Here is a 72,089-nt window from a genome sequence, read left to right on the forward strand (position 1 = left end):
AGAGTGGTCCACTACAATGAACAAGCCAACTCTCAACTTCAAAGAGAAGAGCTCGACTTACTTCCAGAAGTCCAAGAAAGAGCTCGGATCAGGGAAGAAGCGCTAAAACGCCGAATGGCTTCAAGATATAATCAAAGGGTAGTGCCAAAAAGTTTTACTGAGAATGATCTCATCCTAATCCGAAATGATATTGGAATAACTCGACCTGGAGAAGGAAAGCTGGCAACAAACTGGAAAGGACCCTACCGAGTTACAGAAGTACTTGGAAAGGTCTACTACAGACTGTCCGAACTCGAAGGACGAGAGCTTCCCAGATCATGGCACGCATGCAACCTATTGAGTTACAAAATGAACATCCCCCATACTATCTAGAATAACCATCCGAATACTAGTGATAATAAACATCTTTCCAAAAGCTTAAACTGATTTTGGGGTTCACCAAGGATCGAACTCTTGACCTTTCGGATCTAGGGGCACTCTTTTTCCTGAAAAGGTTTTTTAATGAGGCACCAAGTTGAGATTCAGAAATTATTCGACTGAAAGGGATGAAAAACTCCCGCATGTATATATTTGCATTTCCTTTTGAATAAAATATATTTTAGATATTCTACAAATTCTCAAGACGCATTAATCTGAAGCATTCATCGCCCGATTATAAAGCAACAGATCGGCAGAAAGTGAAAAACAGATTCACTGCACGATCACGATGGAAGACCAATAAAGATGAAAACGTGATTCATCTAAAGTTCGACCAAACAAAGACAGAAACCACCTTCTACAAATCGGCAAAGATGAACACAGAATAATGTAAGAAGTTATCGAAAGTGATCCGAAAAAGAACCTGACGAGGTCTTATGGATTGCTAAATAATAACTTAAAGACTGGCCGACGTTAAGAAGTCGGACCAAGTCAACCCAAGTTATCAGCAAATCCCTGGAAAGAGGTCTGGCCAACCCTATAAAAGAGGAATTGCTATAACTTAGAAGAGATCGACCTAACGAAGTCGGTCCCCTACAAACAAGTTATAAAACTAATCCCTGAAAGAGACCTGACAAAGGTCCAAGAAAGAGGATTACAAAAATAACTTAGAAGAGATCGACCTAACGAAGTCGGTCCCCTACAAACAAGTTATAAAAGTAATCCCTGAAAGAGACCTGACAAAGGTCCAAGAAAGAGGATTACAAAAATAACTTAGAAGAGATCGACCTAACGAAGTCGGTCCCCTACAAACAAGTTATAAAAGTAATCCCTGAAAGAGACCTGCCAAAGGTCCAAAAAAGAGGATTACAAAAATAACTTGGAAAAGGACGACATAAAGAAGTCGACCTCCCACAAAAAGAGTTATAAAGTAGTCTCTGAAAAAGACCTAACAAAGGCCCAAGACAGAGGAATGCAAAAGTAACTAGAAAGAGGACCAACGCAAAGAAATCGGCTATGGATCGATAGAGATACAAGCAAGAAGCAAGAAAACCAACAAACAAGTTGGAACCACCCCTTCACGACCACAAAGGATCCAGCCCAATTCAAAGAGACCGAAGGCTCCGACATTTTCAAAAAAATGCTAAGACAAACAAGCATAATATGAAATACAATATTATAAAGCTTCGGGGTCAGGATCAAAAGCATAAAAGCTACTTGTTGTTTTTTCAAGATAGAAGTTGCTAAACAAGCAACCAAAAGGAATATCAACAGTCAGCAAAATATTCAAACTACAAATAAAGAGTTTCAAAGCCCACAAGCCGGGCCAACTACACAAATATCCAAAGAGAAATCAGCAAAGATCGGGAGCCTTCCCGGCAGCATCAGTATGGGGAGAAGGAGGCCGAGTCTGAATGGGGACAGCATCCACGGTTCCATCATCCCGGTTCAGAATCTGGCAATCTGGGTCAGACACAACTGGAGGAACTAAAGAGGCTGACACTTTGGCAGAAGACACAGGGGAAGGTTCAACATCATCATCATCCTGGTCATCAGAGACAATCTTACCATCCCTCACAACATTATCCAGGCTGAAAAGAGTAAGGTCGGCCTCGGGAGCAATAATCCGAACCTACTCCCTCAAGCTCTCATAGGCAGTAGTTACGCTTCCAACAAGATGACCTTGGAGCTCGGAGTAATCAGCTCGCTGATAAACCTCGATTTTGTGATTTATCTTGTGCTTATTTTGGGGGATTTTATCACCTTTTCTCACATTTATTCAATAAAAATAGCATGGTTTTGTAATTCTCCCTTGAATTGTGCCTAAATGCGAAAACATGTTTTTTAGGCCCTAAAATTGGTAATTTTAATTTATTTTAATTCCATTTGATGCCTTGATGTATTTGTTAAGTGATTTCAAGTTCATAGGGCAAGTATCGGATGACAAAAAAAGTGAGGAGAAAAGCATGCAAAGTGGGAGAACTCATGAAGAAATGAAGGAACCGTAAAGCTGTCAAGCCTGACCTCTTCGCACTCAATCGACCATAACTTGAGCTACAGAGGTCCAAATGAGGCGGTTCCAGTTGCGTTGGAAAGCTAACATCTGAGGCTTCAAAATGATATAAAATTTGCCATATGTTACTTCGCGCTGAGGGGCGCGCACGCGCACTTTGCGCGCGCGCGCCGATTCTGCCATGGCCCACTAAAGTGAATTCGCCCCCAGCGAATTCTGAAGCACTTTGGGCCCAACCCAACTCATTTCTGATGCTATTTCAGCCAAGGATTGAAGGAGAGTCAACACACTTAGTCATAGTCTAGTTTCATTATGCTTTAGCTTAGTTTCTAGAGAGAGAAGCTCTCACTTCTCTCTAGAATTAGGATTAGGATTAGGTTTAGTTCTTAGATCTAAGTTTTAATTCATATTTTCTTCTACTTTGTTTGTAGATCTACTTTTGCTAATCCTAATTTCTTTTAGTGTAATTTGAAGTAATTCATTTAGATCTTGTTTCCGTTGATTGTTGTTATTAATTTCTTACATTCAATTGTTGTTAGCTTTTACTCTTGTCACAAATTTACTATGCCTTGCTTTTATGCCTTCCAAGTATAGTTGGATCTCTTTTAATTCTTGCATTTTGTGATGTTTACTTTTCTTGCACTCTAGGTGTTTGTTAAAATGCTTCCTCTAGTTTTTGAGTAGTTTTCTTTGCTCTTGGCCTAGGCTAAGGAAATTGAGTGACCTTGAGTCATTGGGTCTCATTGAATTGGTAATTTGAGAACCCTGTGTGATCAATTTGAAGCTCATTGATGCTAACCCACTACTAAGCTAATTAGTAGATAGGTTAGGACTTATGGGTGGATGTGATCAAGCCTATTTGACGTACTTCAAGCCTAGGAGTAGATATTACGTACTTAAGGCTTTGGAAGTAGACTTAATGGGTTGGCCTCTCATAATTATCAATATTTGGTATGTAGACAAGGATGGTGATCTCAATTACCTATGTCTAGCCAAGAGTTCTTACTATTTCTTTTATTAGTTTTTGTTGTTTTACTTTCTTGTCATTTATGTTTTCTTGTCAAATATCAAATCAACCCCCCCTTTTTGCATTTTCATAGCCAATAATTAAACACTTCATTGCAACTCTTCGTGAGACGACCCGGAGTCCAAATACTCCGGTAAATTTTCATTTGGGGTTTGTTAATTGTGACAAAACCAAAATTTTTGATGTGGGAATTTTTTGTTGGTTTGGAACTATGCTTACAACGAAGTTATTCCTTCTATAAGAAGAAATTCTAGAACATCAAGCGAAAACTCGTTCATCAAAATGGCGCCGTTGCCGGGGAGTTGCAATGGTGTTATGTTATTGGTTATTGTATATATTGTGAATAGCTTTATTTTTGGTCTGTTTGTTGATTTTTGCTAGTTGTAGGACTTAGTTTTCTTTATTTCTTGTTAGCTTTTGTTTTTATTTTCTCTTTCACTATGAATTCTCACTTTGGCTTTGAGTGTGATTACAACTATGTTGTAGGAAATGAGAACTTCAATGAAGATGTGCATCAAGGATGGGATGACCAAAGGTGGGAGGAGCCATATGCATATGATCAATCCTCATGGCAACAACCTCCACCAACGCACTATGAAGAAGAGCCATTCTATGATGCATACCAATCCAATGGTTATGGTGAATCCCCTTGTGACTTCCAAGAACCACCACCATACACCTATGAGCCATATCCCCAACATAACCATCAACCATACTCACAAGCCACCTTTCACCAACCATCTTCATATGACTCTAATCCATACCCACCACACCAACAATCATATGAGCCACGCATAGAGCCACCACCATTCCAACATCAACATTTTCAAGATGAACCACCTCCAATGTATGAAAATTTCCAACCACAAGATGAATACCACTTTCCACCACAACCTCCCATGGAAGAATACTCATGTCCTTCAATCCAAGAGTTATATGATCCTACTCATGATATCCAAGAAGAACAAGAGTCAAGGGATCGTTTCAAGGAGACATTGGATCAATTTCAAGCAACCATGGAGTGTTTTGTACAACAAGTGGAAAGAATGGGGAATATTGAACTGCCACAACCCTACCAAGAAGAACCACCTCCCGACTATAATACCTTTCCCTCAAACAATGAACCCTCTCTTCCACCATCACCCCCCGATGAAGCCTTCATGCTAGAATTGAGAGATCTTGAATCTCATCTCTTAAGGCGACACGAGGAGGATAAAAAGAAATTTGAGGAGTTAAGAGCAAAAACGGCTATCATGGTAGAAGCCATTAGCAACATAGTCTCATCCCGCCTAAGCCTATGTGATCAAGGCACTTCTATTGTGGAATGTGGAGGAGCAACCAAGGAGCTTAGCGAGGGAGTGAACTTGAAGCTCAAGGTGAAGAAGAGGAGTTAAAGCAAGACATGCAACGAGAGGAGGAGGTAGGGATTATTGAACAAGAGGAAGAAGTGGTTGAAGACTTAGGAGATTCGGAACCTCCTTGGGAACATAGAGTTGAAGAAAACCCCTCCAAGATGATTGAAATTGATGCTAGGGAGGAAAGTGCACACCTTCCAAGGCATATTCCATATGAAGTCTTGGATGGGATAGACCAAGCATTGAGTTTCCTTGGTGATGGAGATCAAGCACCAAGTCTTAGTGGTGAAGAATCCTTTGAACATGAAGAACTTTCCCCCATTGGATTTGATAGCAATATGGAGGTAAATCTCTCTCGTCCTCCCATTTGTGATTTGAGTAAGGGAAAAGGTTTAGATAAAATTGTTGAACAAAGGATTGAAATTAAGAGATCTTGTGAAGAGGTGGAAGTTCTTAGAAAAAGGAGGATGGGAATTGAATATGTTTTGTCAAGACCTTTGGAATCACCTTTGCCTAGGTTACCATCTACACCTTCATTTGAGTGGTTGAAACTCATTTCTATCAGCTTTATTATCCCACTTGAATATGGTTTGCTTGAAACGGATGGCCAACTTAGGATGCTTTGTGGGATGAAGCGTAAAAGAAAGATGTTTCGTGGTTGGCGTTGCAAATCACGGCTCATTATGGTTGATACATCAAACATGAGATATAAAGGTTGGAGTAGTGCTCACCTAGATGGGTCTAGGAGGATAGTTTGGTGCCTTCATGAGAATTCATCTCTCTTGCCACCCGGAGGAAATCACCATGATCAACTCAAGGACGGGTGTGAAAACAAAGTGTGGGATCCCGGATCGCACAAGGAAAACCAACTTTGGGAGCCTATGGTTTGTGAAGAACTCCATCAAAGCTTGGAGTTATTAACTTTGAATGATGAAGCACAATGGAAGTCCAAGCATTGGTGGATGTTCAAGGATGGATTCAAGCACAAGCCACCTTAATGAAGAGCTCCCCATAAGTCCAACTTAAGGACAATAAACAAAAGTGCTAGGTGGGAGACAATCCACCATGGTAACATCTTTCCCTTTTCCTCCTTGTAAATATTGGTAATTTAGATTTAATTTCATGTTTTGAATTGATTTGTTAAGTTTGTTTGGGAGTCTAGTAGGTTAAATAAGGTTTATTGATGTTTTGGTAGTCGTTTGGAGGTTTGGAATGCTTGGTTTGGTGCAAAAACATAGAAAACAATTTTTGAAAAACAGAGCACCAACCCGTGCGTGCGCGCACCTGGCGCGTACGCGCGCCTCAAGCATTTTCGACCATCCACGCGGATGCGCCATGTACGCGTACGCGTGGATTGAGTTTTCCCACCCCTCCATACATTTTTCCGAGAGTTGTGCCTGGAGTGTGCCAACTTTGTGCCCAAAGGTACGCGCACGCGCAGCTTGCGCGGACGCGCCACTCTCGAAATAACCCACCGTCGCGCATGCGTGCCGCACGCGTCGCGTCGCTTCCATTTCATCCATCCACGCTTACGCGCACATGACGCGCACGCGTGGATTGCCCTGTTTCACTCACCTTCTTTTCTTCTCATCTTTCCATTTCTTTCCTTTCTCTCTCTTCTCCTCTTTTCTTTCCACCCTTCAAACATCATCCAACACTACCAAACATCATGTAACACCATTTATTTTAGTTAGTTAGTTAGTTTAATTTTTGTTTTCCATTATAAGTGTTGGATTACTAATCTTGTTTACCATTTACTGCTGCTTATTACTAATGAGATGTTAGTTTAACATCATCGTTGTTATCATCATTGTTGGATTCCTTTGTTGAGGTTGTAATTTATTACTTGGTTTTGAATTTTTATGTTGAACATTTGTGAGCACCAAGTGAATGTTACATTGCCTTTAAGCTTCTTAACTCTTTTGAATTGCATGTTTTGGCCACCATGCATTCATCATCCATCGTTAGGCAATTATATATTATCATTGCATTTTTTTAGGTGATGCTTGTTTATAATTCACCCTTATTCACATCACTTATTTCATGCATTGAGATTGTAAAATTGTGAAATTGGATCGAAAGCTTACCTAGTGACGTATTTTTGAGCTTTTTAAGCTTTGTGGACCATGCTTGCTATGTGATTGATTTTCACTTCTATCTTCTTTTTCCTAAGCTCCATAGCATCCATGTGTTTCACCTCTATGTCACTTAGGTGTTACAACAACTTCAATATGTGTCATTGTTTGATGTGTGAGCTCTCTATACCAATTTGTTCATAAAATTTACTTACATATCAATTAATGTCCATGCATTATCCAATTTCACAATTGCTTGATTTTTGCTTGAATGCTTTTATGCTTCTTCACTACTCGTTTGGTTGCCCTTACCCTACAAGTCTTTTGAAGTATCTCAAGCACACTAGAATGAGTGAAGTGTATGCTTTCTTTTGTGTAAATGTGACATAGCTTTTTTATACTAGTGTGTGTGTGTGTTCTAAACCGCACGCAATTTTAGAACCCACACACCTATTTTTCATCAATGTCACACCAATTCACCCACTCCATTCTAGTGATTTACCTCATTCCAACAATTCACGCTTCCTTGCTTTTGTATTTTCTCATCTTACGGTGTTTATTTTATTTTTCATGATCGATGCACCATAAGCAAAAATAGAAGTGGGAGAAGAACATGCAGCACCGGTTGACCTACCAACTGAAGGTAGCAACTAGGGAAGTCGCCGAACCCCTGTTCATCTTTGGATGCACCGAGGACGGTATAAACTTTTAAGTGTGGGGAGGTCGTCCGACCGCTCGGCATTTCTGGGTGACAAGTTTCTAATCCCAACACTTTTGCATTTCATTTTAGGAATCTTAGTCGCATTTTCTTATTTTGCATATGTATATATTAAGCTTAGTCAAAATCATGATACTTTTCAAGGATTTTATCTATAGGGCACCCCACCCCAATCGATTGATTGAAAAAAAAAATTTTTTAGAACTTGCTTGAATTATATACTTTGTGAATCATGTCTTGAGCTAAGAACACAAGCATGTGAGATTTGAGCCTTAATTGTGTGGTTACATCATATAGAACCACTTATTTTCATTCTTGTGTGCATTATTCTCTTCCTATGATTGTAATCTTTGATTTGTTTAATTCTATATGTCCAATATTTTGTGTATACATGCATTTATATGATTGAGGCCATTATTCAAATAGCTCACTTACCCAAATAAGCCTACCTTTTATCTTCTATTGATAACCAATTTGAGCCTATGCTTAACCCATTTGTTCTTAATTGTAGCACATTACAAGCCTAAGTGAAAAACAATAAATGTCCCTTGTTTGGATCTTTGACTAGCTTAGGCTAGTGAGAGTGTTTATCATTTGATTTTGGGAGAATTGGGAACATTGGGTAGAGATAAAAGTGTATTTTTGTATTTGTGTTGAGAATCTTGGGAATTGGGAACATACTCATGTATTAATCATGTGTAAACCATATGCATTGATGTTCTTGTATATATTTTAGTTTGAAAAGAAAAATAAAAATGAGAAAAAAAATATATATATATATAAAGAAAAAAAGAAAATATATAGAAAAGAAAGAAGAAAGAAAAAGAAAAGCAATAAAAAGGGAACAAAAATGTCCCAAAGTCAAGGTTCAATAAAAGTCAATGCATGTGTGTGGTAATCAAAAGAGAATGCATGAGTGTGTGTGAAAAGTGAAGAATGGGTAGTTAGGTTTGTTTAGAATTGTATAGGTTGTCATAGGATAGGTGGGAAGTTTAAGTTAATCAAAGATTCAAATTTCAAGCCCACTTGACCATATGCATCCTACCTTGACCCTAACCCCATTACAACCTATGGAAAAGCCCTCATGATATTTGTATGCATGCATGAAATAATTGTTGATTGTTAGATGAAAAATAAATCTTGCAAAGCATGATTAGAGGAGAATTGAGTGAATCAACCCCATACACTTGAGTGACTAGAGCGAATACACATCCGGTGAGGGTTCGATTGCTCAATTACATGTTTCCACTCATGATCATCTCTTTTCTTGCAAGTTTGTAAAATCTTTTTAATAATTCAATTCAATTATGGGTTGAGTGATTGCTATTGCCTTAGCCCTTGTGTTTGTATATGTATTCTTGGAAATTGATTTATTTTGACTAAGTGGGTGCATTCATGTAGTTAGATTGCATATAGATAGGTTGCATGTAGTTAGTTTGCATTGAATAAATGTTGATGTCCCTTTGCTTCTTTCTTGATTTTAGCATGAGGACATGCTTAGTTTAAGTGTGGGGAGATTTGATAAACCCCGATTTCGTGATTTATCTTGTGCTTATTTTGGGGGATTTTATCACCTTTTCTCACATTTATTCAATAAAAATAGCATGGTTTTGTAATTCTCCCTTGAATTGTGCCTAAATGCGAAAACATGCTTTTTAGGCCCTAAAATTGGTAATTTTAATTCACTTTAATTCCATTCGATGCCTTGATGTATTTGTTAAGTGATTTCAGGTTCATAGGGCAAGTATCGGATGAAAAAAAAAAGTGAGGAGAAAAGCATGCAAAGTGGGAGAACTCATGAAGAAATGAAGGAACCGTAAAGCTATCAAGCCTGACCTCTTCGCACTCAATCGACCATAACTTGAGCTACAGAGGTCCAAATGAGGCGGTTTCAGTTGCGTTAGAAAGCTAACATCCGGGGCTTCAAAATGATATAAAATTTGCCATATGTTACTTCGCGCTAAGGGGCGCACGCGCACTTTGCGCGCGCGCACCGATTCTGCCATGGCCCACTAAAGTGAATTCGCTCCCAGCGAATTCTGAAGTACTTTGGGCCCAACCCAACTCATTTCTGATGCTATTTCAGCCAAGGATTGAAGGAGAGTCAACACACTTAGTCATAGTATAGTTTTATTATGCTTTAGCTTAGTTTCTAGAGAGAGAAGCTCTCACTTCTCTCTAGAATTAGGATTAGGATTAGGTTTAGTTCTTAGATCTAAGTTTTAATTCTTATTTTCTTCTACTTTGTTTGTAGATCTACTTTTGCTCATCCTAATTTCTTTTAGTGTAATTTGAAGTAATTCATTTAGATCTTGTTTCCGTTGATTGTTGTTATTGATTTCTTACATTCAATTGTTGTTAGCTTTTACTCTTGTCACAAATTTACTATGGCTTGCTTTTATGCCTTCCAAGTATAGTAGGATCTCTTTTAATTCTTGCATTTTGTGATGTTTAATTTTCTTGCACTCTAGGTGTTTGTTAAAATGCTTCCTCTAGTTTTTGAGTAGTTTTCTTTGCTCTTGGCCTAGGCTAAGGAAATTGAGTGACCTTGAGTCATTGGGTCTCATTGAATTGGTGATTTGAGAACCCTGTGTGATCAATTTGAAGCTCATTGACGCTAACCCACTACTAAGCTAATTAGTAGATAGGTTAGGACTTATGGGTGGATGTGATCAAGCCTATTTGACGTACTTCAAGCCTAGGAGTAGATCTTACGTACTTAAGGCTTTGGAAGTAGACTTAATGGGTTGGCCTCTCATAATTATCAATATTTGGTATGTAGACAAGGATGGTGATCTCAATTACCTATGTCTAGCCAAGAGTTCTTACTATTTCTTTTATTAGTTTTTGTTGTTTTACTTTCTTGTCATTTATGTTTTCTTGTCAAATATCAAATCAACCCCCCCCCCCTTTTTGCATTTTCATAGCCAATAATTAAACACTTCATTGCAACTCTTCGTGAGAGGACCCGGAGTCCAAATACTCCGATAAATTTTCATTTGGGGTTTGTTAATTGTGACAAAACCAAAATTTTTGATGTGGGAATTTTTTGTTGGTTTGGAACTATGCTTACAACGAAGTTATTCCTTCTATAAGAAGAAATTCTAGACCATCACTCGCGCATTCTCCAACTCCTCCGTCAGGCGCACCACCTCCCGATAAGATGTCACATAACTGTCCTTATGCCTCAATGCCGTGTCCTCGGCCAACCGCACAGAAGCTGCCAGAGCAAGGGAACTCGCCTTTTTGTTCTCCAGATCCTTCTCCAACCTGGCTACCTTTACCTCAAGCTCTTCCTTCAGGCCTTTCATTCGGTCGAACTCCTGTTTAGCCTCCTCCATTAACTCCTTGGTAGCATGGAGAGGAAGATTCCAAGTAGTTCGGTACAGGGCAGCCCCCATATATGCCATTTTAACACTATTTCGGGTCATAAAATCCAGATGGCGAAGGATTGACACATCATCCATGGGGAGGGTACCGTAGGAACCGATTTATTGATCTACGAATTCGATTGCATTAAAATCAGGGGCGTCAAGGTTAAAGGCCTCAATTGTTTTCTGTTTCTTGTTGGGAGGAGCACCAGAAGCAATGGCAGAAGTCTGTGGAGGATCAGTCAGGTGAACTCGAGGAGTGGGGATCACCTTCCTCGGCCCAGGAAAACTTGGCACGGGCGGCTTCATAAGAACTTGAGAAGATCCCTCTCCGGCCGCCTTGGCCGAGATGTTTTGAGCAGCAGCAGCCTTCTTCGCCTTCTTGTAGGCCTTCATGGAATCATTATTTTTCGACATCTCTGAAAATACATAACCAACCATAAATGACGAGTTACAACATAGGAAAAGCTCAGAAATAAGTATAAAAACAAGTCATATAGTACCCAAAGCAGTTCGAACCAAAGATGGATCACTCAAGAATCTTTTTGTATCCATATGGGGTGGTTCCCCCCACAAATCTTCAAGAACAACTACAAAAGCCCGTTCAACCTCACTAAGCATCTCCCATGTATAACGTGGCATTCTCACATTCTTTTGCCATTCTAGAGGAAAAGCAGGCTCGTCATTCTCATCAAGAAAAAAAGGGGCGGACCCCCTCAACAGCACGGACTCGGAAAAAATAATTCTTAAAATCTTTAAAGGACTCATCATACATGGCAAAAACTTTATGCCCTTGGGCCGATCTGAAAGAAACCCAGGAAGCTTTCTTTTTGGAAGAACCTCCGGGCTTCGCCGAGACAAAAAGATAGAGGAAAAGAGTTTCAGAAGGTGTTACGCCTAACACTTGGCAAAGCAGTTGAAATATTTTGATAAAACCCCAGGAATTCAGATGAAGCTGGGATGGAGCAATATTATATGACCACAACAAGTCGGTCTCGAAAGTAGTAAAAGGAAAAGTAACGTCCAACTGGCTGAAGAAATATTCATAGACGTAGAAGAAGGGACATTCCCCCTCGACGAAAGTAGGAAAACAAGCCCTCTCATCAGAGTCAGGAGTTACAAGCTCATAATCCCTCTCCTGAGTACTGCTACCACAAATTCTATGATGTTTCCTCAGCTCTACACAAAATTCAGCATCCACGACAGAGACACACATTAAGACAAAGGAGTCCAGCCAATCGGACATCCCCTCGGGAACTTTGGAAGACACCTCTACAATGTTATTGCGAGAAGACATGACGCCGACTAATCCTACAAATAAGAAAAGAAGATTGGATTACTAAAAATATCTCGGACAAGGGGCAAAATAACTCGACTAAAATGACACAGGCGAACAAGCAGAAAAGGAAAACCCCAAAACTCAAACCAAAGTCCTGGGGCATCCTTTGGAGGCAGAAACAAAGCAAAGTTTCAAGAAATTCCTACAGCCTACATCCCAGCATTCATCAAAAAAGAAAAGAAAGGTTTCAAATGAAACAAAGAAAGTAAAAATACAAAAGTCATCCAAGCCACTATCTTTCTACAGTATATCAGCAAAAAGCATCACCAACAATCAGACAGGCCAAGCGGAAATCGTCAAAGACACAAACCTTTTTTCAGAATCAAACAAAATCATCATTCCAAAACCATCATCAGAAGCACAAACAGAAATGACGGCAACATGAAAAAAACCCTAAAAAGCATCGAGCAGCAGGGAAGGCGAAAAAACTCACACAAACGGTGAAGAAATTCCAGAACACACAACGATCAGGCACAGCAAAAGGCAGAAAGATCCAAACTTTCTCCAAGCAAAATCAAAAATTTCTCAAAACAGACACAAAAAGTGACGTAGAAAGAGAAAGGAAGAAGAACCAAACCTGGGAAAATGGGAGAAAGCCGCAAAGGAAAGCAGAAAAGCAAAAGCGACAGGCGAAAGAGCCACCCTTCGAACTCTAAGCAAGAAACAGAAAGCGAGAGAGTAAAGGGAGAAGTTACGAAGAAGAGCGGAGAAGAGAAACCATTTTTGATTGTGAAATTCAAAATAAAAAGCTAAGGGAAAACGGGGCAATTAATACCAATTAATGAAGGTATTAAACCCTCGCACGTTCCCAAGAACAAGGCACTGGTATAAAAGCGTGCACTTTTAGAGGAAAACGTTCTACATTCAAAAGATTCTACAAAAGGAAGAAATCGACAAAATGCTTGAACTCGGTTTCACTAAAGAAGGACTGAAGTCAAAGGACTCAACCTCAAAAAAGAAGACCGAGCTCAAGCAGGGGCACTGTTCATACCCTGGGTCGAGCTATCCGACCCGGGATGATTGGCGACAAAGCGACCGACCTCTTCAGGTCAGACTATCCAACCTCTTCTTCTAAAGAGCTCGGCCAATCGACAAGAAAGCCCAATAAAGGGCCCAAATAGAGGAACACGACCCAAATCCACAGGCATTCCGAGCCTACAGAGATAAGGGCGGTTCCCTTGAAGATAAGCTGACCTCACCCAAAGATAAGATAAGATAACTAACTTATCTTATCTAAAAAGGTCACTCCACACCATTATAAATACACTGGAGCACCCAGGTATAACTCATACTCTGATTCTACAATAGAACCTGCTTAATACCCGTGCTAACTTAAGTATCGGAGTCTCTTGCAGGTACCCCCCACCCTCCGGTGACCAAGGATCAGAAGTGAAGCCAGCCCAACAAGTCGGACACAACAGCTCCGGCCGCCACCAGCCAGCCGGACACGTCATCTCCGACCAGCACAGAAGATCTCATCCGAGATCGGCCTACAGTTTCAGGTAACCCTCGAAACACTATCCTTTTTTCTAAAATTTCAAATTTTTACCAACAATTATTATTATTGTACATAATATAAATATACTAAAATTAATTACTATAAAATAAAATATTTTATTAAATTCAAAATATTTATACAAAAATTTCTCTTAAAAATTAATAAAACATAATACAAATTTAAATAACACAAATACTACAAGAAAAAAAAGGATTTAAGAGTAAATCTACATTATATACACAAATTGCTGAGGCATGTAGGAATTGAAAGTCTTAGCCACAATTTCTTCAGCCTTCTGAAGGGCTCTTTTCATTCCCTTTGCAGGGTTTGTCAGAACCAACTCAGCCCCGAAAGCCAACAGAGTGATTCTTCTTTCGAGACTCATTGAAGCAGGCATTGTAATTTTGACCTTGTAACCCTTGGCTACGGCCATGAAAGCTAATCCGATGCCAGTATTTCTACCTGTTGGTTCAATCAGAACACTCTTCAGCAAAATATGACAAGAATCACATGCAGATAAGAAACAAATCAGATCATACATCTAAATAACTAATACTATCTTCCATCAATCCACATCCTAGCTAGTTCTGCATCTCAGTTTTAACAGAAAGTAATAAACAGTAACACCATTCAATCAAAGCTAAAATCACTTCCAAGCCTGAACAAATATCTTTATGTTATGAAAGCTTTTCACAAAACATGTATTTGAATTTGGGCTTACGTATATAGTTTGTTCCGTCATGATAACTGTATACGTCTATACGTCAGAATTAAAGTGATGGCAGTGGAAAAAAGAAAGTAATAAAATAATGCTCAGGAAAACTTTAGCAATCCCTTTTCGCTGCCTGACCCTTATTCATTGCATTCCCTGTAGCCAGATAAACCTATACAAGTTAGCTATAAGAACTTGCTTTTTACAACCTAAAATTGTTGAAAAATGAGTGTATATTATTATAAAAACTATGCAGATTAAAATATATGTGTAAATAAAGGACTACTTAACGTTTGAAAACTTTAATTTATACATATAAAAAATTTAAAGAATCCTAGAAAATATATAAAGCATACAACTAATAATATATGCCTTCATTACCATTATTATTGGACCAAGTGAAGCTTGAGGGACGATATCAGCTTGTGAGAAAGCTGGAATTTGAAGAAAGGGATGTCACATCCTTAACTCCTACGACAAATGGTAAGAGATTAGACCATCTCTTCTCTGCGGAGAAAAAAGAGGTTTTAATGACCTTGTTTCAACATGTCAATACGCATGTTTCAAAGCAGTAAAATGAAAAGCACTTGTTTTTCTTTTAATAGCAAGTGCTCAAATTCCAGAATAAATTGAATAAAAAGAGAACAAATTTACAAATACGAATTCCATCCCCAATCTTTCCCAGCCGATGATGAGTACCCTACTCTGTTCAGGAGTTAACAATTAATCAATCATGCACTTCTACTCCAATAAAAAAATGAAAGGCAAATAGATGCTTATTATGTAAACAGTGTATAGATTATTAGATCCCCCCATATCCCCCAAAAACAACTCCTTAGTTCGTCTTGATCATTTTCATATTGATCCAAATGACATGGCAAAGTAGGCAAATATGTTGTCTCCTCTCTTTTTTTCTTCACCCCTTTGTACACAGACAAGGCAGCCTATCCTTATCCAGCAAAAATTAACTTCCCCCATATGGGTTTCTTTTTGAAACCAAAAACCTAATGCTTGAAATTTAAAAGATAAATACTGAGAGAAAAGGTCAACTATAATAAGACAAGAGGGGAAGGTACCTATGGAACCAAGGGCAATGCCAATGATGAGCAAGGCAACAGTGAAATAAGGGACTCTGGTGCATGCTATAATAAACTATTTTAATGATTAAATTTTCAATTTAAGGATAAAAAAGAAAAAGAGGAAAAGGAATATCCTCCAATAATTAAATGAAGCAACAATATCAAGATTTGACAATAGTAGAGTAGATTCAATGAGCTCCACAGCACGTGATTTTGTAGTCTCAATCTGGTAATATACCACAGCATATCAATAGCAAATCAATTAAGAGGGAAACAAATTGTTATGATTAAAAAAATTATGAACTTAAAACATACCAATTACCAAAGAAGAAGTTTGTCTCCTCCAAGAAAGGCTCTTGGTTTCCATATCCATTGCAAAATCATTTACACTATTGACAATACCATTCACTGCAGCTAAGTCCTGCTTGGCATATCGGTAATCTTGTGTCACAAGTCAGTGCGTCGTACAAATTCCTCTGTGAGACGTTGTTGCCTCTGAAGAATCACATTAGTTCCAGGCGTATCAACAATTGTCATCTGTTTTCAAAAAGAATGTAAAAGAATTACTCAGAGCATATACAATTGCATAGAATATATTATGTAAGTCTATAATATAAAAATTGTGATATTCGTACAGGACAAGGAAGAAACAAAACAGAATCAAGAAATTAACCGACTTACTTCTTTCTCATTAGTAGTTGGAACAACTCCCTCTTTCAGGTATCTTTCCCCAAGAAGTGCATTAATCACCGTTGATTTACCGGAGTTGAATTCACCCTGAAATATATGAGAGAAAAGGTACAATACCATGGCAAATAACTAATAGCATTCTGTAGGATTTGATTTCTATGTCTATCTGAAAAATCCATATAAAAGCTAGAAGAAACACGTCACTCAGCTAACCAAAAGCATTTTGCATTGTTCTATTTATAGTCAAAGCTCCAAATCAAATGAAGCAAAGCAAACGTGTTTGAAGTCTGCATTACTATTTTATTTCAAGTTTTGTTCATTTTAACTTCAATTACATAATAAACTAGTTAGCTATAGTAATAATAAACTTTCCTATTCAATTCAATCCTATATGCTACCTTTATATCTCTTACCTATTATTAGGATAAGAAACAATGATTTGCTTTTAAGAATTAAAATAAAAGTACAAAAGAATTATTACACACAACAGCAGAGGATTAATTGAACATATAAATTAGGAATATATGTAACACCTTATTCTTTCTCGTAATAAGCTTTTACATTTTCATGACTCAAACTATATTGCAAGACAAATATTATGTTTACAAGCAAATGAATAAGAATTTCATGATTACACAAACCCTACAATTGAAACTTGACATACACTAAGATAGAGACTCAAAGGAATAAGCATAAAGGTTTACCTTGATTTCCTTAGATGGATGAAGCATTTCGTCGAACAGGTCGGATGCTTAAAGACACAAATGCAAAAGTTCAACCAAAATTGTTTCACTTAGCTGCTCTGTTCGTGATGGAGAAATAGAAGAGCAGAGGAGCAACGAGCAACGAGCAACAAGTTTGGCCACCAAAGAGGAATAGAGGAGCAGCAACAGCCATCGGCTATGGTGACAACAACAACAAAATCCTGCTGAATTTCAGAATTAGAAAAAATATAAAATAAAAAACAAAAAATCGAAAACATAAAGGGAGAAGATCTACCGGCGGTGACGATCTTGTGCGTCTACGCGTAAGACCGGCGACAGTGTGGTGTTACAGCAACAGCGTTGTTCGCGAAGAGGCGGTTTCTCTCGATCTCAGAGGTTTGGGCATCGCTACAAGATCTAAACATCAGCTATGTCTTCTCTTCTGAACCTTTGTTTCTGAAAATTCAAAACTAGGTAAACACTAATTTCTGAACTTGCAGTTATAAAATTACGAAAGAATTAAGCTAGGTTGGAAGAGAAAAGGATTCAGATTTCAATCGAAATTAGCACAAGCTTGTTTGAGAAAAGGATTCAGATCACGATTCAGACTGAGATGAAAAGTGGGAAGAAATTCGAGCGATGAAGATGGAATGAACGGTGCGTGGTTCTCAGAGTCCAGAGAAAATGAGGCACTGGGAGATTAGTTTGAGTGAGGGAAAGCAGTGAGGTGCTAAGAGCTGGGAGATGTTTCAGAGTTTCAGGTTCAGCTGTTTTTGTTATTTTAAAATTTTAGTATATTTTTAGTGGCAATAGTTTAAATGCCATTATAAGTTATAATATTAATAGTAAATATATTATTGTCGGTAAAAAAATTGTTTTTAAAAAAAAAGAAATTGTGGTAATAATACTATTGCCACTAAAAGTTTATCGCTAAAAATCATTTTTTTTTATAGTGTTATGATATGAAGAGAGGAAAGGAAATCAATATTAAATCTAATTATTATAATTGTTGTGTCACATACATGCCATAACATCATATGTATATATATAAAAAGTGTTAGTAACAATTAGTTGCTTTCTATGAAACATCAATAACAAACTATATAACTAACATACTAATAGAATAAGTTAACTGGCTTTACTAACTTATATCACTATTCAACTTATATACTTGAATGATTTAAACTTAGAATAAATTACTATTTGTATCCATAAAAATTTAACACGCTGACAAATATACCCATAAAAAAACGAAAATAATTTTGTACCCACAAAAAATAGATTTTTACAGAAAAATCTATCCAAACCCTAAAAAATTATTTAAAATTTCTAAACTGCCCTCTATTCCTCCACATCATCCCCCACAAGGCCACAACAGGCTCAACCTTGAATCCGTTGACTTGTCGATTCGACCCACCGTTTTTCCTTCTCGACATTTCTGCCTCTTCTTCAACAGCCTCTTTCTCCTCTCACGGTCAACATCAACAACCCCATCTTTATTAAGGTTTTTTGAATCTTCCAAATTTCTCAAATTTTTCATCATTTCTCACTTCTCATTGGCGCTACTCACGAAGGGCGTAACTTTCCTCCGATCCCATCTCTATAGGCGGTGGAAGCACTGGTTCGTCTGAGATGAAAACACTATCGTCGTGGTAGCCGTTGTCGTTACCATTTTCTACTACATGCACCGGTTCGAAGGGAGACTGGGAGTAGCTTGGATCCAGATCGTTGAACTCGAAGATGTCCAGTGAAGCAGACGGAGAAGTGTGGTCAACGACGGGGACATTGCCGCCGGAAAAGCTGGAGTAGCCACCGTATCTGGGGAAGTTGTCTTCGTCGGCGTGGTTTTGGTGGTGATCGGAGTCGACGCTGAAGGTATCAAAAGCAGACATGGTTCTGTCTCTATGCTGTTTTTGTTCTCTCTCTCTTCTGTACAAAGATGGGTGTTTCGTTTGCTTAGCTTAATTGAATAATTGTTTTCAGAGAAAGAGAGAGATGCTATTAAAAATTAGAACGTTTATTTGACAAATAAATATTACCAACAGCGTTCATATTTGCGTTTTTCAATCACGGGTCCTTTTCTCCTTCACTTTGATTTTTGTGTTACTGATTTGTGGGGTGCCTATTTTTTTTAAAGTTTGAATTTTTTTTTCATAATTGATGAAGAGGATAATGAGTCTGGGGAGGAGATAGATGAAGACGAGGGGGACGATAATGATGTTGTTGAGGTGCATGAGATTGAAGACAACGATGATGAAGATGGGATTGAGTAAAATGGCGGCAGAAGTGGTGGTGGTGATGATGTTGATGGTTATGGTGGTAGCAAGAGATGAGAGCGGTGCTAGGGACGTAGGGTTTGGAATTGGGGAAGAGAAGATGGAAAATAAAATTAGAAATTAAAATTAGATTATATTTAAAGGGCAAATTGGGAATTTTAAATAATTTTTTAAGGTTTGGATATATTTGTCTGTAAAAATCTATCTTTTATGGGTACAAAGTTACTTTCGTTTTTTTGTGGGTACATTTATCAGCGTTTGTTTGCTACGGTACGATGATAAATTCATACGTACCGATACGTTTAAAATATAGACAAATAACAATAAGACATGTGGAATTTATTTTCCACATCAGCATTTAGTTTTTTCTTTTTTAAATATATAGTATATCACCACTTTTACTAAAACACCCTTTTAATTAAATAAAAATAAAAAACATTTATTTATTTAATTTTATAAAAAAAACTTAAACATCATTCCTTTATTTGATTAGACAAAAAATACCCTTTTAAATTAATCAAATTTTAGAATTCAATTAATCCTAATTTTATAGTTTCTAATAATTAAAACAACAAAACAAAAACATATTAAAAAAACAAAAAATCAAAATTGTTCTTCATCTATCTTAAACATATTAAAAAAAAACAAAAAACCAAAATTGTTCTTCATCTAGGTTCAGAAACCCTCTCATTCATGCCTCTTGAAGGTTTCATGTTTTTTCATCTTCTTCTCTCCTCTTCCTATCCTCTCTCTCTGTCTCTCTCCGCTCCTCGATTTCTCTCATCTGTCTCTGCGTCGCACGCAAGACGCCATCGTTTTGCTGGGATAACCTAGTCAATTACCCAACCCAGCAACCTTAGCTCCACACAACGGCTAAACGCGAACCCATCTCTCCCATCACCCTCGAGCTCCTCCTTCCTCTCTCCGTCATCGATCTCACTCCCTCACCTCCGTCCATCTCCCACCGCCGTCGCCGAAACGAGCTTCGAAGCCACCGTCATTATCGTGCAGCTTTGTTCCACCATCATGCAGCTACTGTTTCAGCTTTGAAAGCACCATCACGCAGCTCGATTCCATCGTCGCCGGGCTCGCCTCCTTTTTCCGTCGAGCAGCTCTGTTCCATCATCGCCGACGCTATCTCTGTTCCACCTGTCATTCCTTCGATCGTGCCCTTGTCCCCCTCTTGCTCAGGATCTGCTCTGCTCTGTTCTAGGGCTTCTAGCTTTTAGGTAATTCTTTTATAAAATAATTGTTGTTAGTTAATTTGTGAACTTGTTATGGGTTGAATAATTGTTGAATAAGTGTTAATTAATCTGTCAATCTTACTGTTTTTAGTGTGAATTACTCCATTGTTAATGATTCTGATAATTCATCGAAGAAGGCTGTGTTTGATGAGGATGAGGAAGATAAATACAAGGAAAGGAATCCGAGAAATAGTTTGAAGAGAAAAGAGAGTAGTGGTGGAGGAAACTCAACCTTGGAAGAATTGATAAGGGAAGAGGAGAAGAAAAAGGAGAAAATCAACAGGAGGCTATTGATTGCGTGAGGAAATCATTGTTAAGGTTATGAGCAAGGCCTTGGCAGAGAAGGGGTATGGAGTATTTCTTTAACAATGGAGTAATATGGAGAGATATGGAGAGATAAAAGACGTATTTTTGGATGGTACGCCTTGCTGGCAACCTGGCATGTGACCTGGAGGTCACAGGAGTTGCGGAATTAGCCTTTTGAACAAACAAGGTGGGGCTGGCATCTGGGTCAAAAGTTTCCCTGTACCCTGTGCATGATGGCTAACGGGGACTTCATATCTCCAGGTTGCATTTATTGTACCCCACTCCCACGGTAGCCCGGTTATCAAAATTTTAGCTGTTGTCTTGTGCCTCTGGAATTGTGCTCTTTATGTATTCTCTCAGTTAAACGATGCTTAAAGAATTGTGTATCCTTTTGCAGGCGAACAATCTCTCAGTCATGCCCATTTTGCCGAGACAGTCTGAAGAGGGTAAACTCTGGCGATCTCTGGGTTTTCACCGACAGGAGAGACATAGTAGATATGGCAACAGTAACAAGGGAGAATCTTAGAAGGCTTTATATGTACATAGACAAGTTGCCTTTGGTTGTTCCGGACTCCTTTTTTGAGGCCTATGACTCTCACATAAGGTAACGATAAGTGTGACTGCAACAGACAGATTTTAATGTATGATGTTGTCTTCGGGTGGATACTAATTCCCTTCCAGTTGGAGTTCTAGCAACGTAAAAGCCCAAGCTCAACCCGGATTCTGCAAAATCTAGTTTATATATATATATATATATATATTATAAATATCTATATCTATATATCTATAGAGAGTTGCAGTGGTTTGCTTCCCACTTCTACCAGAAATATCCAGTCCTGTGTTGTTTTGGGTTGGTGGTGAAGTTGATATGTTGGTAAATTGTATGTAGCTTAGCTCATTTGTATATCCTGTACAGATCCAAATCCAATTACTTATTAACAAGAGATTTGCACATTCTGTTCCTTTTCATTTTAATTCTGTATGTACCATTTCAGTAACACTTGTTTTTTTATCTTCGACTGAATGTATGTATCTTGACACAATGTCAGGTGGTTTTTCTGTATTGCATTACATTTTATTTGATGTGGATTTATGGTTTTCTTTTTTTCAGTAAAAGAAAAAACACTAGCTAGTTCATCATTTTGCATCTCTTACTAGGGTAAAGAGAAAGCAGAGAGAGAAGTGAGCAATGTAAATTGTGCTTTGTTACAACTTTTAACCATTCAATTCTCTCTTAATTCCAACTATAAGAGCAATTTTTTTTTTTGAAATTACATTACATTTGTGGTTCCAGGTAAGGTATCCCCTCTAACTTCATCGGCTAAAATTAGCCTTACAGAAACAGGATAGATATCTAAGAATTGGACTCCATTGTTGCAAGTCCCTCCTTTGCCAAGACGTCTGTTACCCGGTTTGTATATTAATAAAAGGTACACTTATAACTTTTAACTCGCATAAACAGCATGAAATGCTATAAAATCCCATAGCTCTGCTCCACAGCCTCGTCAAGTTTCTGAGTTTGCTTCAACATTATTATATAGTTATACTAATATCTCTATATCTCCACTTCACACTCTTGGAAAAGTTGCAACTGTATTCTTTATGTATTTGCCTACCAGAGTTTTAAAACGAAAATCATGATCAGGGAAAGAAAAGAAAAATAGTTCCTATCTAAATAATGTTAATAATGGGTACCTTCATCCCAGCATGTGTTGTTATTTAGAGAGTCATCAGGAACAAAAAGTGGTGGCTAAGCATTATGGTTAAGGAGGGAAAGCCTTGACCGAGTATAGTAATCATAATCACTGTCATAGTTAGGATCAGGACCATGAGCTTTTAGAACCAATGCAATTATGGTTGATAATCCCTGCAAGTGAAGACTTAGAACTTAAAACCTTCTAAAGTGCACAAGTGAAATGTCTCTGTACAAGTTAGATGAGCATAATGTTCGAAAAGTTTGTGATACACCTGTGCTGAGATGATCACTAGCATTATCCATTTGCAAACATCAAAATTTGACTCCACAAAATCCTTGAAGTCGCTGAATTTTCCAGTTGGGTCCTCCGGCAAGTCCTGAAAAGTGCATTAGCAGTTGAAAAAAATGGAAAAGAAAAAGAAATATCATTGCCATGATGAGTATTGAGAGTACCTTCTCCCAATCAGAATTGAGGAGAATGTCTGCTGTTACTGCACCCTCCAGCAGAAGAATTATGATCATGCTCACCATATACTAGCTTTGAATTAAGGCCATTAATCTCAAAATTATGGAAAGTGCAGCAAGCCAAATGTTCCACTTAGTTGACCAATAAAAAGTCTTTTTTCTTTAATATTTTCTTTGATAACTTAATTACAAGAATAATAATCACAAAATTGAGAAGTATTATGTGTGATTCGATTTGTTAACTGTTCCATTCTATCGTATACACTTTACATAAGCAATGAAAAAGGATACACATGAAAGACAATAACCATTCATGCTATCTGCTGCCATATGTCATAGACATGTTACCACACACATGAAAACACCAGTGCAAATTAAAGTATAAGCAAACCTGCAACAAAAAGTGAAGCATAGGAGCATAAACCACTACTACAAATCAAAAGCTCTAATTTAGTTAATATATAACATGGTTCTAATCATTAGTACTAATGCCATTATTAATTTATTACTAATGAATAATGATATTGATAACAGAAGGAAGATTTATTTTGAGAATAAAATAAATACATAAAAGGAAGTATAATTGATTACCATGTCTCAGATACAAATTCAAAAGTAGGTGGTACATCTTCTCTTTCTTCTAGCCAAATTTTGATTATCCATAAACCATAAATGATCATTGACATGCCTACCATTCCCATGATAGAATTAAAAAATTTAAAGAATGACCTTAGGGTTCTTGCAATTGAGATCATGTTAGAGAGAGTATAAACAAAAAATCAATGCAGGTATTACTTGCACAATATGATTTAACTGCAAGGTTGCATATAAGCTATCAATATAGGAAATCTGAACAGAATCATTAACAATGGAGTAATTCACAGTAAAAATAGTAAGATTCACAAACTAAGGTTTAAAGTTGTAAAACATATTGTTACATTATCAAAAATACATTAGAAATTAAACATATTGTAATGACTGAATATCATCTATGATTTCATAGATCAATTGAAGATGAATACAAAAGCTAAGTCATAAGGGAGCCTATCTATCTATATACTCACATTAACAGAATTGGTTAACAGATTTTGGACTCTATGGGATACTCCATATAATAATAGAGTATAAGTTAATAACCATGACAAAGTAATATAATTTCTTCAAGGCTAAATCAAACAAGCATACCAGTGACGTTGCTTTCAGTAATTCTCACAAACCTACAAGCAAAAATGTGCAGATTCTTCAAAAAACCTTGGCAGCAAGTAACAACAAAATGCATCATAATAAACAAGGCAATATCAAACTCTCAACATATACCTCCGAAGCTACGCGGCCGCCGAATTTCTCGATGTAGACAACAAACTTCTGCTCCATGTCCAACCACAGCTCCAATAGTATCTCATCATCTTCGTCGGAAATACAAATCGCCCTCGTAGCACGCGGAACATTGAAATCGAATCCAAGGAATTCAGGATAATATATCAAATCAGGTACACACAACAGCTTAGTCCAAGACTGCAATTCTATAATCCTTCAGGATCCAAACATCAGTGAAATGGCTATAGCTTGAGAGAACACATAAACTGTTCTTGAAGACCTCTAATGTCAATTCAAACTCATCACTATTGTTACCTCCGAAATCAGAAAGTGAAATTCGTCGATACGACTCCAATGCCAAATCGAGAGAAACAATGAACCGATTCTTATCCAACCAATTAAGCATGCTGCTCACAAATCTTCCAGGACAACACGCAGTGCTGCTGAGAGGAAAGTGTTGAATCCTTCTCCACGAATCAGATCCCAAAGTATGAATCCTAGAGTCGAACCCCGAGGTAACGACGGAGAAGCGTTGATCTTCCAACGACGGCAAGTTTCTGAACTTTTCGATGGACGGATTTCAGAGAAGGAGATTTCTGAAAAAGGTTAAGAGAGAGAGAGAGGATGGAAAGAGGAGAGAGGAAAATGAAGAATACTGAAACTTTCAGAGGCATGACTGAGAGGGAAGTTAGATGAAAAATAATTTTGATTTTTTATTTTTTTAATATTTTTAACATAGATGAAGAATAATTTTGAATTTTTGTTTTTTTAATATGTTTTTATTTTGTTATTTTAATTATTTGAAACTATAAAATTAGAATTAATTGAATTCAAAAATTTGATTAATTTAAAAGAGTATTTTTATTTAATCAAAAAAAGAAAGGATGTTTAAGACTTTTTATAAAATTAAATAAAAAATATATTTTTATTTTAATTTAATTAAAGGGGTGTATTAATAAAAGTGGTGATATAATATATATTTAAAAAATAAAAAATTAAATGCTGATATAAAAAATAAATTTCACATGGCTTATTATTACTCGTCCGTATTTTAAATATATCGATACGTATGAATTTATCATGGTACCGTAACAATCACCTTAAATTTCATGAGTACAAATGATAATTTATTTTTTAAACTTATTATCAATCTCAATAAAATTTTTTAATCATCTCTTTCGCAGTCATCAAGTCAAACATGAAATTACATTTATAAGATGGAAAAACTTAAGTCTTTTTTATATATATTAATAAAGATTGATTATTCATAAAAGAAATGATCTAACAGACTAGAAATTTGAAATCTTCCATTGGAGATAAGCATATTCTTAACAACTAACACATTTAGTACTCAAAAAGAGTACATAAAAAAATTTTAAATTAAATTATAGATCGAATTAAATTGATTTAAATTAAAAAAAGCCTATAATTAATGAAATAAATAAAAAAGGGAACAAATCGCTTATTTTAAAGAACGAAATAAAATGCTTATTTTTTAATACTAATTGCTCAAACTTATCTCATTATATGTTTATAATTATTTCATTTATATTATAAATAAAATAAATAATATTAAAAAATTTATAAATACTTTTTAAATTACATATATAATAAAATAATTAATTTATTTATAAAAAAATTAGTCTAAAATCTAGAGCATATTCCTTCTCCTTCTCGTGCAAATTTTACAAGGAAAAATATTAATATCAATTAAACACATTTTAATCTCATAAATTTTAATATCAATTTTATGGCATTTTATATTTAGGTCAAACTTTTGCCTAATTTATTTATTTTAACTATTTAAGATTTTTTAATTTTTATATTATAAATTAAAAAATATTTTTTATTTTTAATAATTTTTTAATATTTTAATTAGTTGTACTTTTTTTAATTATTATTTTTTTTCGGAGCTATTACTGTGCTCTCTCCTAACTTTTTTTTTTTTTTTAGTAGCTTAATTGATCATGTCTTTTGACCTTTTTAACTAATGTATTATGAAAATTATACAGATGATCATACAAAAATAGAATAAAAAAATTAAAAAATAGGCTTCTGATACCATTTATGGTATAAGAAAAAGAAAGAGAATCAATAATAAAAAAAAACTCCTGATACCATATTAGTATTTATGATATGAAAAGAGGAAAGGGAATCAATATTAAAAAAAATGAACTTCTAATACCATATTAATATTTATAATATGAAGAGAAGAAAGAAAGTCAGTATTAAAGCTAATAATTATTATTGTTACGTCATATACAAGAGCACCATATATATATATATATATATATATATAGGACTAGTAACAACTATTTGCTCTTTATGAAATATTAGTAATATATGACTAACAGAGTAAGTTAACTGACTTAACTAACTTATATTATTGTTAAATTTATACACCTGAATGATTTAAATTTACTACCAATTATAATAAAATTCTCTAATCATTTCTTCAACAGTTGTCAGGTCGAACATGAAATTACATCTAAACTTTTGACAATGATAAAAGAATCTAAACATTTTTTATATATGAATAAGGATTAGTTATTCAATCTAGAAATATCTCGTTAGAGTTGTTCTAAGTTCCCTTATTTTAAAGAATATTGAGTACAACTCATTAATGATATATTAATATTTTAGGTAGCTGTACGCTTTCTTTTAATTATTATTTTCATTGGCAGTTGGGGCTGGGGCTACTATGCTCCCCCTGTCTTCTTTCATTTCTTGTTTTTCCAATTGATCATATCTTTTAAGCTTTTTAAATAATATATTATAAAAAAATATACATGTGATAGTTAAAAAAATAGAATCAAAGAAGAATCAATAAACGGGCTCCTGATACCATATTAATAATTATGATATAAAGAGAGGATAAAAAATTTTTTATTAATTATTATTTTTATTGGCAGTTGAAGGCTGGGGCTACTATACTCCTCCTACCTTCTTTCTTTTCTTGTTTTTTTAATTGATTATGTCTTTTGAATTTTTTAATCAATATATTATAAAAAATATACATGTGGTAATAAAGAAAATAGAATCAAAGAAGAACCAATAAAAGAGCTCCTGATACTATATTAGTGTTTATGATATGAAGAGAGGATCGAAAAGAAAATCATTATTAAAACTAATTATTATTGTGTCACATACAAGTCAGAGTAACATATATAAAGTTACATAAAATTCTCCAATCATCTCATTATTTGGGCTAACATAAAATTACATATATAAGTTTCAGAGCATGATGGAAGAATCTAAGCTTTTTATAAAGATTAATTATTTAATAAAATTAAATATACACTAAAATCAGTTACTAAAATTATCTATTAGTATAAAATATATGTTAAAATATAAACTAAAATACATATTAAAAATAAGTTAAACAATAATACATATATATATACCAACAAGTTATAACTCAAATGACATAATCTCCTATACTTACTTAGAGGTTGCTGATTCGAATCTCACTTTTAATTTAAAGCCGTTATTATATATATATATATATATATATATTACTCTAGCTTGTATGTGATACAATAATAATTATTATTAGTTTCAATATTAATTTTTTTGGATCCTCTGTTCATATCATAAACACTAATATAATATCAGAAGCCCGTTTATTAATTCTTCTTTGATTTTATTTTTTTTACTAAATGTATATTTTAATGCATAAATAATTTTTTATTAATCATATATGATCTTATGGTTGCATTAAATTTTTATATTAGATATTTTTTAATAAATATCAACTAAAATTGCTATTAAAAAAGAATGAATATTGTTAGAATATTAATTTTTATATTAAAAAAGAGAAATTATAGAATATTCAAAAAATAAATATTAAAATTTTTTAATTAAAATGGTTAGTAAGAATTTAATCATTTATGTTTATATAAAATTTTAATACAAACTTTCAAAAATTAAAAAAAAAGTAATTAAAATATTAATAACATTATAAAGATTTATAAAATAATTTATATAAATAAACATAAAATAGATGATAAAACAGGAGGGAGTTCTTTTATTTTAAAATTTTAAATTTTAATATCACCTACTAAATTTTTCTATTTTAATAGAGATATAGTTCAACTCATTGATGATATATCAATATTTTAGTTAGATGTACGCTTTCTTTTAATTATTATTTTCGTTGGGCAGTTGGAAGTTGAGACTACTATGCTCTTCCTTAGTTTCTTTCTTTTCTTATTTTTTTCAGCAGCTTAATAGATCATGTATTTTGAACATTTTAATCAAAATATTATGAAAATTATCACAGCATTACAGGTTAATTATTATTGATTATTGGCATAATAATTACTTCCAATGCTACATATAATATAGTATTAGTGAATGCAGGAGCGAAGCTAGATAATATTTATCAGGGGCCAATATTCTTTTTAGTTTTTTATTTTAATAAAAAAAGTTAAAAGTAACTCTATATATAATTTTAATTAAAAATAACAACTAAAACTTAAAATTTACTTTTTATAAGATAACTGAACATATTGTATATTAAAATAATTAAACACAAATATCTCAAAACTAATTTCAAATATTGTAAATATAAGTTGTTACATACTTGTTTTTAGAATCTTCAATTACTATTCAATTCTTCTTTAGACGTTTTCTGCAAAATTATTAAAAAAATGTATTATGCTTCAACCTTCATGTAAATAATTTAAATCACAACCATAATTTATGCAATAAAAACATTAGTAACAATATTATTAGAACTAAAATAAATTAAAATTTACAACTTACATAGACAATTGAGCTCGACATTTTTTTTTTATTCAAAGTCATCTATTATTGAATCTGTACTGAAAGTAGCTGCAATTTCTTTCTCAATGTAAATGACTAAATTATCTGCAAGAAATTCGTCTGCTATTTTACTCCGAAGTCTTGTTTTAACAATTTTCATTGCCGAGAAAGCTCTTTCTGTTGTTGCTGTAGATACTGGAAGAGTCAAGACATTGCGAATCAGTCTATCAACCAAATGATAAGTTCTTGATTTTCCTGTTTCCTTCAATCTTTGACATAATTCAGAAAGTGTCCCAACATCTTTTAGATGATTCGGTATATCAAATGCATAATGTTGCAATTGAGCATTCAAGAGAATCATTTCATGATCAGAAAAATCTGAAGGATAAAACTTTTCATCTAACTTGCATATATTCTGAATATTAAACAACTTAAAATTGATTTTAGGGTCCAAAGCAGTACTTAAAGTCAAAAGCTCCATGGTTTCCTCATTGAATCTACTATTTAACTCTTGAATTTTGGGAGATCAATCTATGTCACCTTTCTTGTAACAGTAGGTCGAGACTTCGCCTCCTCAAATAACTTCAAGACATTTTTAAACTTTTCTTCCATTTGGAACATGCTTTCCTTAAAAGCATTTAGTTCTTCCAACACATAAGTGATAGATATTAGTGGCTTAGAAAAAAGGGTTGAATTTAGGCCTCTTTTAACTTTGTTTGAGTAATCTTAGAGATGAATACTTTTGAATTCTATTGAGTTGCTTCATATGAAAAATAGGAGATAATTTTATTTTGTCTCTCATTGAAGGAAGAGCCAGAGCAAAAGTAAGTGCAATGCAGGTAGTTGTGACGTTAAGTTGGATAGAATGAATAGGAGATTATTTTGTTTTGTCTCTTAAAGTGAAAAACTAGAAATAGAGAAGAGAAAGAGAAGTGACACAGCCATATATCCTGGTTCAATTATTCAATGCAATGTAGTCTACATCCAGTCTCCATCACAACCATGACAGAATTTCACTATCTTTGAACAAGATTACATTCATCAATTTTCCTAGAATTTTACCCAATCCTATCTGAGACAAACCCAGCTCCTACCCAAGCCATATTTGACTAGAAACTCACCCTAGTTTTCAACTGTAAAGTGCTCACCCAACTTGTAAAAAAATTTTCTCAGGATCATGAAAACAAAATAAAAAATCGTACAAAGAATTTCTGAAATAAACATAGGCTTTTTCCAAGTCTAACTCTCTCTGTCTTTTTCCACTAATTACTTTTTCTTACATTCCTTACTGTAATGTCTTTTACCATTGAAACAAAGAAAGATTAAATTGAGAAAACATAATATTCAATTGAGAACCATGAAGGAGAAGAATGAATAGCTCTATAACTACAATAACAACAACAAAGCCTTATCCCACTAAGTGGGGTCGGCTACATGAATCAAATGATGCCATTGTGCTCTGTCATGTGTCATGTCTACAGAGAGACCATTTACATGTAGATATCGTTTGACCACTTCATGGATGGTCTTCTTAGGTCTTCCTCTGCCTTTCGCCCCTTGTCCATCTTCCATCTCATCCACCCTCCTGACTGGATGTTCTATCGGTCTTCTTCTCACATGTCCAAACCACCTAAGACGCGATTCAACCATCTTTTTCACAATGGGTGCTACTCCAACTCTCTCCCTTATATCTTCATTCTTTATTTGATCCAATCGCGTATGATTGCTCATCCATCTCAACATCTTCATCTCTGCTGTAAACTCCGCTAAAATCGGTAAATTATTAGCTAATAAATTGAATTTTTAATAGGAAAGCTAAAAATACAAAACTAATATCAAAATAGGATAGAGTTCGTCGAAACGAGAATTTTGATACCAATTTCAAAAATTTGGCCCAGGACCGGAAAGGCCGAACCGGTTGAACCGAGATCCAAACCGAGCCCGTTGGTCCAACCGGACCCATAACATAAATGAAGCAGTAGCTTCATCTTTTCCATTTCACAAAAGCAATGAAACACACAGCAAGGGGGGAGGAGAAGAAACCTAACCCTCACCTTTCCTTCTCACCATCGTAACTCCTCTGTCCGGGCTCTGATCGCCGCACTGTTCGCGACCACGCGCTCAGCGCGTCGAGCTCTACCTTTCTATCCGAACAATTTCACTGGCAAGCTTTCTATTAAGTTCAAAATTTCTATCCCTCTTTCTTGGGTAAACTTGAAAACCTATGGTGAATCTTGTCCAATTTCTATGTTCTAGGTTCAAGTTAGCTTCCGGAACTTGTGGGCTCAAGCTATTGAGCATATGAGTATGGTAAGAACACCCTAACCCTAGCTCAATCTTGTAATTGTGATAGAAAACTGATTTGGAACATATATATATGTACTAGGTGTAGGTTAAGTGGGTGTTTATGCATTGGAATTGATTTGGGATTACTTGGAGATTTGTTGGTGACCAAGGCTTACTTTGGGGCTGTTTGATTGAGCTTGGAGGGGCTGTAATTTTGTGTTGAGAGGCTGCCTTGGGTGAATTAAGTGATCGGCCAAGGTATGGTTTAAGTTTCGCACGTTTAATATTTACGGTGTTGTGAAAACTTAGGTTAGAGGAACCATATGATAAGTTGAATTGTTGGTTGTATTTAATGATTAGCCTTGTAATGTTGTTGGAATATATTTTTTGGTGGATATATATTGGAATTATGAGGTTTGGAAGTTATTAATGATGTGCTCTTATATTTATTTATGATGGATTAGGATTGGTGTTTGTTAATAAGGATGTAGAGTTGTGTTGTGGTGGTATTGCATATGCTGTAACTAATTATGTAATGATCGGAATTACATGAGACCAAGTTTGGGCTAAACTTGGGAATATAAAGAACTAAACTGAAAAATTTGGGATCTTTTTGTTAAATATACAATTTATGGAAAATTTTTAAAGTTAGGTTGTTAAATCTGTCCTGCAGCAGAAAAGGTCAAACAGGGCAGCAACTTGTTTGTCTTGCTGCGACTTCTACGAGTTGAGTTTTGGAGCGAAACCAATTTTGTTATAAAATTTGATTAATTTTATTTATTACTATAAAACTTCAAAATTTTAAGAGTTGAGGATTGGGAGTTGTGAATTTTTGAATATTGGTAGTCAAAGCTAAAAAGAAACAGATTTCAGCAAGCTATGCATCAACTTCCAATACTTGTAACTCTTAGAATTGAATAGCGATTGAGTTGCAACTAAGATACACTTGTTTTTGGATAATCTAGGAGTTCCAAAACCAAAATTTAGCTTAATTGGAGTTTTGTAATAAAAGTTATTAAAATTGAAAGGTACTAAGCTTGTTGGTTTCTAAAACAGATTTTGACTTATTTTTACTTAACTTTCAGGTAATGTAACTTCTTCATTAAAAATGGTGTTAACTCAGAACTAATTGAGAAAGAAACCTGGATAAGTAAAGTTTAACTACATTAATTTTTAAAGTCATTGGATTTAACTTGGATTTTATATTGAATTTTGAATATCACATGCTGCTGCTGTTTTTCTGGTTTTATGCACTGCAGAGAAGTCACGGTTTTTCCTTTATTCCTGAGACTAGAGAAATCAAAAAATTATGATCTTTGATTTGTTAGAAATCTTATTTCAAGATGAACGCCTGGACATAAAGTTTGCGTAATTCCGAGTTCATTTGTTATATTAAAAACAGAAAAGAAAATAGAATGTCGAGGATGTCTTAGTGATAGTCATGAGTTCGAGAAGTTAAAGTTTAATCTTCGTGTGATGTGATTGATTTAATGTTAGAGTTGGGTTGATGTTAAGATTATTCGATATTAAAGAGGTTGAGAAGAGTTTGATAAATGGTTTGGTCGGGACCCGGAAAGGGTAAACGTGATGAATTATAAGAGAATGATGTGAAAGCTAAATGAATACATGTTGTTATGGCTATAAAGAACGAATGTAAGGAAATGATGATGATAAATGATGAGATTTGGGAATGACTGTGTGTGGTCGAAATGGTCGATATGGCAAGTAGAGGACGGAAGTTCCCTCTCTTGTCATGATGCAGATGTGGGGAAGGTGGAAAGGCACTCTCCTTCGTATTGTTTCCCCCACATTCTTCTCTGGTTGCAACGTGGAAAGGCACACTCCTTCAATGTGGAAAGGCACTCTCCTTCGTTTATGATCCTCCTGGAGATGCGCAACCTAGAGACCAATGTCTGGGTTAGCTACCAGATGTGTCGGGTTCTGGCAAAATAACCGACACGTGAGCTCATGACCAGTAGGATAGACATTCATCATATGCATATGTGTGCTTTGTTTGATATGCCTTAATTGGGAATTCCTAATTGATATATATCACCTGCTACTTGTATATTTGCTACTTGTATTATCTGTTCATTACTTGTGCTTGAACTTGTTTGGTTGTTTGCTCCTGTTGCATTATGGATGATGGAGGGATGGAGAAAATGGAGAAATGGTTTGGTGATAGGTGTGGATTGAAATTCAGTAAGTTAGGTAGATTTAGAATACCTACCCCTGTTTATGGTTTTTGTTTAGTAATTAAGTTGGATAATTGTATAACGGAGTTCTAGGATTGCCTATGGCATTCTCAGGACCCTATTTATTATACGCATGGCACTTTTACCATACTGAGAACCTCCGGTTCTCATTCCATATTATATTGTTGTTTTTCATATGCACGTCGAGAGGCTCCTCGCTAGGCTTCTGGATCTTGGAAAGCGAAGTAGTCCTTGGGTGTATTTTGGCTTCTGGCTGTATATATGTATATATATGTTTAGCTTACTCTCCAAGTAACTTATGTATGCTGCTCCTCTTAGAGGTTGAGGGAGAGTTAGAAGTTTATTTTGGTACTTTGGGATATTTTGAGAACACTTATGTATGTTTATATGTATATATATACCCTCTAGCCATCCTAAGCTTCGCAGGATGAGTCAGGGCTAGTTATGCTGCTTCCTTGGTTGTCCTTTATTTTTTTGCTTATCTTTATCTTGTTCCTATTAAGTTTCTTAGCACGCAAGTAATCCTTTCCTGAGCGTTGTGCTTTTTATTTTGCGATTTTATTTTACCCGTTTTTTTAAAGCTCCCAGTTAAATATCTTTTTCTTTATTATTATTATTATTATTATTATTATTATTATTATATATATTACTATTCTTAGAGGTCGTAATACCTTACTATCTCAGTCTTATGACTTAAGCATAAGATTAAGTATGGTAGGGTGTTACATCTGCCACACTCAGCTTATGTTCGTGCTCCCCTTTAGCCGCCCAACACTCCGTACCATAAAGCATAGCCGGTCTTATAGCGGTGCGATAGAATTTACCTTTAAGTTTTAAAGGCACTTTTTTGTCGCATATAAAACCAGATGCACTCCGCCATTTTGACCACCCTGCTTGGATCTTATGATTTACATCATGTTCAATCTCTCCATTATCCTGTATGATGCACCCAAGATACCTAAAACTTTTAACTTTTCGTAGGGCGTTTTCTCCAATATTCATCTCTATATTAGGGTTTTCCCTTCTCGGACTGAACTTACATTCCATATATTCCGTCTTGCTACGGCTTATGCGCAGACCATACACTTCTAAAGCTTCTCTCCATAACTCCAACTTTTTATTTAGGTCTTCCCTTGACTCTCCCATAAGGACGATATTATCGGCAAAAAGTATGCACCATGGCACAGGCTCTTGGATGTGCTCTGTAAGTACTTCCAAGACTAATGTGAATAAGTATGGACTTAAGGATGATCCCTGGTGTAATCCTATACCAATAGGAAATTCCTCTGTCACACCACTTTGAGTCTTCACACTAGTTGTGGCCCCATCATACATATCTTTAATTGCACGAATATATGCGATCCTTACTCCAAACTTTGTGCTCTCACTCCTTACTCCAATCCTTGGTCGTTTACCCCTTTAATAGAAGAGTAAAACTTCCAAAAATTGAAACTTTGCTTCAGCACATTTGACTTCTTCTCTCCAAAAATTAGCAGCAACAACGCCATCACAGAAGAGAGATAGAGTAGAAGCAGTGATTGAACCATACATGCATCCATACCTTCTATCTTCTCTTTCATCCTTTTTCCAAATTTCTTCTTGAATCCGAGCCCTTTATTTATGCTTTGCCTCCAAGTTACTTTCTTGTCCGTTGATTCTTTGTAAAGCTCCATAATCTTCAAATCCTTGAGCTTTCCGATTCGGTGTATGTAGAGAGGAAGTTTTCTTCCACAAGCTTCAATGAAGCATAAATTTAAAAATACTTTTTGTGATTAGTCCTTCGAATGTAATCTTTGCCTTTAGCCCTAACTTTTTTGATTTCCTTTTTTTATTGAATTGGTAACCCACTTTTTGTACTTTGATTTAACCCTAATTAGAGCTTCTCCTTTTTTCTTATTTTTTTTTCTGTGATTTCATGTGGGTGATGAAAAAGAGAGAAGAAAGAGAAGAAAGAATTTGGTTCGATGGCTTTGTGGTTTAGTTCAAATGAAAATATGGTTCTATTATTTAGTTTGCAACCAACTAGAGTGAGTAAGTGTGTGGACTTGGATCACTTATTTGGGTTGTTTACTTGTTCTTGGGCCAAATTCTTTCTTTCCTTTTTTCTGGTAGATTAGCCATTCTTTCTTTGGATCAAATATAATGATATGAGTGCTTGAACCAATGTTGGGCTTTGATTGCTTGTTATTCACCCAGAAACTAGTTGTTGGGCCAATTTACTTTATATTAATTTTCTACATATTTAAACAAACTAATCACCATGGTTCTGAAAATTGAACCGGACCGGATGGTTCAACCAGAATAATCAGAAACCGATCACCTAGCGAGTCCGGGTAAGGCCAGAAACCGCTTAGCAAAAAACCTGTGAAAAAAATCGGTCGAACCGATAGTTAACTGGTGAACCGACAGAACCGTCCGGTTTTTTAGCGAGTTTTTGGTTTGAAAGTACTACCCCTAAACTGCGTCATTTTGTCTCTTTAAAAAAAAAAAGAAAGAAAGGCTAAACTAGTAAACTAAACGAAGCTGCTGAACCCTAAATTAATCACTCCCTCTCTACCTATTTTTCTTCCCTCTTCTCACCCCACTCTTACCGCTCCTCTCTCTCCGTGCTCTCCGTCCGGCGATCCACCATCCGGCAAGCTGACCACCATTCTTACCTTCCCTCTTCTCTTCTCGCCTCTCCTCTTCCCTTTGAACGCTTCTGCCCCCCAGCTCTCGTCACTGCCACAGAGAGAAGCTGAATCTCTCTTCCCTGCATCGTTCCGCCGCTCGCGCCACTCTCTGTGCCGCCGCGAGCTCAGCCGGCCACCACCAACTCTGGGCGGCACTACTTCTGCTCTTCTTCCCCTTTCCATTTCCTAGTCTGTCTCTGCTACATTCCAGGTCCCCTGCCTCATCCCTGCTTCTTGTTCTGTTTCTTTACTTTCTTTTATTAATTCTGTTGTTAATTTTAGTTAGATTGCTGATTAATTCTGTTTGTTAGATAGATAGATATATATGCTGTTAGGTAGTGGTTAGAGGATTCTAGGCCTGATAATTGCTCTGTTCTTGATTATCCAATATGGCTTAACACTGCTTGTTTGCTGAAAGATGTTGGTGTGATCATTGCTGTGCTGTTTCTGTTTCATGTGACTTGATTCTACCTGCTGCCCTGCTGAACTGTACTTGTGAAATTAAGTTTGATGCTGCCTCTGTACATGCAATTCATGCTTTTCTCATGTTAATTGCAATTTTTGGATTCATGTGCTTATATTTTGCTGTTACTTGCTGCCCAAATTTCTAGAAATTGCTCTGTTTTTAAACTTGCTACTTAAGAGTTAAACGTGGCACTTTTCAAATTCTTAGTATCACTATATTTCTCTTCCTTAATGATCTATGAAGTTGTTTAGTTATAAACTTTGATGTTTGAAGTTGTTTGTGAACCTCTAATATTAATTTATGGATAATTTATTATGTGAAATTTTAAATTTTATTAAGTTAGAAATTATTGAATTTATATATTTAAAATTATTTTTATTTTTTTAGATTTTTTAATAATTTTATTTAATATTTAATTAAACCGGTTGAACCTCGGTCGAACCAGTGAACCATTGAACTAGTGACCTCACTGGTTTATTGACCGGTCCGGTTCTCACAACCTTGCTAATCACACATATAATTGGCTTTTAATCCAATAAAAATGTTTAGTCATCATTTATAATATGTTGTTAGTACTTCAAACTCAACAATGAGTTTAAGGGTTTCCTTGTCATGTTTTATCCTTTGAAAGCGCTCATCCATAGAGGATAGGATATTTTTCAACAAAAAAAAAAAAAAAACTCTCTCTTCTAAGAAGTTAGAGTTCTTACTTTTTAACTCACTTTAAGAACATACTTATTGTTTTCACATTGAAAATGAGTAACATCCCTTTTCCTTTGAGATTTAACATACTCCATAATTACACTAGAAACCATACCCATAAACCACTTGTGTTCTCTTTCGAATTTTGCTTTGATACCAAATTATCACGTCTTGGACACACTCCAACACTATCGTGCTGGCACTCGAATTTACTAAATCTCTCGAGTTAAAACTAAATCATCCTAATTCTCAATATTTAACAAAAAAAAAATTAAAAACACAAGAGAATATAAAAGAAAATAAAACTTTGGTGAAAATCACATTTTACTACACAAGTGATTATTACTCATACACTACAATTAAAATTCTCATTCTTATTTATAGCTATCTACTTTTTTAATAAACCGTTAAAATTTAATATAGCCAACCGTATATATTAATCATCCAAAATCATGAACATCCGTACAATACAGGAGTAAATAAAAATATTACAATACCTAAGTGTCATCAGTGAGAACAAAATGAAAGTATAATGAATCTCAAAGTATATTGTTTACAACAAGGAATGACTTTAAAATAAAAACATATTTTAATTCCTAAATTCACATTAAATACATTGAAATTAAATATAACTAAGATGGAAATAAAATGTAAGTAATATGAATAAATTCAGGTATAAAATCATGTGATATATATATATATATATTGCTTTTTATGATTGCATTTTCATAATCTTTCCTACAATATCACAAAATTTGAATCAAAGATATGTTGACATCAAAAGGTCATTATATTTTAAAATATATATGAAAATTTTCATCTAACCTAATGAAAATTAATTTTTCTTAATAACTTACTTGCACAACGAAAATGGAATAAATGAAAAAAAAATTGATAATCATGCTGATTAAATTTAAGATTATTTTTTTATATACAATTATTGGTTGTATCCCGTGCGTCATTCCTATATTTTATTATTATCAATAATAGTAAATAGAATTCCGCTAGAGAGCCAATGAAGTAAGTATATAATGTGTACAATGGACTTATTCCACTACAAAAAATTCTGGTAAAAACGGCGGTTTTTTTGGATATTTACGGCGGTTTGAACCGCCATTATTACCAATAATGGCGGTTTCGTAAAGTGACGTAATTCTGGGCGCCATTCGGGTTATTACGGCGGTTTTCTGAAAACCGCCACAATTCTCTGGGTTAAAACGGCGGTTTTTGAATAGGTTAAAACGGCGGTTCAAACCGCCGTTATTTTCAGGATTAAAATGGCGGTTTTTTGGATAGGTTAAAACGGCGGTTTGAACCGCCGTTATTACCCTGACATAGTGGCGTTTTGGTTGGTTAAAACGGCGGTTCAAACCGTCATTATTTCCATGGTTAAAATGGCGATTTTTAGATAGGTTAAAATGGCGGTTTGAACCGCCGTTATTACCCTGACAGAGTGGCGTTTTGGTTGGTTAAAACGACATTTTTGAACCGCCATTTTTACCCTGACAATAGCATTTTAGTTGGTTAAAATGGCATTTTTGAACCGCCATTTTACCCTGATAGTGACATTTTTTATCGTTTAAAAAAATAATTTTTACCGTCATTTTTATCGCGTTAAATAAATAATTTTGTGATTAAAATTTTATAATAACAAAAAATCATAATCCATAAATGAAATATTATATAGCTCATAAATAAAATATTAATATAATATATAAAATATTATAAATGAATATAAAAATAATAAAACCTTTTGCACTTATAAATTGGATCTCTATACGTGACTTTAGTTATTAAAAATATATATAAAAAAAGACCCTTGTAAATTAAATGATAATGCATGATTGAGTGACTTGAATTGAACCACTATCTTAGCAAGGCCAAGAATACAATCAGAAGTACATTGTAATGGCTTACAGCATCCCAATAAAAAATATATATATAAATTTAATACAGAAGAAAAATTCAGATATACAAATTGCCCAGGTGGTTTGCGGCACGACACCCCACAATATTACCCTAATTATCATCATTCGAGTTTGTATAACTAACTAATATTTTGTGAGCTGAGACATCCTGAATGTGCTTGTCTTCCACCCTTCCTTTTATATGCCCTCAATCCATTACTGATGCAATCATGAGATTATAAAGAGACATGAAATATGCCAAAAACAGAACACTAACACAAGTTAAATAGACTTTAAGGTGGAATTAGTTATTAAGGATCTATTTTAAACTTAGTGTATTAGCTGTAACTTAAAACATAACATATAAAACATTACATATTTACCTCAACTGTTAGAATGATCTGAGCCTTTCCGTCAATTGTGGTCATATTGGCATTTTTCACCTGAAATCCAAATGAATTTATAGCTTCCATGAACCTTGAAAACCCACTTGGCTTCTGCTCCCAGCATACCTTAAGCAAGAACTCTGTTCTGCTTATATGATTCACTTCTGTTTGCATCTGGTGAACATGTTAAAAATGTCATAATAGGTCTATGATGAATAAACAAGTACCAAAGAAATACCAACTCTTTGTACCTTCATCTCCTCTCTGTGGCAAGATTTTTAGCATGTTAACCTTCCTTTGGAGGCACCCTGACTGATTTTGTTTTATTTCTTTTGCCATTGTCACAATAGGAACTCAAAGTTCCTTGCTGCTTCCCTGAAGTTTCATTGTACTTGGGCCTTTCAGTTTTGCATAATATATTAGCTTGTTTCAAATTAGTTTCAGACCAGTAGGGTGTCATAATCTAAGCCAAAAATATTACCTCTTCATGAGTAAGCCATAGATAGGCTGAAAATGAGTTACAAAGAAACTAATGCAAAACTGCTCAAAGCTGCAGAGCATGATAGGCTGAAAATGAGTTACAAAGAATTGAAAACAAGCATAGGGTGATTTCAATATCTTCCATTAATGAAGTCTAGTGGATGCACTTCTAAAATTACATATTACCTGTTGGTTTTAAAGCTTCCAAAGCCATAGATATCAAGGACTACATATTGCTGCATGCGTGGGCCCAACACACATACATTACCATAAACAATCAATTTCACCAATCACCATTGTTGTTTGTTTCCCAACTCCATGTGCTTAATTATATATCTATCCTGATTGGGATAAGAAAATGAAAGTCTACTCATACAACCGCCTCTTAAACTCACTTCTGTATCTCTTCACCATTCATCTATCCCTTTATATATGCAATAATTATTTTCAAGATAACATACTAAGCAATTCCGATTTTATATATGTGTATTGTCTTGGTCATCTTACAAATACAACAAAATTAAATTTGTCCGCTATCAATCATTTATTCTTATTAACTCTTATAACTAAACTAGTAATAACTACTTGTGTCTCCTGAGTTATTCTTATTGGAAAGGGATTAAAAAAATAAAATTATTTTATTCACAATTCAACACTTAAACCGTTTCTCTCTCACTCTAACATCTTATTATATATAATAAAAACCAAAGACTACCTACTGTGCACTTGCTTGGAAACTTGTCCAGGTTACAAATACAAAAATGTTTCAGACATAATAATTCATTTGAAAAAAATACATAAATAATTAAATATAAAAATAAATAAAACTTACATCAATAGAAGGAGAATCAAGGATATCATCAAACTTAGCCTGTGCATCATCTAACGTCTCGACATTCTCCAGAGTATTATCATGCACACTGACAGCTGATAAGCATCTTGTCCCGAATCTCGCAATAGCTATTAAACAAGAAGTCCAACATAAGAAACAGGCAAGTTGAAATATAATCAAAAGTATTGAGTTTTTATGTGGCAAAAAATAATACGATTTCTTGCACTCTTATATAGTCTCCAACTTACCATCACGATCCTCCAAGCCATTTAATGTGTCTGCAATGAGATTAAGGTAGCGGAAGAATTCTCCTGTAAAGTCTTCAAAATTCTAAATATGAACAAAATACAATCTGCAATGCTTACTCCTGATCAAACAGAATCGAAGAAAGAAGCTCTAAACCAAGCAAGTGTCTAGATATGAACACAATTTTTTCTATGGATTAATCTATACTTTCAGTTTCTGACAAAATACAATAGCTAAGAAGAAACATGCAAGACAATGAAATGATCTTCAAATATGGATTGAATTTTTGTTTTCATGACAAAAGGCCAATAGTTTTAAAAAAAATAACAAAAAGAAATCTTTGCTTTTTCCAACTTCCACTCAGCAACAAAAGGCCCTATTTACTTTGATTAAGATCCTCTAACACCACTCTTCCTAACAATCAATACAACAAAAGAAAAAGAACTAACATTAATAATAAAATAAATAATCCATTTTACTAACTTTCTCTCGCAATTTCCATCAACAAATAGTACAAACCTTAAAATACTAATAATTAGTACCTGGTTTTGGCTCAATCTGGCTCCCTTTGCTGAGAATATAGACCAAAAAGGTTAACCACTCCAGCCTTAAAATTTGCAAACTCAATTTATTAAACAAATCAGATACTTCAGTATATTTTCGTAGGAATGAAATCTTAATAATATATTCTCCAAATCTTTCACAACCATCATTGCTTTTTAATTAGCTTTTGATGTATATTAGTAGTAGACAATAACAACTACTATCAAAGCTTTTTAATTACCTTTTTAACATGCAATATGCAAGCTAAGCCATATAGCACCTAATTATATATACCTGCAGATTCTTGATATGGTTGCTTCCCTGGGTACAAAGCAATATGAATTATCAATTTCATAATCAAATTTTAAACCTATATATATATATATACAAATATGGTTTTCATTCATTTTTCCAACAAATTAAGTCACAATCTAAACCTCTTTTATTATTAGAACTTACTCACTCCCTACATTAATATACAAAGAAAAGCTCTGATATCCTTTGTTAATAAAATCATAAATTAAAAATAATAAAATGTCATAGATCAAACTTCAAAAACCGTTTATTTTCTTGATGGAACCTAACAGAAAAGGAAGTAATGAGGTAATAAGGTGCACGAACAAAAGAAAGTAGAGAAGTGAAGAAAATTGATACCTATCTCGAGTGCACAGAGAGTCACGTCAGTGTTCTGCTTTATGTACTTCTGCATGAGCAAAAAAAATAAAAAATTAAAAGCCAAAATTAAAACAGTGGCACAATCACAAAATTAAAAATTACAGGAAGTGGACCAAAATCAAAATTGGATGGAACCAAAACCAAAATTGAGAAAAGAAAAACCCTAAATTTGGTAATTTGATAACAACACATTACAAGAAATGAACCAAAATAGAACTTCCATGAAACTACGAGGAAGAAATAAGCGATAAGGAGCATCGAGCCAATTATCAAAGCCGCATTAAAGGCGAAATGCTAAAAACAATAATTAAGAGTTAATGTAATTAGAACAATTAGCATATAACAATCATTGAAGTAATTAGAACCAGAGGATGTGAATTTAGTTACAGATCTAGAAGTGAGAAGTTAGAACGCAAACTGAGAAACAGATCGTGGAGGAAAATGCACGTTAATGGATGATCAATACAGCAATACAGCAATACAGCAATACAGCAATACAGCCAAGAACAGGAAACTGCAATTATGCCAACATTAGAAGGGTGATCAACAAGTGTCCATATGAATAAACCAAAATATCAATTTATACATTTTGGATTTGGAACCATCTTAATGCTATGCTTGAGTACGATTTCATATCTAAATGGCAATCTATTATGTGCACAGAAGAGGTAGCAGTGTGTCTATTGCTATGGGGGTTGGGAGGAGCAATCAGGGCAACTGCTTCTGCTATGAAGACTCTGAATTAAAAGATAAAAAACTGTCATCCATTTTAAATCACAGGAAATATTCAAATTATTAAGCAAGCTCTACCCAACTGCTAACAAAGAAAATCTGGGGCTTTCGAGAAAAGTCGACTAGTAAAGCAATATATTTTCGGTTCAAAATACTAAATAGTGGTCAAATTGTGACAAAATCCAAAGTATAAATCAACTTCATGATTTGTATAAAACGTGACACGATACAAATGGACTGTGGGTGGATTTATCTTAATCATTACTAAAAAGCTATACAATACATAACACATCCATTTATATGATTATTTATCAATTTATAATATTTTAGTCACCATATCACTTACTAGCACAACTAATCCACAGAAAAATGACTCAGGTCACAAATAACTAAGCCTAGGTCAAATCAACAATAATTCAGTTAGAGAGCAATAAGATAACATCAAGAAGAAAAAGAAATACTTTAACAACCAAAAGCTCCAAAGTTGCACCTCAGTCTCTGATGTACATCTGTTAGCTACATTTATAGAAGCCTTACTTGATGAGTTAATTCCTGCATGTTGAACATTTTTGTTGTTTAACTTCCAACTTAAATTTTATGAAGCTATTTTAATCATGATCATTGAGATGTTTATGAAGAAATTGTACCTCCACAGTTTGACTGCTACAAGATGGAAAAGAAGCAAAGTCAGACCCATCAAAAGCTCTTAAAAAGTGACAATTCAACTATCACAATAACTTACCTTGAACCCAAGAAATCTTGTATAATCGTGATCCAATTTCTTGAAAGGTTTTCTTTAGTGCCTATATTTTAAACACAACCAGAATGTTCAGCATCACTAATAAATTTAAGTAAAAATGGATGCCAACAGTTCATATTTAAGGGAGGAAAAGCTATGCCAACTACACCAACACCATCATCTAGTTAACTTGCAACAGCACACTCTTAACTCCTTACATCACCAACCAAGCACCTAACAAATTAACTAGCTAACTGTAACCACTTTAATTAATTCCTAACAGCCGACTATGTCAGTTATAGAGTTGCAAGGGAAAAAAAGAGAAGAAAATTTAGCCATCTCAGATAGACAGAGCGCAAATATAAACAATCCAGAATAATCTTAAGAAGATAACAACGCATAGAAAGTTAAACACAAAAAATCCAAACCTTAATAAGTAAACGCAAATAAGGATGTAAGCTTTGTGAAACTAAGCTATGGCAGATTTTTTCTGAGATCTGAGATCGGAGATCAGAGAAACACCTTAATAGAAGTAAGCAATAGAAGATCTGAGTTGAGAGAGAGATACAGAGAGGAAGGGGTAAAGTTACGAAAGAAGACCTGAGATCGTCGACTGGTTGAACAGTATCACCCCAACCAGTCCTCTGTAATCGGCGTCAATCACCCCCGCACCAACATCAATCCAATGCTTCAACGGAAGACCCGATCGCGGAGCTGTAGAGAAACAAAAATCCCCATAAATCAGCACCAAAAACAATTTTGAAACCCTAACCCAAACAAAAACGAAGAAATCGGTGCCTTCTGGAATCAAAATACTGAGGTTTAGCCACCAGAGCCTTGCCTCTCGCCTGAATCTTCGTCTCCACAGCACTAACAGAAAAAACAAAATAAAATAGCATTTGTCGGAGAGGAGAAGTAACTGTTTCAGCTTAACTTGAGAGAGAGAGGTACCTGGAGGGATTGTAACCGGCGGAGAGAGGAGAAGCCCTAGAAGGAAGAACGGCGTTGTCGGAGAGCTTCTTTACATGGCGGAGAGAGGAGAAGCCCTAAAAGGAGAGATAGAAGGGAGATGAGAGCGTCGAATGTGTTTCGTTGAATGAGGAGGTGTTGCAGTTCTTTTATTTTATATACATGGGAAAACGGCGGTTCAAAACCGCCCTAATCACTAGAACCGCCAAAATATACAAAGCCAATTCCGGCAGTAACGAAAATTGCCATAATGGCTGGATATTATGGCGGTTCTTTAAAACCGCCTTAATATTAATGCCATTTTAACCTTTTTTTTTGTAGTGTTCTTTGGCTCAATATGAAAAATTAACCATCCGCTATTGTACATGTTCGAACATCCAGCGTAAAATACTACTAATTTATCAAACACAATACATCCATACTATCCAGAATAACCATTCGGATACCAGGGATAATAAACATCTGATATCCTACTGAATCGAACATCCAATTTAAAATACTTAAAATTGCTCACACAAATACACCTTTACTATTCTAAAATAAGTATATGTGAACATTTTTAAATAAACATCCGATACTTTAATTTTAATTTAAAATTAACTCCATTATATGCATTGTACGACACATATATTGGCTCCTTATATTTCCTCTAGTAAATAATTATTTGACATACCATAAATTGAATTGTGTTAAAAAGATATACTCTTTTCTCTATTTTTCTCTCTGAAACTATATTCAACTCAAAAACTCTTACAAAAATAAATAAAGTTTATTTACAACAACAACAATAATATTATTATTGTTGTTGTTGTTGTTGTTGTTTGAATCGATTAAATAATTATTACTAAGTTATATATAATTATAATGATTATTGAAAAATATTTTGATGAAATAACTAAATTAAGTTATTCTAATCATAAAAAATTAGAGAAGAAAAGAATATCATCTAAAAAATTTGCAAAAGAAAGCACTATTTTCAAATATATATGATAGAAGTAGTTAGTAAGAGCATCTCTAATAGAGTATTTTTTTAGTATCATCATTTTTATATTTTTAAAAAGTGAATTGATTTAGAATTTAAAATTTGCATTGAAGTTGATTTATAATGAAATAAAACCGATATCACTTTAGAGATACAATATTATCTTGACGGAGAACTAATAAAATTTTGTCACTCGTATAATTATGTTGATGAAATAATTAAAAATAATATAAAATTTTAAATCAAATAAGACTAAACATTGGAAGAACAAATTTTACTTTTAATTTCAGATCACTATTTATAATATATAGTCTTACAAATATTTTTATAAAATTCAAAATAAAACTGAAATTAGAACTAGCATGGGAGAACAGCACTTAATTATTTTTTATTTAATTGTAGAACCACGAGCCATAGTTATTAGTGATACAATAATAAGAAGAACATACATACAAACACACACACACACAGACATATATATAATGCTTTTGCACTTTGCTGAAAAAACATGATTATATTTTATTTGCAGCATTCAGAATCATTTCTTGGGCAGTCTCGAAACACGAAATCAAATGGTGTACATCTATCCAATCTTTTTCCACTCCAAATCCAATGCGTAAATACCCCATGTAACTTAATATTGTCACCGTGAGACTCTGCATCAAATTTTGAAAACAAAAGGTTAATTAGTATATTTGCAACATATTCTACACAAATTAATTATATAAATAAGATGTATGATGTGCATGCACCTGACGTAAACCAACAGTCATAAAGTAAAAACCTTTGACGGGATGATTATCAATAGCCACTTTTTCAACTGGTCCAACCATGTGTGAGATGCTAAGGCTTGAATTTGCCAATGTTTTGTGCACATATTTTGCCGCAACCTGATGATCTAACCCAACCTTAATTAATACGAAGAGTAGTAATAATAATAATTAAGATGAAGTGTCTTTAAATAAGTATACATAAAAAGAATAAGAAAAATTCTCTATTATTAAAAAACTAGAAATGTTGCTTACTATGAGTATGAAGTGTGATAATCTATTTTTAAATAAATTCATTTTGTTAAATTGAGATATCGAGCTTATAATAAATAAGATATCCTATATATTCACAACACATTATAGTCACTTTATCTCCATAAAAAGAAAAACCTTTGTCAAAAATCTTCCCAGATTTATTTCCACACTAGAGTTTATTATTACATTATGTTTTCTAAAAAAATGTATGTGTGAAATCAATGCCTTAGGACAAAATTAATTAGGATTAAAAAATGCTAGAAAATGTTATAAACAAATTCAATGTGTAAATTAATAAGAAGTAAAGTTGAGGGTACTAAATGCAAACCTCTGGGCCTTTGATTTTATCAACCAAGCCTAAAAGCACACCATTGAGTGGTATTGCCAGAGAATTTCTCAAGCTATTGATAATTTTGTTGGCTGACAAAACAAATTCAAGAGGGTTTATTAATGAATTGGAATGGTCACTCATTTTGGGAATAGGAAGGTGCATGAATTGAAATTGATTTCCCCATGAAGCCCCTGAATTGGTTTTAGTATCAAGCATCTCCTTCACTGACTTGTAAGCTCTAATTCTTCTTGTATTAAGCAGCACTAATCCTGTTGCATCTGCTTTGCTTGATTCCTCATTCTTTGCTTCCATGTATAACCGAATGCTAAGGAAAATCATGCCCACTAGGACATCATTTATGCTCTGAAATTATCATATAAAATAATATATATAGGCGAAGATTAATGAAATAATAATTGCGTACTTTATAGTTTATCTATAATCTCCACAAAATAATTAATTAGAAAATTTTAAACAAGGTGAATTATTCTTTTCTTTGTAGGGTACAAGACAATAATTTTGGTGAAAGAAAAATTGAGTTTGACAAAATGACCCTGAATTAAAAAAGCAAACATGTGGCTCCTATGTCCTAACGTGCCATGTTACGTATACATAAGCAGTTAATAGCGGAAGGAAATGACTATTGATCATGTCCCACTAATCAGAATTGGACATGTATCTATTTAAATTTTTATTTATTATTAATTTAATAATTTTGTAAGATTCTTTTTAATAAGTATTCAATTTTCAATGGCGGGACATGAATTTAAAAAATGGCAACAACTGATCTACTCAATACCTTAGCACTTACAACAAAATAATATAAGTCAATGGATTCTGTAAAAAGTCTTGATATGTTAAAAACATGAGTTTGCCTTTTAGATTGAAGAATACTAGGAGTCAATACTTTTAGAGTTTGATTTTGATATACTGATAATATAAAATATTTTACACAATCGTATAATTACATTTATTTTTTATAATTATTTATGTAGTCAATGTAAAAAGTAATTATTTTTATTAATATAATATTATGTAATTAAATACATGTGTAAAACTATTTTATAGTGATAGTGTATCAAAATTAAATTCATACTTTTATCATTACAAAGATCTGTCAGGTAGCGGCAGTTTAATAATAATCTATTTTAAAAATGCCGCTATATGCCACTTTGTGGCCGTTATGGCAGGGGTTTGGAGATCAGCAGGCAAATAAAACATTTTGCAACAGTTTAATAGAGAGAACAACTGGAAAATAAATTTTACACAAAACCAAAAAGAAAACAAAAATTAAAAAAATAGGAAAGGGTTTCACACCCCATAGCAATTAGCAAGAAAGGAGTTTTTCTACTACTATAAGCTTCTTCGTGATTTTTAAGAGTTTTAGCTGGTATTAGTTTAAGTATAAAATAAAATAAAAAATATTAATCGCCTAAAACTTTTCTTTTAAATTCAAGAATCATTTTGTCAAACACAATTTTTCAGGAGATATAAAATAATGATTCACCCCACTCTTCTTGGTATACTTGTGTCTCTGTCTCTAGTAATTTAACAAGGGTGTAGATATATAAAAGGAGACGCCAAAAAAGGACAATTAAGAGAATGGAAAATCAGTTACCACTTACCACTTTGAGCTTATTTTTTACTTCTTTGATGCTATCCACAGAGAGACAGACAGTTGAGATAGCAATAGGTCTAGACCCCACATCTTCATGCCCTGACTTAATTGGTGATTCATGATCAACAAGCAAATTACCTTTCAACACACTCCACCCAAAGTCAGATGCACCTTTAATCACCGAAAATATTGTTTGAGGTAATTTCTTAAGCATGGATTTCATCTTAATATTACTATTGCCATCATCATCTAATTCCGCTGATTTTTTGCTTGAAGGAAAGGTTATGGGAATTGAAGGGTCATCTGCTCTTTGTACACATGAGAGCAACGAGGCCATTAGGGTGTATCCATCTCCAAGAGCATGGTGCATCTTGAAAACCAAAACACCCTTAGAATTTCTTGTTGGATACTTAATTATATGTACTTCCCAAAGTGGTTTATCTTGTGGAAATTCTTGACCAGCTATTTTTGTTAGATATTCATCAAAATCATCATCATATAGTTTGGCTGGGTTGTTGGATCTTGGAAATATTGGAACCTTGATGTGTTCTTTAAGATTCACTTCAACCGGCTTCCATTGCTTCTTTCCTTTCTTCCCTTCGATCTGTCAAATTCATTCGAATTATTGACTAGTTGTCTATTTCTGTTTATTGATAGAAGAATATCTTATTATAATAATTAATAAATGCTAAATAAAATAAAGTTCTAATTAATTTTTAGTCTCTTTAGTATTACCAATATCTTAATAACATGTATTAACATTGTTAGAAATATAACCATTCATATTATCTCTTTTTATTATTTTAACTTTTTAAAAAATATGATATTATAATATAATATTAGAATTTTATATTAAAAAAGTCTTAAGTTCAATCCTTGGTGAATTAAAAAAATAACATAAAATAAATAAAAATAAGTCTTTATTTAAAATGTGTTAGAGAAATAACTATTCATATTGTTTTTTCGGACATCATCGATTCTCACTACTCCATGTCCTTGCTTCTCGCAATTTGGTGGATAATCTTGCAATTTGTAACACTTATTAAATGGCCTATTCTAAATCCCATCTTTATTAAGAATAAAGTCTCTATAAAGTTGAGCATTATTTCTCATATCTAGAACTAATTTTAAAAATTGAATTAAATTCACCCGATCTCAATTCTAAAATGGCCTAGCAAATAACCTACAAGTTGTTAGCACAAAGACTTGTCTCTTCTTGCAGATTTGGTGCATTATTCTTCAGTGCGAATCGCTAGTTGTGCCTCATTACTCACAGAAAAGAAGCCGTTAAAAACGAGAAAACTTCAAAGATGTTTGGTAAGGGACGCATCAACAGGATTTAATCCCATTAGAAGCACCAAAACATACTTCTCATAGCATGAGCAAGAAATTCTCGTGCAACGCATAACTGGACTGAAGTGGCAGAGATATATCCTCCCAAAGACACTTGAGTTTGGCGAAATATTGCAAAATCGAGAAATCGCACCATGCTTCAAGTTGATAAGCTCCTTGCGAAGTCTTCAAATTCGACGGTCGTTCTACTGTTTAAATCGATGAGTCAGATCCAACCAGATCTCATGAGCTGAACTAAATAATTGCGAAGATTTGTCATTCTGCGTCCTTATTTGCCGGAATTGGTTTAGTGTTCCAGCTTTACAATAGATATCTCTAGACTCTAATCCTGCCTCTAATAGCTATGACTCAGGAGTGGCAAAGCGGGTCGCCCCGCACCAAACCATCCCGTCTCGTCTAAGTCTGTCCCGTCAACTAAGATGAGTCCAAAATGCTAACCTGTCTCCACTTTATGGTGGATTGGTGGATTGGCGGGCTAGTTTACTTGATTTTTTTTTTAAATAAAATTTATTAAAATTAACCAAAAAATAATAATTAAAAAATAAAATACAAATAAAAAATAGTCAAATTATAATATAACTTTTTTCATTATATTTTTTTAATTTTTAACTTCAATAAAATTGTTCAAAATGATATTTGTTAATAGAATCATTTTTATTTTAAAAAATAAGTCACATAATTTGAGCAAATATATGAAATTTTAAAATAAAATAAATAAAGTTAATAACTAAAAGAAGAATAAAAATAAAAACAAAAAGAAATATTTAAAAATTCTATAATTATTAATTTTATAATAATAATCATTCTTTTATTTAATAAAAATAAAATAAAATAAAAATCTTCGGCCCGACAGACCCGCCCCGCCCCGCCAAAACCCGTCAATTTGGCTGTGCGAATTTGACGGATTTTTTTAATTTGGCGGACTCCAAATCCTAACCTGGCCCGTCTTTTTAGCGGGTTTAGCAGGTCGACCTAACGGGTTCAACCCGTTTTGCCACCCCTATGTTATATGATATCCAATTATTTATTATAATATTCTCTAATTTATAGGTCATAATTATTAAGATATGTTTTGTTGACTTACTACATCCTTACTCTAATGAAAAGCTTATTTTCTTAGAGAAATTAAATTAAGATATATAACATATTACATGCTTTGTATTTAAATGTAGTAAAGCGACATGGTTAATAATGATTAGTATTTGTATGATTTGCATTAGAGTTATGTACGTGTACACCAAAATCAGCTATTAAAGTCGGTTACTAATATAAAATATATGCTAGAATATAAATACATATTAAAAATAAATTAAACTATACATGTACTTATACACAAATACATTGGTTGCTGATTTTAGTGTACAAATAGTATTTTTGTTTGCATTAATAGCTAATAAATTTGTAGTTAGATTACTATATTACCATGATAGAAGAGAAGCGTGGGTTGAGGGGGAGAAGCAAGCCTTCAAGAAGTTGCATGGCCTTTGAGTCGTCTATTGGAATCTCGCTCTCCAAAACGCAGAGAACAAACACATTTAGCGCAGAGCTGTTGAAATAATGCGCCATAGGGCTCACCGGCATTGCAGCATTATAGTTCTCGTCATCATTCTCAAACCCGCCATTCTTCTCTTTGGAAATATTTTGAAGATGCTTCATTGTTCTGATAGTTGTACATCAGTTAGTAAAGGTACAGATAATAATAGATCTGATTTTGAGAAAGTTATATATAGGTAGACAAAAAAACAGCTAGAATTTGCCTTATTTAACATTTATTAATTGTCGTAACAATTAATGAATACTAAATAAGGTAAGTTATAGTTGTTTTTGGCTGATTTTCTTTGGTTACCAAATATTTTCGATATATATATATATATGTAAATAAAGTATTTTAATTATAATATGAATTTAGTAGTAAAATACATGGTAATATAAGTGTAGGTTATGCAATTCTAGTTCTCTCTTCTGCCTTTGCCCAAAAAAAAATTATATTTAAATGTAAAATTAACTATTAAAGTTAATTATTATATATTTATATATAAATATATATTATTTAAAATAATTTTTAATATATATTTTATTATATTTTAATATATATTTTATACTAATAACTAATTTTTATGTATATGTAATATGATTATTTGCTGAAATCCTAAATTTTTCTTTTGCTTGGAGAGCAACGGTGAGCTCGGGTTATGCTATGTGTACACTAAATTAGTTATCAAAATTAGTCACTAATATAAATAAAATTTATTAATAGTCTCTAAAAATTTAAAACATCATAAATTATAAATAAAATTCTACGATATTAATTTTTATTACTATTTAATAGATTTTTTAACAAAAAATCGTATTATTCTAAAATAATTTTTTAAGAATTAAAATGTCTTTTTAGGACAGAAATCACCTTAATCTTTAAAAAAATAAACACAAATTGAATTGAGCATTTACTCATAAAATTATAAAATCAATGCAGATTTTTTTAACTATAAACTTTTTTTTTTCAGAATTTTCGTGCATCACTTAATATATATATATATATATATATATATATATATATATATATATATATATATCACGTTGTATTTAAAATACACTTTTGGGTTACCATAAAATAAATACTGTAGAAAGTAAAAAAATTAATATATTAATATATTATTTTTTTAATATTTTTAATTATTAATTTAATTATTTTAGTCTAATAATTTAATAGTATATTTTTAACTTATATTTTTAAATATTAATAATTAATTATTAACTAAAAATAATAAATTTTGATGGTTTTTTAATATTTTTCAAAAGTTAATTATAACAGATATATACTAATTCTGATTATTACATTAGATAAATACTCTGGCAACGCAGGCAATACAGTACTATATATTAAAGAACAATATAATAAAAAACACTTGTTTATAACTTTATATAGTTCTTGAAGTTTTCATCATGGCTGTAGACTTTGCACAAACATTGTTAATCCTCATCACAAAAGAAAACTTTGTAAATTGCAATAATGCAAATGGCGTTATATATTATTCAAACATCATTGATAATCTACAAATAAATGGCATGAGATATTGAACAATTAACATATATAAAACCCCAAATAATTGAACAAGGTGAAGAGAGAGAGGTAATATTATAATCTCACTTTTCTTTGATCGCTACTTGTGAAGCTTTGCTGCTTTCTCTCTGTTGTTTTTCTCCTGAATTTCCTTAATTAGTTAGTTTCTACTTTGTGATGGATGTCTCATCTTTGCTTATGCATGTGCTCATTTATAGCCTTGGAGTCAGAGCAAGTTGCTATCCGATTAATTAACTTGTTGCCAAAGTCTTTTTTTTTTTGTTTAAAGAAACCACGGCAATAGCGTTAAGTATGACCAAACGGCGTTGTTGTAGACAGCCAATGAAGGCATGGGTAATCAAGTTGTCAGTAACATCTATATGTTTCATACATACAATAATGGAAAAACTTAATTGAGCCATTTCTTTTATAAATAAGGATTAAATATTTTATACGATTTTATTATTAAGTAGTTTTTATAATTAAAAGATTTGTAAATGAATTTTTATATTAAATAAACTTTTATACTTTAATCTTTACTAAGATTGCTATTAAAAAAGAGCAGAACATTCTTTCGAATATTTGCTTCTATGTTTGATGGAACATAAATTATAAATTATTTAAAAAAAATAAATATTTACATTTTTTAAAATAAAAAATGTCAATAAGAATGTACTTGCTTTATTTTTATTTAATATAAAAATTCAATACTAACTTTTTTTAAAAAAAAAATACATAACTAAAACATTAATAAAGTTATACAAATTTATGGAATAATTGAACCTATAAATAAATGTAAAGTATATGATAAAACAAGACGGATACATAACACACGACATAATAGTTATTAAAGAGTACAACCCACTATAAGATCTAGAGCACCTTTACATCGCTTATGATATTGAAAACCCAATAAAAAAATAAAGATCAACATATAATAAAAATGAATCAGTTCATGGCTGTGGAGCTAGCACTTTTTGGCTTTATAAATTTTAATTTCATCTTCCCCTTTGGTCAGGGTCTAGAGTTGAGAGATTTTAAGAAATCCTTTAATCAATATCTTTTTTCCATTTTATGTTTGAACCAACACTAAATCATTTTTTTATAGTGTAGTCCTAGTATATTACTTTAATGTAATATTGCAACTATACCTAATTTGGTTTATGGATATCATATTTACTTATATTTTTCTTTTATGAATAGTTATGATGTGACTTATGACAACTTTTTTGGATACAATTTTTTTCTATAGTTGGTATGATCATAAAAGGAGAAAAGTTCACTTTCACACTTAGCTTAACACAGAATATAAACTTATTAAAAATAAAATACCAAAATTATCAATAACTTTATTAGTGTTTATAATATGAAAAGAGGATAAAGAATCAATATTGAATCTAACTATTATAATTGTTGTGTCACATATACGATATAACACCATCTGTATATATATAAAAAGTGCTAGTAACGGATAGTTGCTTTTTATAAAATATCAGTAACAAATTATATAACTAACATATTAACAGAATAAGTTAACTGACTTAACTAACCTATATCACTATTAAATTTATATACTTGAATGATTTCAACCTATTATCAATCTCAATAAAATTCTCCAATCATCTCTTCTACGATCATCAGGTCGAACATGAAATTATATTTATAAGTTTCAGACAAAGATAAAAGAATTAAGCCTTTTTTATATATAAATAAAGATTAATTATTTCAAAAAAAAAACAATTTAAAAGACTAGAATTAGTGATTTAAAGTCTTCTTTTGGAAATCAGTATACTGTTGAAAATTAATTTATTTGAATTAATACTCAAAAAAGAGTATATAATTTTTTTTAAATTAAATTATAGATTAAATTAAATTGATTTAAATTAAAAAAAGCGTGTAATTAATGAAATAAATAAAGAAAATAGTGAAGAGATCGCTTGTTTTAAAGAGTGAAATAAAAAAATCGCTTATTTTTTAGTACTAACTGCTCAAACTTATCTCGTTATAAATTTATAATTATCTCATTTATATTATAAATAAAATAAATAATATTAAAAATTTTATAAATACTTTTAGAATTATATATATTAATAAATAAAATATTTAATTTATTTATATAAAAATTAGTCTAAAATCTAGAACATCTTCCTTTTCATTTTCGTGCAAATCTTGTAAGGAAATGAAGACCGAAATATGATAAATTAAACACTTTTTGGCCTCATAAATTTTAATATCAATCATATGGCATTTTATATTTAGGTCCAACTTTTGTCTAATTTATTTATTTTAGTAAATTTTAACTATTTAAAATTTTTTTAATTTTTATATTATAAATTAAAAATTAATTTTTTTTACCTTTTTTAATAGTTAAATAATAAATTTTATTCATTCAAACACTAAATTTTAATATCATCTCCTTAATTTTTTTTATTTTGACAGACGGTAGTACACTTCATTAAAGATATTAATATTTTAATTAGTTGTATATTTTTTTTAATTATTATTTTTTTATGGGGTTGAGATTACTATGCTCTCTTCTAACTTTTTTTTAACTCATATATTATAAAATTTATACTGGTGACGATAAAAAAATAGAATAAAAAAAATTAAAAAATGAACTCCTGATACCATTTATGATATAAAGAGAAGAAAGAGGATCAATAATAAAAAAAATACGAATTTCTGATATTATATTAGTATTTTTTTTGTGACTTTTTTATTTTTTTGGTGACTATAGTGTTTATGATATGAAGAGAGGAAAAGAAATTAATATTTAAATAAAAAATAAACTTCTAATACCATATTAATATTTATAATACAAAGAGGGAAAAGAAAATCAATATTAAAGCTAATGATTATTATTATTATTTCATATAGAAGAGCACCATATATATATGACAAGTAACAGCTACTTGTTATTTATGAAATATTAGTAACAAATTATATAATTAAGTACTAACAGAGGAAGTTAACTGACTTAACTAATTTATGTTATTGCTAAATTTATACATCGAAATGATTTAAACCTACTATCAATTATAATAAAATTCTCTAATTATCTCTTCAACTGTCATCATGTCAAACATAAAATTACATCTAAATTTTTGACAATGATAAAAGAACCTAAACCTTTTTTATATATGGATAAGGATTAGTTATTCAATCTAAAAATATCTTGTTTGAGTTATTGTTAAGTTCTCTTATTTTAAAAGACGTATAGTACAACTCATTAATAATATATTAATATTTTAGGTAGCTGTACGTTTTTCTTTTAATTATTATTTTCATTGGCAGTTGGGGGCTGGGAATACTATACTCCCTCTACCTTCTTTCATTTTTTATTTTTTTAATTGATCATATCTTTTGAGCTTTTTAACCAATATATTATTAAAAAATATACATGTGCTAGTAAATTAAATAAAATAGAATAAAAAAGAATCAATAAACGGTTCCTGATACCATATTAATGTTTATGATATGAAGAGATGATCGAAAAAAATCTTTTAATTATTATTTTCATTAGCAGTTGGAGGTTGTGGCTACTATGCTCCTCTTACCTTCTTTCTTTTCTTTATTTTTTTAATTGATCATGTCTTTTGAATTTTTTAAGCAATATATTATAAAAAATATATATGCCGTAGTAAAAAAAATAGAATAAAAAAAATCAATAAAAGAGCTCCTAATACCATATTAATGTTTATAATATGAAGAGAGGATCGAAAAGAAAATCAATATTAAAACTAATAATTATTATTATTAGTGTCACATACAAGTTAAAGTAATATATATATATTTTGCTAATAACGCTGCGATTTTTGAGTGAATATAAATAAATTATGATATTTGAGTTATAATTCGTTGGCTACTTAATTTTTATGAAACATTAATAACAAACTATATAACTAATATACTAATAGGGTAAGTTAACTGACTTAACTAACATATATTACTATTAGACTTATTGTTACCTAAATTATTTCTTTATCAATAATAGGCTTACCATTGTAATTATTTTGTAGTGAGAGTATATACAGAGTACATAGTATATAATGTGTAATAACTCAACAAATATTTTTTAAGAAAAATTTTCATTCTCTTCAACAATGAGAAGAACTTATTTTTCTCCCTCTCTTAATCCCTTCTGGTTCATCAAACCATCAACATTACAGCTTGAATAGTTTAGGACATGAGATTTTCTTCATGGTGCGGTGAGCGATTGAGAGCAACCAAGCTGTGAATCAAATTAAAAAAAAAAAAGTTGTGAATTGAGATCCAATCCAATTTTGCCATTTTCTTTCTATCCCTAATTTTTGTTTCGACATTTTCTTTCTCCATTCTTACTTCTTCCTTCAAACTCATCCAATAGAGTTTGACGAGAGACTATTTCGCAAGATTCTTTCTTGGTGAACATAGCTGTTCCGATCAACGAGTTGGAAGGAAGAAGATCTGAATTCTTATTACTCTGTGATTAATTGATTTCTCAAAATGGCGAACATGGTAAACAGATCCTCCCATTGTAGAGGCCGTGGAGCTACATTGGCTTGCTCTCATTGTAACAAGCAAGGCCACACAGAAGATATATGTTATAAGAAGCATGGGTACTCCTCCCATTTCTATCAAGCAGCAACATAACACCACCATCAATCACGTGATCATACTCAGTGACAAACAATCCCAACTCAATTGTATCCAAGAGAACACTGAAATATCAAGATCTGGGTTCACTCCACAGCAGAGATTTGCCTTGTTAGAGTTGATCAAAGACAAAAGTGTGCAGCAACAACCTCATAATGCAACTCAAATTTTGACTAATTCGATTCAGACTTCCACTCCAGGTAAAATCATTGCATTACATTTTAATACAAGAATTATGAGTATTATCACTCCAAAATTTGCACTATGGATCATTAATTCTGGTGCAACAGATCATATGACTTTTGACTTAAAAGATTTTGCAAGTTTTCAAAATATTGCTCCAATCAATGTGATATTGTCAAATGGGACAAAAATTGTTAGCACCATCATTGGCACAATCACATTCTCTAAAAATTTTTTTCTTAAAAATGTTTTATACATTCATTCTTTTGATTTTAAATTGATCTCTGTGTCAAAGTTAACCTCAAACTTATATTGTCAACTATTAATCAATGATAAGTGTTATGAGATACAAGATCGATCTACATCAAAGATGATTGACATTGCTAAGTGTATAGAAGGGTTATATACAATGAGTAGAGAACCAAAATTCTCTCACTTCCCCCTCTTCCAACAAAGCAAGCTTCATTGGCAGCAACTACGACTACTACTCATCCCACCACACATTCACACAGTGAGCACAACAACATTTGGCATCTTAGATGAGGACACATACCCATGCATAAATTGATTTTTTTGAAGAAGTATTATCCTTTTATAGATTTTTCAAAACTTCCTTGTGATTCATGTCATTTTGCAAAACAAAAGAAATTATCTTTTAATCTTAGTACGACTGAGATAAAAGATTGTTTTGACTTAGTTCATATGGATATCTGGGGTCCTATTTCTGTCCTTTCCAATGAAGGACATAGGTATTTTTTTACTGTGGTGGATGGCAAGAGCAGATTCACTTGGATTTTTTTTATGAAAACCAAATCTAAAGCATCACAGTTAATTATTAATTTTGTAAATTTTGTCAGAGTACAATTTAAAAAACAAATTAAATGTATAAGAATTTAAACCTACTATCAATTATAATAAAATTCTCTAATTATCTCTTCAACTGTCATCATGTCAAACATAAAATTACATCTAAACTTTTGACAATGATGAAAAAATCTAAACCTTTTTTATATATGAATAAGGATTAGTTATTCAATCTAAAAATATCTGGTTTGAGTTATTGTTAAGTTCCCTTATTTTAAAAGACGTATAGTACAACTCATTAATGATATATTAATATTTTAGATAGCTGTATGTTTTCTTTTAATTATTATTTTCATTGGCAGTTGGGGACTGGGGTTACTATGCTCCCTCTACCTTCTTTCATTTCTTGTTTTTTTAATTGATCATATCTTTTGAACTTTTTAACCAATATATTATAAAAAAATATACATGTGGTAGTAAATTAAAAAAAATAGAATAAAAAAGAATCAATAAATGGGTTCCTATACCATATTAATGTTTATGATATGAAGAGATGATCAAAAAAATATCTTTTAATTATTATTTTCATTGACAGTTGGAGGTTGTGGCTACTAATGCTCCTCCTACCTTCTTTCTTTTTTTTGTTTTTTTAATTGATCATGTCTTTTGAGTTTTTTAAGCAATATATTATAAAAAATATACATGTGGTAGTAAAAAAAAATAGAATAAAAAAAATCAATAAAAAGGCTCCTGATATTATATTAGTATTTATGATATGAAGAGAGGATAAAAAAAATAAATATTAAAACTAATTATTATTATTATTATTGTGTCACATACAAGTCAAAGTAACATATATAAAATAACGCTGCGACTTCTGAGTAAGTATAAATAAATTATGTCATTTGACCTATAATTCGTTGGCTACTTATTTTTTACGAAACATTAGTAACAAACTATATAACTAATATACTAATAAGTTAACTGACTTAACTAACCTATATCACTATTAGACTTATACACCTAAATGATTAAATTTACTATCAATCATAATAAAATTCTCCAATCATCTCTTCGGCCATTATTAGATCCAACATAAAGTTTTGGGTAATGCTAGATAATCAATAACTTTTTTAAACAACATAACAACTACCAATCAAATCAAAACACATTACACCTTTAAATTACTCATCTAAATCTTAATATTAGAATAATCATGCGTACACCTAGTAAAATGAACATTCGATATATCCATTTTTCACATTATTTAGTATTTTCATTGTTTACCTATACTTTTTCTAAAATTATATATATAAGTTTCAGGAGCATGATAGAAGAACCTAAACTTTTTATAAAGATTAATTATTCAATAAAGTTATATATATATTAAAATCAGCTACTAAAATTATCTATTAGTATAAAATATATGTTGAAATATAAAATACACATTGAAAATAAATTAAACAATACATATATATGCCAACGAGTTATAACTCAAATAATATAATCTTTCCATACTCACTTAGAAATTACGAATTCAAATCTCACTCTTAATTTAAAAAAAATAAAAAAACAAGTTACTGTTATTAACACTATATATATATATATATATATTTTGCTCTGGCTTATATATGTGACACAATATAATAATTCTTTTACTACACATGTATATTTTAGTATATAAATAACTTTTTTATTAATTATATACGATTTTATGGTTCCATTAAATTTTTTTATTAGTTTACTATAATTAAAAAGTTTACCGTTAAATTTTTATATTAGATATTTTTTAGTAAATATCAACTAAAATTGATATTAAAAAAGAATGAATATTGTTAGAATATTAATTTTTATATTCGAAAAGAGATGAATTATAGAATATTCAAAAAATAAATATTATATTTTTTAATCAAAATTGTTAGTAAAGATTTAATCATTTATTTTTATATAAAATTTCAATACAAACTTTCAAAAATAAAAAAAAATTAACTGAAATATTAATAACATTATAAAGATTTATGAAATAATTTATATAAAATAGATGGTAAAATACGAGGAAATTCTTCTATTTTAAAATTTCAAATTTTAATATCACCTACTAAATTCTTCTATTTTGATTTTTGACAGAAGTTTAGTTCAACTCATTAATGATATATCAATATTTTAGTTAGATGTACATTTTTTTTTAATTATTATTTTCGTTGACAGTTGTAGATTGGGGATACTATGCTCTTTCTTAATTTTTTTCTTTTCTTATTTTCTTTCTGCAGCTTAATAGATCATGTCTTTTGAACATTTTAACCAAAATATTATGAAAATTATCATAGTATTACAGGTTAATTATTTATTATTGGCATAATAATTACTTCCAATCCTACATGTAACATAGTACTAGTGAATGCACATGTTTTATGCATGGGAATATACAACATTTATGGTTCATTACCATGTTGCATCATGAATAATGATGACAATAACCATTCACAACATGAATAATACATAAATATTTATTTTTCAAAAAAAAAATTACCATATTATTAAAAAAAAAATTTCTCCCATTTTCTCCTTGTCATGAATATACCAAGACAAATAATGCAAATAAAACTACCTTCTTATTTTTTAGGTATTTTTATTATTATTTTTTCCTTTTTCTGTTGATGATAATTTTTATTTTTTTATAATTTTTTTATTATTTATTTTTAATGATAATATTTGTTCTGAGGGTTACCTGAAACTGGGTTGTTTTGGGTCTGAACATGAGATCCAAATTTTTTGGACAGCGTCCGACGTCAACTGGTATCAAGATGTTGCCGATCGAGTTCCTCGTGAGAAGGTGGGGAGTGGTATCTGTAAGGGACTTCAATACTTAAGTTAGTAAGGATTTTAATAGGTTTTTAGTAGATTGGGTTCAAAGTATACATGAAGGTGTCAGTATATTTATAATAGTAGAGGTAGAGTCAATAACCACTTTTTAGGGTAGTTCCACTTTTAGTGGTGGGTAGTCGTTTCCTTCTTGTTAGGGAGGTTGTTAAGATCTCCTTTCTAGAAGAGTAGGAGAGATAGTAGGGGTTGGTTACTTGTTTAGATAAATTGGACGGAACTCATCTCTATGAGGTCAGGTAGATCCAATTGGGTCACATATCTTAATTGGGCTTTATTCATTTTGGGTCTGGCCATATTTTTCGGCTAGAGTATGAACAGTGTCCCTATTTGAGATCAGGCTTCATTAGGTCGGGCTCAAGCATTCGTAGGTCGGACTAATCTCTTGTAGTGTTGGTGCATCATGTTTGGCATACCGCCTTTCAAAGGATTAGGTCGGACACTCGACGTTTTTTTACGAACTTGAAGCGTTACGTCTTTTCGTAATCATTTGCACATTTTTCTAAGGTTACTTTGGTAACCATGCATGTCATAAATGAGGGGGTGAAGTTACTATTCTATCCCTTTGGTCTTATAAATGTAACACTCTACCACACAGTGCCTTACATTTAAGTCGTAAGGCAAAAGTGGCGAGCTATTACGACCTCTAAAAGAAAAGTCTTATATAAATATAGTTGAAAGAATTCATATCTAGGAGCCTTGAAGAAGAAGTTAAGTAAAAGCGAAAACAGAAAATCGTTTCACACTCGCATGGATAATCGTAAAACGGATAGGTAAGATCAAAAGAAGGCTAAAGACATAATATACGAATCAATCAGAGTTCCAAAAACACAGATATCAAGCTTTAAACTCAACCTGCGAAGCTAAGACCGGTTAGAGTATATAATTATATATTTATACAACCCAAAATATAACTCAAACTACAAAATAAACACATGTTTCTCCAAGTCAACCTCTAGGAGGGATAAACATAAAATATATATAGAGGAGAATCTATATAGATATATACATAGCATAAATACAAAATACAACATCCCAAAATAACCACACTTCGCTTGCACAGGAAACTCCAGACGCTCAGCGAGGTGCCTCTCGACCTGCATCTAAAAAGCAACAGGTATATGTATGGAATGAGAACCGAAGGTTCTCAGCATGGTAAAGGTGCCCACATTGTTAATATAAAAGGTCTCGGAAAAGCCAGAGGTATTCCTAGAACTTCGACACTCAGATTTCAACTTAAAGACCTAACTAAACTAGAAATTAGGTAAGTTATCTAAGGTATTCAAGTTCTAAATTTAACTTTAACTTAACACTTCACTTTCTGTCTCCTCCAACCCTCCGAATCACCGGTGGAACAACCCCCCCCCACATCTTTGCCAAGAGGGATTTCTCAGAAAATATACACATACAATTCAAGCAAGAAAAACACAGACAAAGATGCAATTACAACAAATAGAATAAATAATAGATAAGCAGAATTAAATAATTAAACAAACCAAAATAATGCATGATGTTGTATGTTATATTTTGATTAATGTAGATTCCTTCGGCATTGCAGCAATTTGGAGCGGTAAGAGTGAGTGAGAGATTGAAGAGGTTTGTGAATGGATCAATCAGTGATGTGGAAATGGATCCAGGGTTTTGGGATGATTTTGAAATTGATACTAACATTTGGGAGCTTCTAGATCTTTCATCAGGTAAGCAAGGGTTTTCCAAATCCTTTATAAAATGATAAAAAAAAATTTTAAATTAGAAGTGAGATTTAAATCCACCACCTCTAGATGAGTATGGAGAGACTATGTCATTTGAACTATAACCGTTGGCAAAATAGTATACAGTTATTACAGATAAAATAAAGTAAATATATGATAATATCTACAACTCGTTACATATTTTGAAAAATATATAGTCATGAGATCCTTGATGATTTGCAACAACAAAGTAAACTGAGCCATATATATATATATATATATTGATTCAAAAAATATAATGGAGCCTAGCAATTATTTATCTTGATAGAGTGAACCACCAACCCAGCCCCTGACCATTTCGCAGAATGACAAAGCAACCCCTGATGAATATTGTAATCCACTTCGGTCCCTGTTCCATATTTCCGTGACACAAGGCGGACCCTGTAGGTGAATCTCCGGTAACTACGAACGAAAAATGCTGAGTTATCACGGTGAGCGTGTGTTACCTTGCTGATGTGGATGAATGCTGCAGATGTGGACACCTCCAATAGTCAGGGGGTTAATTGTCCCTATCCACGCCAACAAAAAACATGGTCGTTTTGAGGGAAGGAGACTTCATATACGTAGTTGGTGTTTGTCCCCCTCGTTTTGACTAATTTGTGAAGCCCTAGGTCGCCATGAGCAGCATGAGAGAGCTCAGTAAAATGTCCTTTCGCGAAATTAGAAGAGACGCAGGCAACGACGAGGCAGGAGTGCAACGACTGGCTCTACTGGTAGTGTTGGACCACGGAAGACGATAAAGAAGAAGAGGTTCAATGCTCCACAGTGCCATTGTGGAACTAATGCGATTCTCTTTCTATCTTCTACAAAGCTCAACCCTAATAAGTTGTTTTATGGTTGTCCAAACTTTAAGGTGATTTGAATTATTGTTAATTTTGTTTAATGTGACTTCTTCTAGAATGTTCTTGCCATTATTTGTATACTGTAGAGTTTAGGATCACACTGTAAATACTTTTCCTGGCTTGATGATTACGTTGCATTGTTTGATGTTGAAGGCTCAAAATCCAATGGTTTTGAAGGTGGGAAGCAAAACGAAGATCATCATGTGGCTGCAGATGAGATGTTTTTTGGGAAAGTGAGGGAGCTAGAGCATAGAGTATATACTTTAGAATTGCAAGTTAAGAGATGCAAACATATGCAGAATGGTCATAGGTGTTTTAGTGTTTCAGTCATTATTGTATTTTTCTGTGGAATTGTAGTTACAAACTTCCTTAGGACACTAAGTTAGAGGATGACTATGTGAATTGATGTTAAGACTTATACGATGTTATGATATTTTGTTTGGAGTCAATGAAGCTATATTTTCATATGATATTATTCTTGTTAGTTGGACGTATATGAAGTTGACAATAGGCTTACGAAAAGCAAACACAAGTCATATATTATATTAATTGATTGCAGTTAACAACCAACATAAAAAGATGCTCTAAAAATGTAGCAACACACATTCCATGGCAACATATAACCCTTTACAAAAGTGACAAAAGACATAATGTATCAGGCAAAATAAACATTGGTTTACGTAACCAAAACAACAGTCAAAACACATGAAATGAGTATGTCATATCCCTGCGTATGTTATTTCTTTCTTGGTGGGATAAACCCAGGAGTCGGGATAAACTTGAATAGCCTAGAAGCAATCCCAGAGCTTGTTGCGTTCATTGTCTCAGTAGATATGCTATTTGGTGGTGGTGGTGGAACACACGACCTGATTCCCATTGTTGGTGGAGCAGATTGGTTAACCGTTGGTGGAGCAGCTGTGGGAGGCATTGGGGGCCTAACAATAGGGTGCTTCATCCTTTGATCCTGGTTCACCACTGGTGTAAAGTTGGGCTAAGGTTGTGGATGATTCATGTTGATTGCTTCAGGTGCAGGCTGAAACACCAAAATGAGATAGTTACATATTGAGATGTGTGGCAACTAACAAGTGCAAAAGTAATATCGGCATACAACTTTACCTCTTCTGCCTATGGTACAGTTTGTGATAGGGGGATCTCATCTACATGATCTTGATCATGTGAAGGATTAGACTTTTCAAACGTTTTAGGTTGCTTCTTCTTATTTTTCCTTGCTTTTGCCTAGAACAACAACTTTGTAGTCAAACAAAAATATCAACAATATCACTACAGGTGAAAGAATATTTACCAAAGGATCCATTTGAGCTGCATTTGTATTGGTGTCCTCCTATGGCTGATCCTAACGATATGAGTAACGAAACATAAATAAGACAAATCGAACCTTGACCATTAAAGGACATGACACTTAAACCCCTAACAATGTGCATAGCATGACAAATCAAACCCTAAGATACCTGTGGCATGTTCTGGCTTGAGTCATTGGCAACTACAATCTGCAAATCATTTCCCTTAGCTGCCCGTCTCTCCTTCTTAGTCATGGGTCTCCAGTTAGGATCCTTTGCTTCATTTTTGCATGTCCTGTAATAATGGCCAGTTTGTCCACACTTACTGCATGTGACGGAGAAAAAATGTCGGTAAAGAATTTCACAAAAATATCACGTTGTAAGTATAGTTCTAAACTAACAAATTAGCCCCAGTCAATGTTTAAATTGTTTGTCACAAATACAAACCCAATAAAGTTAACTGAAGTATTCAAACCTCGGGTTGTCTCTCAAGAAATTGCAGGGAAGTGTAGTTTATTATTGGTTATGAGATTGTATCTTTTTGGGTTTTGAGTTTAATAAGCAAGGAATGTAAATAACAAGAAAATAACTAACAATTAAGAAAAAGTCCTAGCAAGGGTTGAGAATCGAAATTCTTATCCTCATTATCATTGTCAATTGTGATGGTCATTGCAAATTGCTCTCACGTAGTTAACCTCTAACAATTGAAGGAAAGTCAAGTGAGCAAGTCAGCTTGAGTTCACAAATCCTAATCAAAAACTAGAGTTAGTGAAGCTCAAGCCAACTAGCAACTTTCAATCACCAACTAACAAGAGACTTTGACAATTCAAGAGTTTGCAAATTACTCAATCCAAGCTAAGAATACAAAAATTTAATTTAAAATCCAACCATGCATTTTATCAAACACTTGGTAGGCACAAAATAAAAGCATGATAAATTAACAAAGAATATTAAATCTAAAACAACTAATTTTCAAGCATCAATGACTAACAATTAAAAAGAGTAACAGTAAACATGGAAAACATGAATTGGATTAAAAGAAATCTAACGTAACAAGAGCTCATAAACATAAAAATGGCAAAAAAGGAAAATTAACAAGAGAAGAAGGTGAACTAAAGTGCTTAAACAAATAAAAGTAAGAGAAAACTAAATTAAAGGAAGATTGAACCTAAACCTAAGGAGAAATTGAAAGAAGAAACCCTAAACCTAGAGAGAGGAGAGAGCCTCTCTCTCTATAATTCTACATCTAAAACCTAAAATTGTGTGAATGAGAGTGAATGATTCAATGACCCCCTTTCAGCTTCACTCTGCAGCCTCTAATCTGTATTTTCGGGCCTGAAACTGGGTCAAAAGCAGCCCAGAAATCGCCCCTAGCATTTTCGGTAATTGTAGCACGTGACGCTCTGTCACGCATACACGTTAGCCATGAGTACGCGTCGCTTGAACTCGGCACTGGCCACGCGTAAGCGTTAGCCACACGTGCACATCGTATGTCTACTGCACAAGTCACGCGTACGTGTCGTCCATGCGTACGCGTCGCTTCCAGCTTCTCAAAACATCAATTTCTTGTGTTCCTTCCACTTTTGCATGCTTCCTTCCCATCCTCTATGCCATTCCTGCCCTATAAAACCTGAAAACACTGAACACACATATCACGACATTGAATGGTAATAAGAGAGGATTAAAATTAGCAAATTTATGGCCAAAGAAGCGTGTTTTCAATCATAGCACAAAATTAGGAAGAAAAATGTAAAACATGCGAATTCTATGAATAAGTGTGAGAATAATGGATAAAATCCACTCAATTCAGCCTAAAATGTACCACGAAATAGTGATGCATCAATCCTCCTATGGCTGATCCTAACGATATGAGTAACGAAACATAAATAAGACAAATCAAACCTTGACCATTAAAGGACATGACACTTAAACCCCTAACAATGTGCATAGCATGACAAATCGAACCCTAAGATATCTGTGGCATATTCTGGCTTGAGTCATTGGCAACTACAATCTGCAAATCATTTCCCTTAGCTGCCCGTTTCTCTTTCTTAGTCATGGGTCTCCAGTTAGGATCCTTTGCTTCATTTTTTCATGTCCTGTAGTAATGGCCAGTTTGTCCACACTTACTGCATGTGACCTCAAAAGACTTCCTTTCTTTATTGGTGTGCATTTCTTTCTCGATTGAGTTCACCTTTCTCTTCATTTTTGGGCAGTGTGCAGGTCTCTTTATTGATGGAGGATCACATGGTGGAGCAGTAGTTGGAATCCAGTATTCTTCACTGTTGACAGGTTGGATGCAGTGTTTGTAAGTGGCCCTAATGGATTCCATGGTCAGCCACTTATGCACAAACTCCTCTGGTTTCAACCCTATCTTATACATGGTTACAACTGCATGCCTGCAAAGCATTCTTGAAGCAGAGTACAATATTTTAGTTAGGAAATAATACCCTAGACAATATATAGCCGAATTTACATAGGAGTTAGAATTACCAGTGAGTTGCTAAACATTGCAAGTACATGTCCTTTGCTACAGATTTACACCAACCTTGTGGTTTCCTCTATGTACTTCAAAAAGAACTCTATCGTTGTCTCCAGCCCAAATTGCTCTCCACTTGTTGGCTCTAGGCTTGACAAACTCATTTAGCTTTTTTTGTTGTACTGGGGTCAACTGACCAGAATAAGCCTCCAATTTTCTCTTGTGTGTGGCCATTTTTCTCATCAGGTAGCACTGTAAGTCCTCACATATCGTCAGAATTAGTTTTTCCCGGTATTCAACAATCTTCGCGTTCCATAACTCGCACATGTTTTTCGTGATGTTGTCGACTTTGGGACCGTGACTGAAGTAAGCCTTAGTCCACACTGCAGGCTCAAACCTTTGAAGATACTCCCAAGCTCCCATATTCACTTTCTTCATTTTCTCCATAGCAGTATTGAACTCTTGGAACGTGGTGCATCGTGCACATTCCCATACCAATTGTTTAGTTTGCTGATCCTTGAAATGCTTGATGAAATTTTTCCAGATATGCACACAGTTTTTGTGGTGTGTATTAGGCATTACTTCCTTAATTGCCAACTCCAAACCCTTCATGTATCATAAATTAAAAAAAAAAACAAATGAGCACCAACCAAGAACAGAGTACAAGCATGGTTTCACCATTCATACATATAACTTAATAATTTTGCAACTTTAACTCATATGAAGGTACTATGAAAGTTAAGATCAAGCAACCACTAGGCTATGCATAACACCCTAACAACCTTAACTCATAAAAGTTAATATCAAACCTAACATCAAACAACCAATAGGAACGTAGTAACTTAGTCATGTTACCTTCTATTGGTCCGAAATAAAATTCCAACCAAACTGCCTCACTTCTCCCAAGTCCTCTTGTAAGAGTGTCAAAAATCACTTCCATGTGTCTTTGCATTCGTTAGGAACGACTGCATAGGCTATGACAAATAAATGGTTACTGGCATCCTGCCCCACTGCACTTAATAGTTGGCCACCGTAGTACCCTTTCAGAAAACAACCGTCTAGGTCGATAAGAGGTCTGCAACCCTCTTTAAACCCCTTCTTACATGTGTCCAAGCTTATGTATAACCTATCAAATAGGGAAAAAGAATATGGCTGGGGTTGTCTCCACTAATCCTGTGACCCGGGATTACTCCTATGTAGCTCATTCAGATAATCACGCACCTTTCCATATTGTTCCCTGGAATTACCAATTACAACTTCTCTAGCAACTTTAAGTGCCCTGGCGATCATTCCGGGGTTCAGCTGGACATTGTACTCTTCTATCATATGCTCCATTGCATGTCTTGGTTTCATGTTGGGTTGAATGAGAAGTTTTTTAATTAGCTTAGAAGCCACCCATTGACGGTCAGCCATGTTACTACCATAGTCCCTAGCACAAGTATGCTCATCAAATAAGGTCTCCACTTGGAAGTATCTAGTGGCAGAATTCCAAGAAGTAAATATCAACCAAGGATAACCCTCAGCTGCACATGCTGCCTTCAGTCTATGCTTCTCATTCTTAATGTATAAGACGTCCTTTCTTTCATAAACAAAGTAGTTTTTTAGTGCCTTTTTGAAAAGCTCAATTGTTGGGAACAATTGTCCAACCTTGAACTCAACCTCACCATATTCACTATCTTCATCAAATGGATCAAATGCTGTCTTACCCTCGTCCTCTGAAGAGATTGGGCTGTTGAAGGCCTCACTCTCATACTCATACGGCTTTTCATAGTCACTATCCATCTCCACATTGGTTGGAACCGAACCAGACTCATGAAGCCCTTCACCCACATTATTTTTGTCACCACCCTCTGTCACGCCCACAGGGCTTGGTTTCTGTCCTCCTCTTGGGCCTCCAACATTTGGCCCAGGCCCAAAATTTCGTCCTTCCATGTTTCCATCAGACAACCCATCCCTTAGTATATGTCTTCTTCTAACACCTGAATACTTTTTAGAGGTCCTCTTTTTTTAGCAGTTTTTGGTAAAATTTTAGGACTAGTGCCAAATGAAGAAGCCTTATTACCCCCCACTCTTTTTCTTAGCTGAGACTCTTTTTCTCCCTTCACCATCTGTGTTCCTAAGTTCCTCATCACTATCCTTGTCATCTGTCTCATAACCAGCAGTCTCTTCATACATTTTTCTCTTACCAGCACTGATTTCTTTAGCCCCATCTTTTTCTTTTTTTCTCTTTTCCCTTTATCACTACTGCTGTTATCTATCTCATATCCAAGAGGAGGAGGCTTGTAAGGCTCATCCTCTGTAGTCTCGTATCCATCATCAGAGGATGATGATGATGAACTCACCACAACAGTCCTAGGGGCCACACCATCCTCAATTACTTCAGGCATATTGATGAATCTATATTTGATGATAAATTTTGAATTGAATTGAGTGGAATTCATCATATAAACCCACATTTATTCCATTAAATAGCATGATTTTGTGTTATCTCCCTAAATTGCTCCTAATTATGAAAACATGCTCTTTTGTGCTTAATTTAATCAATTTTATTCTATTTATATTACATTCAATATCTTGATGTCTTTGATGGGTGATTTCAGGTATAATAGGTAGGAATGATTTGATGAGAATGGAAGAGAAGCATGTATGTGGGAGAAGACATGAAGAAACAGAGGAGAAGAGCATTTCGGAGTGTCCGTGTGCACAACTACTTGTGCGTACGCACAAAATGAAAATTGGCCAGTGTGCGTACGCACAAGTACCACTGCGTGACTTCATTAAAAAGCCACGTGGCTTGCGAATTGGAAGCTTTGGAGGCCCAAATCTGATGGCCTAGAGCTCATATGGAAAGGGCAAACTTGAGGAAATCATACCATACCATTAGGAGTAGTGTTAGATAGTTTAGGAAGCTTTTTAGTTAAGTTTTCTCTCAACTTTCTTAAGGTTTTATTAGGGTTTATATTACAAGTTGCAATTTTCATTTTGATCTTAAATTCTAGCTTGCTTCCATTGTAAGTATTTCTTAATTATATCTTCACTTTACTACACTTGTGTTACATTTTCTTATAGTTAAAGACACTTTGTTAATATATACTTACTTTGCAATTTTGATTTCTAGTAGATGAATTTGTTGATTTTTTGTTATTACATGTTTGTTTGAGTTACAATTGTTGATTTTGATCATTTATTGCTCATAGTTTCAAGCATTTTTTCAATTTTGCCATGTTTTATGATTATGCCCACCAAGTGTTTGTGAAAATGTTAATTTTGATTATGAGGTAAATTTCCACTCCTTGACTTGGGGAATTGAGTATATGGGATACTAGAGTTGTAATGTCCAATATTTAGTGATAATTATTGGATTGTTAATTGTTCTTGTTTCCACTAACGCTAGCTTTTTACTAAGGTAATTACTAAGTTAGCTAGGTGTTCCGAGGGTTACCTGAAACTGAAGGTCGATCTCGGATGAGATCTGCTGTGGTGGCCGGAGCTGTCGTGTCCGACTTGGTGGAACTGGTGGAGCTGGAGACGCTACTGATCCTTCGTCACCGGAGGGTGGTGGTACCTGCAAGAGACTCCGATGCTTAAGTTAGCATGGGCTTTAAGCAGGTTTTTAGTAGAATTAGAGTATGAGTTATACCTGGGTGCTCCAGTGTATTTATAGTGGTGTGGGCTAACCTTTCTAGATAAGATAAGTTAGTTATCTTATCTTTATCTTTAAGTAAGGTCATCTTTATCTTCTGGGGAACCGCCCTTGTCTTTCTAGGCTTTAACTGCCTTTAGATTGGGCTGTGTCCCTTCATTTGGGCCTATTTGGGTTCCTCATGTCGATTTGGCCAAACTCTTTTAAAGAAGAGGTCAAAAGTCCTGTCCGAAAGAGGTCGGTTGCTTTGTCTTCGATCTCCCTAGGTCGGATAGCTCGACCC

General features: G+C 33.4%; 3 protein-coding genes, 1 long non-coding RNA gene and 1 other non-coding gene across 8 annotated transcripts; all 5 read right to left on the minus strand.

Moving 5' to 3' along the window:
• Positions 1 to 15,979: 15,979 nt before the first annotated feature.
• Positions 15,980 to 17,414, minus strand: LOC107611860 (uncharacterized). The gene is made up of 4 exons (XR_015896136.1): positions 17,295 to 17,414; positions 17,000 to 17,220; positions 16,287 to 16,382; positions 15,980 to 16,142 (listed from the first exon to the last, which is right to left on the minus strand). It is a non-coding gene; the product is annotated as an uncharacterized LOC107611860 (long non-coding RNA).
• Positions 17,415 to 22,008: 4,594 nt separating this feature from the next.
• LOC107613706 (tetraspanin-19) lies at positions 22,009 to 24,442 on the minus strand. Of its 2 annotated transcripts, XM_088496019.1 has the most exons (8): positions 24,304 to 24,442; positions 24,172 to 24,203; positions 23,578 to 23,674; positions 23,278 to 23,377; positions 22,975 to 23,055; positions 22,794 to 22,898; positions 22,521 to 22,692; positions 22,009 to 22,437 (listed from the first exon to the last, which is right to left on the minus strand). In XM_088496019.1, exons 4-7 carry the CDS (start codon positions 23,314 to 23,316, stop codon positions 22,576 to 22,578), a joined length of 342 nt encoding a protein of 113 aa, XP_088352145.1. In that variant the 5' UTR covers positions 23,317 to 23,377; positions 23,578 to 23,674; positions 24,172 to 24,203; positions 24,304 to 24,442; the 3' UTR covers positions 22,009 to 22,437; positions 22,521 to 22,575. The 2 variants fall into 2 exon arrangements, with proteins under 2 accessions (XP_088352145.1, XP_088352146.1); XM_088496020.1 differs by lacking the exon at positions 23,578 to 23,674.
• On the minus strand, positions 24,265 to 36,427 carry LOC110265686 (F-box protein CPR1). Its single transcript, XR_015895566.1, has 2 exons — positions 36,153 to 36,427; positions 24,265 to 24,899 (listed from the first exon to the last, which is right to left on the minus strand). It is a non-coding gene; the product is annotated as an F-box protein CPR1 (transcript).
• A 9,843-nt stretch (positions 36,428 to 46,270) lies between these two features.
• Positions 46,271 to 53,468, minus strand: LOC107612122 (wax ester synthase/diacylglycerol acyltransferase 2-like). Of its 3 annotated transcripts, none has more exons than XM_088497152.1 (6): positions 53,379 to 53,468; positions 51,653 to 51,890; positions 48,885 to 49,481; positions 47,257 to 47,622; positions 46,656 to 46,793; positions 46,271 to 46,559 (listed from the first exon to the last, which is right to left on the minus strand). In XM_088497152.1, exons 2-6 carry the CDS (start codon positions 51,884 to 51,886, stop codon positions 46,416 to 46,418), a joined length of 1,479 nt encoding a protein of 492 aa, XP_088353278.1. In that variant the 5' UTR covers positions 51,887 to 51,890; positions 53,379 to 53,468; the 3' UTR covers positions 46,271 to 46,415. The 3 variants fall into 3 exon arrangements, with proteins under 3 accessions (XP_088353278.1, XP_088353277.1, XP_088353279.1); XM_088497151.1 differs by having other exon boundaries at positions 46,656 to 46,811; XM_088497153.1 differs by having other exon boundaries at positions 46,422 to 46,559; positions 46,656 to 46,801.
• A 14,308-nt stretch (positions 53,469 to 67,776) lies between these two features.
• On the minus strand, positions 67,777 to 70,095 carry LOC107610493 (uncharacterized). Its single transcript, XM_016312543.1, has 3 exons — positions 69,385 to 70,095; positions 68,233 to 68,769; positions 67,777 to 68,187 (listed from the first exon to the last, which is right to left on the minus strand). Exons 1-3 carry the CDS (start codon positions 70,093 to 70,095, stop codon positions 67,777 to 67,779), a joined length of 1,659 nt encoding a protein of 552 aa, XP_016168029.1.
• Between the last annotated feature and the right edge of the window lie 1,994 nt (positions 70,096 to 72,089).

The sequence above is a fragment of the Arachis ipaensis genome, chromosome B8 (assembly GCF_059453495.1).
Source record: "Arachis ipaensis isolate K30076 ecotype BB chromosome B8, ASM5945349v1, whole genome shotgun sequence".
NCBI classification, from domain to species: domain Eukaryota; kingdom Viridiplantae; phylum Streptophyta; class Magnoliopsida; order Fabales; family Fabaceae; genus Arachis; species Arachis ipaensis.

Excerpts from the sequence above, each read along its gene's own strand:
- LOC107613706 (XM_088496020.1), bottom strand. The coding sequence starts at position 23,316 with ATGGCAGCAGATAGCATGAATGGTTATTGTCTTTCATGT. Across the intron at positions 23,056-23,277 it reads ATGGTTATTGTCTTTCATGT|TATATGGTGAGCATGATCAT; the intron begins GTATCCTTTTTC and ends ATTCAAAGCTAG. Across the intron at positions 22,693-22,793 it reads TAGTGATCATCTCAGCACAG|GGATTATCAACCATAATTGC; the intron begins GTGTATCACAAA and ends CTTCACTTGCAG.
- LOC107612122 (XM_088497151.1), bottom strand. The coding sequence starts at position 51,886 with ATGAAGCATCTTCAAAATATTTCCAAAGAGAAGAATGGCGGGTTTGAG. Across the intron at positions 47,623-48,884 it reads TAAAAAATAAGCTCAAAGTG|AGCATAAATGATGTCCTAGT; the intron begins GTAAGTGGTAAC and ends TGATAATTTCAG. Across the intron at positions 46,560-46,655 it reads TGACTGTTGGTTTACGTCAG|AGTCTCACGGTGACAATATT; the intron begins GTGCATGCACAT and ends AATTTGATGCAG.
- LOC107610493 (XM_016312543.1), bottom strand. The coding sequence starts at position 70,095 with ATGGAAGGACGAAATTTTGGGCCTGGGCCAAATGTTGGAGGCCCAAGA. Across the intron at positions 68,770-69,384 it reads CCAGGGAACAATATGGAAAG|GGTTTGGAGTTGGCAATTAA; the intron begins GTGCGTGATTAT and ends TGATACATGAAG. Across the intron at positions 68,188-68,232 it reads TACATAGAGGAAACCACAAG|CAACTCACTGGTAATTCTAA; the intron begins GTTGGTGTAAAT and ends TGCAATGTTTAG.